The sequence below is a fragment of the Neophocaena asiaeorientalis genome, unplaced genomic scaffold, assembly GCF_003031525.2.
Source record: "Neophocaena asiaeorientalis asiaeorientalis breed wild unplaced genomic scaffold, Neophocaena_asiaeorientalis_V1.1 scaffold692, whole genome shotgun sequence".
NCBI lineage: Eukaryota > Metazoa > Chordata > Mammalia > Artiodactyla > Phocoenidae > Neophocaena > Neophocaena asiaeorientalis.
In genome coordinates this window covers 349,654-421,742 of record NW_020172814.1, presented here as the reverse complement: position 1 = coordinate 421,742, position 72,089 = coordinate 349,654, and the positions used below count along the sequence as shown (strand labels likewise).

General features: G+C 38.4%; 1 protein-coding gene across 2 annotated transcripts; it reads left to right on the top strand.

Annotated features, from left to right (window-relative positions):
• Nucleotides 1-32,526: 32,526 nt before the first annotated feature.
• AKR1D1 (aldo-keto reductase family 1 member D1) lies at nt 32,527-64,247 on the top strand. 2 transcript variants are annotated; one of them, XM_024741644.1, is made up of 9 exons: nt 32,527-32,691; nt 40,252-40,419; nt 43,939-44,055; nt 47,451-47,528; nt 51,430-51,552; nt 57,076-57,185; nt 57,878-58,043; nt 61,207-61,289; nt 63,833-64,247. In XM_024741644.1, exons 1-9 carry the CDS (start codon nt 32,599-32,601, stop codon nt 63,873-63,875), a joined length of 981 nt encoding a protein of 326 aa, XP_024597412.1. In that variant the 5' UTR covers nt 32,527-32,598; the 3' UTR covers nt 63,876-64,247. The 2 variants fall into 2 exon arrangements, with proteins under 2 accessions (XP_024597412.1, XP_024597413.1); XM_024741645.1 differs by lacking the exon at nt 51,430-51,552 and having other exon boundaries at nt 32,599-32,691; nt 63,833-63,875.
• Nucleotides 64,248-72,089: the final 7,842 nt, after the last annotated feature.

Sequence of the window (72,089 nt, the reverse complement as noted above, 5' to 3'; positions counted from 1 at the left end):
TTACACCTATTTAAACAACATGGAATTGCTAAAGAGAACAGTATGTAATGTTCCATCCTAGTAAAAATTGTGGAGAGACTTATGGTTTCTAGTCCAGCTTGTAAGGAGCTTAGAAGTCATCATTCCTACCCACACAAGAAGAAGCTTAACACCTAGCACAGGGAACTATTTTCAGCATATTCAATATTCAGTAATATGTAATAGCCTATAATGGAAAAGAATCTGAAATATATATATTTATATATTCATATATATCTGAATCACTTTGCTGTACACCTGAAGCTAACACAACATTGTAAATTAACTGTACTTTAATTTTTTTTTTTGTGTACTTTAATTTTTTAAAAAAAGATTAAAAAAAAGAAAAAGCTTAACAAACTGAAAATCAACAACTCTTCTTAGACCCATCAAAGAATTGATGTAACAGGGCAAACGGCTGTTCTCCAAATTGGAGAGATAGGCAAATATAGGCAACCACAAATTATCAGAGTAAAAACTTCCTCAGGAACCAGTACTGGGGTAGGAAACCCTACACTGTAACTAATGAATTGCTGTAGGCTCAGTGTGGACAAGTTTGAGAATTAAAAACTCAGAGCAGGAGAGGAGTCTTAGGGGAATCCCCACACTTTTGTGAGTTTTACCTCCAGGAGCTCAACCAAGTTCTTACAGTGAAGATCAGAGAAAAATCCTCTCATGGTTCTCGCAAGGCAAGGGGGAAAGTATTCTGTTCTTCTTAACAAAGCCTACCTCAAAAGAAACTATTTTATCAGAGCCTAACTGACTAGGGTTTAACCAGAGTCTAACTGACATGGGGAAAGGGAAATACCCAACTCCAGCCCCCTCTAGCCTTCCTATCTCACCCAAGGAGGAGGGGAGACTGAGAAACATTTGTGAAGGCCACACCCCAGGGGCACAGGCTCCCTAAAACATGGAGACCTAATCATAGGACTATAGAAAGCTTCTCTCCCCCACCACCCTACCTCCACATCAGTAAGGCTCCTGTGTAATAACGAATTACAAATGCAAGCCTCAGGCCTTACTTAAGAAGACATATCTAGGGAACCCAAAAGACAGTAGGTGAGATAAAAACAATGACACCAATGAAAGTTAGCATCTGACAACTATAGGTACAAGAAATAGCACATACAGTCTAACCCCTAGCCAGATAAACCTACAATCTCACACTAAAGGCCTATTTATTTCCGTTCCTTTAGCCCAACATATCATGTCTAGTTTTCAACAAATAATTGCAAGGCATGCTAAAGACAACACACTTTGTAGAGACAAAACAAGCATCAGAACCAGACTCGGACTTGGCAGAGATGTTGTAATAATCAAACCAGGAGTTTAAAACAATTATATTAACATGCTAATGGCTTTAGAGGAAAAGATGAAGAACAGATGGGTAATGTAAGCAGAGAGAGGATGTTGAGAGTTTAGCTAAACTACTCCATGATATTGCTGCATCCATTTTGTGTGGCTGAGCAGCCTGCAGGGGCTTTGAACTGGCACTAGCCCCTCCAGTGGGTGCATGCCTTAGATAAAGACCTGCAGAATCACAAGTAAATTAAATTCCTGATATGACTTCCGCAGCTACCCTTGTGCTAAGCACTTTCCCCTGCCTCCGGGTGCCTTCCCATTGGGCTCCACTTAGATAAGATCCCTATGAAGCTTTCCAAAACCTTACTCTTTTGTGTTTGAACTGACAAATTTGGCTTTAGCCTGGGAACCCCAAAGCACTCCACCCACAGACCCTAACGAAAACATGTGCTCCAGGTCCTGCCCTGCCCTCCTGGCCCGCATCCTGCCTTGACCTCCCCATGGAGCCCCCCGAGGTGTGCCCTCTTGAGGTGTGCCATGTTCCGCCTCCAGGACTTGTGAGTAATAGGCTTCTCTGTTTCACTTTTCCTTGCGTTTATTTTTGTGGAACCACGGCTCACTCTCTGACACACTGGGGCGCTACTTAACGAATGTTCATGTAACAAAGTCACAACAGGTAGAAACTCTAAAAAAGAATCAAAGGAAATGCTAGAACTCAAAAACACTGTAACAGAAGTGAAGAATGCCTTAGATGGGTTAATCAATAGACTGGACACAGGGGAAGAAAAAATCAGGGAGCTTCAAGAAATGTCAATAGAAGACTTCCCTGGCGGTCCAGTGGTTAAGACTCTGCACTTCCATTGCAGGGGGCAGGGGTTTGATCCCTGGTCAGAGAACTAAGATCATACATGCCGCACAGTGGGTGTATGGGATCTTAGTTCTCTGACCAGGGATCAGAGAAATGTCAATAGAAATGTCAATAGAAACTTTCAAAACTAAAATGCAAAGTGAAAAAAGAGAGAGAAAAAGAATTGAATATCCACAAATTGTGGAACAGTTACAAAAAAGTGTGATGTCTATAATGAAAATACCAGAAGGAGAAGGGATAAAGGAACAGAAGGAATATTTAAAGCAATAATATCTAAGAATTTCTCAAAGTTAATGATAGACAACAAATCACAGATCCAGGAGGCTCAAGCCGGGTAAATACCAAAAAATGACACTTAGTCATATCATATTCTAACTGCAAAATATCAAACACAAATAGAAAATCTTGAAGGAAGCCATCAGTGGGGGGAAAAGAAGAAACTTACCTATAGAGAAGCAAGGATAAGAATTGGACTTCTCTACAGAAACCATATAAATGAGAAGAGAGTGAAGTGAATAATTCAAAGTGTTGAAAGAAATAAAACACCATCCTAGAATTCTGTATCCAGTGAAGTTATCCTTCAGAAATGAAGGTGAAATAAAACTTTCTCAGAAAAACAATTGAGGGGATTTGTCACCAATGAACCTGCTTTGCAAGAAATGTTAAATTCTTCAAAAAGAAGGAAAATTATATAGGTCAGGAACTCAGATCTATGTAAAGAAATGAAGATTGTTAGAGAAGGAATAAGTGAAAAGTATTATGCCTAGTGAAATAAGTCAAATAGAGAAAGACAAATACTGCATGATTTCACTTACATGTGGAATCTAAAAAAGAAAACAAATGAATGGATATAGCAAAACAAACAGACTCAGATACAGTGAACAATTGAAATTTGATTTTAAAAACACGACATTTACACTAGCATACAAAAAATGAAATACTTAAATATATTTAAAAATATGTATAAGATCTATATGAGGGAAAACTACAAAATGATTACTGAAACCAAAGAAGATCTAAATAAGCAGAAAGACTCAATATTGTCAAGGTGTCAGTTCTTCCCAACTTAATTATAGATCCAACACAATCCCAATCTAAATACCAGCAAGTTATTTTGCGGTATCAAAAAACTACTTCTAAATTTTATATAGAAAGGCAAAAGATCAAGAATATCCAACAAAACATTGAAAGAGAAGAACAAAGTCAGAGGAATGACCCAGAATAGCCAACATAAGATTGAAGGAAACCAACAAAATCAGAGGACTGGCACTTCAAGACTTACTATAAAGCTATGGTAATCATGACAGTATGTTATCAGCAAAAGAATAGACAAATAAATCAATGGAACAGAATGGAGAACCCAAAAATAGACCCACATAAATTCAGTCAACTGATCTTTGACGTTTGACAAAGGCAACTCAATAGAGAAAGGAGCAAAGGCAATATAGACTTTTTCTCAACAAGTGGTGCTGGAACAAGAGAGCTACAGGTGCAAAAAAAAAAAACATCTAAACACAGACCTTACACTTTTCACAAAAATTAACTTGAAATGGGTCATGGACTTAAATGTAAACTGTGAAACTATAAAAATTCTAGATTAATAACATAGGAGAAAACCTAGGTCACCTTGGGTTTGTCAATGAGTGTTTTCATACAACACCAAAAGCACAATCCATGAATAAAAAAGTTGATAATTAGACTTAATTAAAATTTAAAACTCCTGCTGCAAGAAAGACACTGTGAAGAGAAAGAAAAGATAAGCCACAGACTAGGAGAAAACATTTGCAAAACACATATCTGTTAAAGAACTTGTATCCAAAATATACAAAGGACTCTGAACTCAACAATAATAAAATAAACAACCTGATTTTAAAAAGACAAAATGTCTGAATAGACTTTAACCAAAGAATGTACACAGATGGCAAATAAGCATTAAAAAAGATGCTCAATATCATATGTCATAAAGGAATATTCAAACAACAATGAGACACCATTGCTCTATTAGAATGGCTAAAATGCAAAACACTGACACCACCAAATACTGGCAAGGATGTAGAGCAACAAGAACTCTTATTCACTGCTGGTGGGAATTCAAAAAAATATAGCCACTTTGGAAGACAGCTTGGCAATTTCTTACAAAATTAAACATACTCTTACCATACAATCCAAAAGTTGCACTTCTTGGTATTTAACCAAGCGAGTTGAAAACTTAAGGGGACACAAAAACCTGCACATGAATGTTTATAATAGCTTTATTTATAATTACCAAAACTTAGAAGCAACCAGAAAGTTCTCCAATAAGTGAATGGGTATACAAGTTGGTATATACAATGAAATAATATTCAATGATAAAAAGAAATGGGCTATCAAGCCACAGAAAGACATAAGTATTGCTGAATGAAAGAAGTCAGTTTGAAAAACCTACATTCTGTATGATTCCAACAATATGAAATTTTGGAAATGGCCAAGCTGTAGCACCAGTAAAATGATCAGTGAAAGATCAGTCGTTACTAGGAGTTCACAGGAGGAGAGGTAGGGATAAGTAGTTGGAGCACAGGGGACTTTTATGACAGTGAAACTAATATGTGTACTACTGTAATGGTGGATACATGTCATAGGGCATTTGTTGAAACCCATAGAGTATACAACTCAAAGAGTGAACCCTAAGGTAAACTATGGACTTTGGTTAATAATAATGTATCAGTATTGTCTCATCAGTTGTAACAAATGTACTGGGAAAACTGGGAAGAGGGGATTAAGGGGATACAAAGGAACTCACTGTACTTTCTGCTTATTTTTCTGTAAACATAAAAATACTCTAAAAAATATAATCTATTAATTGAAAAAATTGTAGCCACTTAACATGCATATTTAAAAATATAAAATTGTTCTAATTCACATACATCTAATTCATCTTAATTCTAACTATTTTTATCTGACCTTATAAACTGATAGTACATTAAAAATCAAAGGCAGAGTTAATTCAGGTTTATTCTGATGATTGATTCTTTCCTGAGTTATTGCTAGTAAGGCCATGTCATAATGATAAAAATCCTTTGGTTCCACCACTTCATATCACAAATGAAGAGACTACTACATATCAAAACTATGGATAATCAAGACAACATGGTACTGATGAATGAACAAATAGACTATAGAACAGGATGGAGATTCCAGAAATAGACCTGCACAAACATAGTCAACTGATCTTTGACAAAGGAGCAAAGGCAATTCAATGGCGAAAGGAAAATTCTTTCAACTAATGATACTGAAACAACTGGGCACCACATACATGTGCAATTGCAAGAGACACTGAATAACCAAAACAAACTTGAAAAAGAAGAACAAATTAAGAAGAATCGCACTTCCAGATATCAAAACCTACTATGAAGCAAAGTGATCAAGACAGTTTGGTATTAGTGTAAAGATAGACTTGAAGATCAATGGAAAGGAATCAAGAGTCCAGAAATAAACTCATGTCTGTGCTCAACTGATTTTCAACAAGGGTGCCAAAACCATTCAATGGGGAGAAAATAGTCTTTTCAACAAATGGTGCTGGGACAACTTGATAGCCCCATGCAAAAGAATGAAGTTGGACCATTACCTCACACCACATACATAAATTAACACAAAATCGATCAAATATCTAAATGTAAGAGTCAAAACTTTGAAAACTCTTAGAAGAACACATGGGGTAAATTTTTATGTACTCAGATTTGTCAGTAGTTTCTTGGATATGACACCAAAAGCACAAGCAACAAAAGAAAAAAATAGGTAAATTGGATTTCATCAAAATTAAAAATTTTTGTGCATCAAAGGACATGATTAAGGAGAAAATATAACCTAAATAATTGGGGGAAATATTTGCAAACCATATCTTATATGAGTGTAGTATCTAGAATATACAAAGAACTCTTACAACTCAAGAACAAAAGACAAACAGAAAAATTCTTAAGTAGGCAAAGGACTTGAAAGGACATTTCTCCAAAAAATATATACATATGGCCAAGCACAGGAAAAGATGCTCAACATCATTAGTCATTAGGGAAATGCAAATCAAAACCACAATGAGATACCAATTTATAACTGCTAGGATGGCTATAATAAAAAAGGAAACTGGAATGTGAGAATGTAGAGAAATTGAAACCCTCCTACATTGCTGGAAATGTAAAATGGTGTAGCCACTGTGGAAAACAGTTTGTGGTTCCTCAACAAGTTAAACATAAAATTACCGTTCAACTTAATGCCACTCCTAAGTTTATATCCAAAAGAATTGAAAACAGTGGTTCAAACACATGTTCACAAGAGCCACTACTACTCACAAGAGCCAAAAGGTGGAAGCAACTCAAATGTCAATCTATAAACAGATAGATAAACAAAACAAAATGTGATACATCTATACAATGGAAAATTATTTGGCCATAAAAAGGAATGAATTACTGATACATGCTACAATGCAGATGAACCTTGAAAACATTATGTGAAAGAAGTCACTCACAAGAGAGCACGTACTATATGATTCTACTTATATGAAATATCTTGAGTAGGCAAATCGATGGGGAAGGAAAATAGATTAGTTGCTGCTTAGGACTGAGGCATGGGGGATGGGGAAGTTTCTCTTTGTGTTGATGAAAATGTTTTAAAATTGAGTGTGGCGATTGCTGCACACATCTGTGAATACACATAAAATCATTGAATTGTACACTTTAAATGGGATAATTGTGTGGTATGTAAATTATGTCTCAATAAAGCTGTTTTTTAAAAAAATAAGGAGTAATTGGTTTTCCTAAAATATTTTTGGGGAGGTAAGGAGATCAAGATGGTGGAGTAAGACAACATGGAGCTCACCTCTCCCCACAAATACATTAAAAATACACCTACATATGAAACAATTTTCATGGAAAACTAACTGGAAACTGGCAGAAGGACTCCTGTACAAATAAGGCTGTAATAAGAAGATACACAGGTAATCGAGTAGGACAGGAAGAAAAGCATTGTGTTGGGACCTGTGCCCCTGAGAGGGGACTCAGAAAAAAAGGGAGATTGTATGGGCCAGACACTCACACTGGGGAGTGAGCAGGTCAAGCCACAGACTGGTGTCCCAGTCCTGGGGTCCTACACATAGGAGACAAGCCCCCTTGACTGCTGGAGAACCACTGGGACAGATAGAAAGTCTAAAGAAACCTAGACTTCACTCGTGAGGAGTGTGCAGGTGCTGGCCTCCCCCCAGGCAGGGCACAGAGAGGTCTGCCCTAGTGGGTGCCACCTTGACACACTTCCCAGTCCAAGCCAAGCAAATACCTTGGCCATGCTCACTCCACACCACAGCCTGGCACCAGATCTAGGGCAGCCAAGACCTTGGAAAAGACTCGACCTAGGGACAAAGAGGCAACCCAGGGGCCCAGAGCATGCCCAGGAGGGGCAGCAGCAGCCATTATTGGCACTTACTCAATTGGCACTACAGAAGGGGCCCAGACTTCTGATAGCAGCATGGCTGCCAGAATTCCCACAACCACCTTGCTGCACACCCCAGCCCAAGCCAAGAAAACACTCTGGCCCCACTCACTCCATGCCACAGTGTAGCACTAGATCGATGTGACTGTGGGCTACATCTGAGCAGACCCACAGATGCCTACACAGGCAGAGTATCAGACCTCTGAAAGCGCACAAGCCCCACTTGCTTCAGCACTACCCTCCTTTGAGGCAAAGGTTCCAGTGCTGAGAAAAGGAAAAACACAGACTTAAAGGGAACAGAGCCAGCTTAAGCCTGACCCTCAAGGTTTCTACTCCAGCAACCTGCCAGCAGACCCACCCCTGACAGGATGATGATGGCCACTGAGCAGAGAGGAAGTCCCACCTCACACCCTGCACAGGCTCTAGCTCCTCCATCAGCAGCCACACCCCCTATTGAAGTGATAGCTGCCAGAATACCCTGAAGAAGGACGTGACTGGTTTCCACCTCAAACCCAGACCTCTCACCAGAGGCAGTGAGCACACACGGTGTACACAGTGATGCTCCCACATAAGAACAGCCCTTCAAAACCACACTAGGTAACTTTCACCTAAATTCATAGAGACAAAGAAAGTTAAGTAAAAGGAAAAGACAGAGGAACCACTCTCAACTGAGAAAGAGAAAGCCCCTGAAAAACTAAACAATTTACAAGAAAAAGAATTCAAAACACTGGTAATAAAAATGTTAACTGAATTAGGAAAGAGAATTGATCTAAACACAGATCGTTTTAATAAGGAACTAGAAAATATTTTTTAAAAACCCATTCAAAAATAGATAATTCCATATCTCAGATAAAAGAACACTCTAGAAGCAATGAATAGCAGTCTAAATGACACAGAAGAATGCATAAGTGATCTGGAAGATAGAATAATGAAATCACTCAATCAGAAGAGCAGACAGAAAGACAAATGGAGAAAAAAAAAGTGCAACAAACAAGATCTCTGGGATCAAACATGCCAACGTGCCAACATTTGCATGTTAGAAAGAGAGAAGGGGATTGAAAATGTATATGAAGAAATTGACTAAAAATTTCCCAAACCTAAAGAAGGAAACAGATATCCAGGTACAGGAAGCACAGAGGATCTCAAACAAGATGAACCCAAACAGACCCACACCAAGACATACCATATTAAAATGGCAAAAGTTAAAAATAAAGAGAGAATTCTAAAGGCAGCAAGAGAAAAACAAAGGGTCATATACAAGGGAATCCCCATAAGGCTATCAGCTGCTTTCTCTGCAGAAACTTTGCAGGCCAGAAGGGAGTGACATGATATATTCAAAGTGCTAAAAGGGAAAAACCTGTAACCTAGGATACTCTACCCAGCAAGATTATCATTTAGAATAGAAGGAGAGATAAAGAACTTCGCAGACAAGGAAAAACTAAAAGAATTCAGCAATACTAAACTTACCCTAAAAGAATTGTTGAAGGGTCTTCTCTAAATTGAAAAGAAGTAAGAATCTGTAGGAAAGGGAAATCCCAATAAGAAAGGCAAATATATAGTAAAGATTGAAGATCACTTAAATAAGCCAGTAGGCAGATTAAAAGACAAAAATTTGTAAAAGCAACTATGACTACAATAAGCAGTAAACGTGTAAAATATGATGTCAAAAACATAAAACATGGGGGAGGGGAGTAAAAAAATGTTGATCTTTTAAAATGTGTTTGAACTTAAATAACTATCAGTTTAAATCAAGTAGATATAATTATGGGTCAACATATATGAACCCTATGGTAACCACTCAAACCAAAAAAAAAAAAAAAAAACCTACAATATATACACAAAAACCAAAAATAAACCCAAGCATACTACTAAAGAAAATCATCAAACCACAACAGGAGAAAGAAAAAGAAATGAACAGATAAATACAAAAACAAATGGAAAAAAGTAATAAAGAGGCAATAAGTACAAAGCTATCAATAATTACTCTAAAAGTCAATGGATTAAATGCTCTGATCAAAAGACATATGGTTGACTAAAACAACAAGACCCTTCAATATGCTGCCTAAAGAGACTCACTTTAGGGCTTAAGACACAGAGACTGAAAGTGAGGGGATGGAAAAGATATTTCATGCAAATGGAAACAACAAGAAAGTGGGGGTAGCAATACTCATATTAGACAAAATAGACTTTAAAACAAAAGCTACAATGAAAGACAAATAAAGGGAATTATACAATGATAAAGAGATCAATACAAGAAGATGATACTGCACTCATTAACATATACTCACCCAATACAGGGGTACCTAAATATATAAAGCAAATTCTAACAGACATAAAGGGAGAAATTGACAATAATACAATAATAGTAGGGGTTGTTAACACCCTACTGACATCAATGGACAGATCATCTAGATGAAAAATCAATAAGGCAACAGTGACACAATAAACTTAATAGATAGCTACAGGACATTACATCCCCATACAACAGAATACACATTCAAGTGCACATGGAACATTCTCCAGGATAGATCACAATTAGGCCACAAAACAAGCCTTGACAAAGTTGAGAGAATAAAAATTACATCATGCATTTTTTTTCTCCCCACAACAGTATGAAACTGGAAATCAACTACAGAAAGAAAAATGAGAAAAGAACAACTACATGCCGACTAAACAATACTCTACTAAAAAACCAATGGATCAGTCATGAAATCAAAGAAGAAATCAGAAAATACCTCGAGACAAATGAATATGGAAGCACAACTTTCCAAAATCTGTGGGACACAGCAAAAGCAGTTCTAAGAGGGAAGTTCATAGCAATACAGGCCTTCCTCAAGAAACAAGAAAAATCTCACATAAACGATCTAATCTACCACGTAAAGGAATTAGAAAAAGAAGAACAAACAAAGCCCAGTCAACAGAAGGAAGGAAATAATAAAGATCAAAGAGGAAATAAATAGGGCTTCCCTGGTGGCGCAGTGGTTGAGAATCTGCCTGCCAATGCAGGGGACACAGGTTCGAGCCCTGGTCTGGGAAGATCCCGCATGCCATGGGGCAACTAGGCCCGTGAGCCACAACTACTGAACCTGTGCATCTGGAGCCTGTGCCCCGCAACAAGAGAGGCCACGACAGTGAAGGGCCCACACACCGTGATGAAGAGTGGCGCCCGCTTGCCACAACTAGAGAAAGCCCTCGCACAGAAACGAAGACCCACCACAGCCAAAAATAAATAAATAAAAAAATTTTTTAAAAAGAGGAAATAAAATAGAGATTTAAAAAAACAATAGAAAAGATCAACAAACCAACAGCTGGTTTTTTGAAAAGATAAATAAAATTGATAAACATTTAGCCAGGCTCACCAAGAAGAAAAGAGAGAGGACCCAAATAAAATAAGAAATGAAAGAGGCAAAATAACAAGCAATATTCTTTTAAGAGAATACTATGACCAGTTATATGCCAACAAATTGGACAACCTAGGAGAAATGGACAAATTTCTAGAAACATAAAACCTGCCAAAACTGAGTCAAGAAGAAACAGCCAATTTGAACAGACTGATCACTAGAAGTGAAATTGAAACTGTAAAGCAAACAAACAAACAAAAACAAAAACATAAAAACCTCCTAGCAAACAAAAGTCCAGGACTGAACAGCTTCACAAGGGAATTCTACCAAACATATAAAGAAGAACTAATACCTATCCTTCTCAAACTATTCAAAAAAAAAATTTGATGAGGAGGGAACACTCCCAAATTCATTCTATAAAGCCACCACTACCCTGATACCAAAGCCAGACAAAAACACTACAAAAAAAAAAAAATTACAAGCCAATATCTTTGATGACCATAGATGCAAAAATCATCAACAAGATATTAGCAAACTGCATCCAACAATACATTAAAAGGATAATACACCATGATCAAGGGTCACAAGGATGGTTCAACATTAGCAAATCATTCAATGTGATACACCACATTAATAAAATGAAGGATAAAAAATCACTTGATAATAGACACAGAAAAAGCATTTGACGAACTTTAACATCCATTCATGATAAAAATCAAAGTAGGTATAGAGGGAACATATCTCAACATAATAAAGGCCATTTAGGACAAACCCACAGCCAACATCATACTCATGGTGAAAAGCTGAAAGCCTTCCCACTAAATTCAGGAACAAGAAAAGATGCCCACTCTTGCCACTTCTATTTAACATAGTGTTGGAAGTCCTAGCCACAGCAAACAGACAAGAAAAGGAAGTAAAATGTATGCAAACTGGACAGGAAGAGGTAAAACTGGCACTATTTGCAGATGACATGATACATTATATAGAGAGCCCTAAAGTCTCCACCTCAAAACTGTAAGAGCTAATAAATGAATGCAGCAAGATTGAAGGATACAAGATTAATATAGAAAAATCTGTTGTGTTTCTGTACACTAATAATGAAATATTGAAAGCAGAAAGTAAAAAAATCTCATTTAAAAATGCATCAAAAAGAATAAAATACCTAGGAATAAACTTAACCGAGGAGGTAAAAGACCTATACTCTGAAAACTATAAAACATTGACAAAGGAAATTGAAGATGATACAAAGAAATGGAAAGATAGCCTGTGCTCTTGGATTGGAAGAATTAATATTCTTAAAATGCCCATACTGATCAAAGCAACCTACAGATTTAATGCAATTCCTCTCAAAATACCCATGACATTTTTCACAGAATTAGAACAAATTGCCAAAGCACTCTTGAGAAAAACTAAGAAAGCTGGAGGTATCACCTCCCAGACTTCAGACTATAATACAGTTCTACAATAATCAAAACAGCATGGTACTGGCACAAAAACAGACTCATAGATCAATGGGACAGAATAGAGAGCCCAGAAAAAAACCCCACACACCTATGGTCAATTAATCTATGAAAAAGTAGGCAAGACTATACAATGGAGAAAAGACAGTCTCTTTGACAAGTGGTGCTGGGGAAACTGGACAGCTATATGTAAAACAATGAGATTAGAACATTCCCTCACACCGTATACAAAAATAAACTCAAAATGGATTAAAGACCTAACTGTAAGACTTGAATCCATAAAACTGCTAGAAGAGAATATGGGCAGAATACTCTTTGACAAATCATAGCAATATTTTTTTGGATCTGTCTCCTAAGGCAAGAGAAATAAAAGCAAAAGTAGTTTTGCACAGCAAAGGAAACCATCAACAAAATGAAGACAACCTATGGAATGGGAGAAAATATTTGCAAATAATATGACCAACAAGAGGTTAGTATTCAAAATAAATAGGTCATAGTACTCAAGATAAAAAAAAAATACCAATAAAAAATAGAAGACTTGAATAGACATTTTTCCAAAGGAGACATACAGATGGCTAACAGGCACATGACAAGATGCTCAACATTGCTAATTATTAGAGAAATGCAAATCAAAACAAGAATAAGATATCACTTCATACCTGTCAGAATGGCCATCATCAAAAAGTCTATAAATAACAGATGTCAGTGAGGATGTGGAGAAAAGGAAATCCTTGTACAGTGTTGGTGGGAATGTAAATTGGTGTAGCCTCTATGGAAAACATTATTGGGGTTCCTCAAAAAACTAAAAATAGGGCTTCCCTGGTGGTGCAGTGATTAAGAATCTGCCTGCCAATGCAGGGGACACAGGTTCGAGCCCTGGTCCAGGAAGATCCCACATGCCACGGAGCAACTAGGCCTGTGTACCACAACTACTGACCCTGCACTCTAGAGCCCACGAGCCACAACTACTGAGCCCAAGTGCCACAGTTACTGAAGCCTGTGTGCCTAGAGCCAGTGCTCCACAACAAGAGAAGCCACCGAAGTGAGAAGCCCGCGCACCACAATGAAGAGGCCCTGCTCGCCGCAACACGCAGCAATGAAGACCCAATGCAGCCAAAAACAAAAAAAAAAATTTTTTTAAACAAAACTAAAAATAGAGCTACCGACGATCCAGCAATTCCACTCCTGGGTATATATTCAGAAAAACAAAAACACGAATTCAAAAAGACACATGCACCCCAACGTTCATAGCAGCACTGTTTACAATAGCCAAAACATGGAAGCAACCCAAATGCGCATCAACAGATGATTGGATATATATATATATATATATACACACACACACACACACGTTATGGAATATTACGGTGAAATTCTGCCATTTGCAGCAATGTGGATCGACTTAGAGAATATTATGATTAGTGAAATAAATCAGACAGAGAAAGACAAATGCTGTCTAATATCACTTATATGTGGAATCTAAAAAATAATACAAATGAATGTATATGCAAAACAGAAACAGACTCATAGATATAGAAGACAAACTTGTGGTTACCAAAGGGGAGAGGGCAGGGGAAGGGACAAATTAAGGGTATGGGATTAAGAGATACAAACTACTGTGTATAAAATAGATAAGCAACAGGATACGTTGTACAACACAGGAAACTATAGCCATTATCTTCTAATAACCTATAATGGCGTAGAATCTGCAAAAATACTGAATCCCTATTCTGTACACCTGAAACTAATATAATATTGTAAATCAACTATCCTTCAATCAAAAAACATTTTTTTGGAAAAAAAAGAGGCACCATTTCTTAAACATAGTAATATTAGATTCCTTTACAGATAGTACAAGTGAAAACCTCATGATTCTTCCATGTCTTTGTTATTTTAAGTGAAATTTTTGTTGTATTTACACCACTGCAGAACAAATAGAAAACCGTTAGTGCTTTTCCAGTTTACATGGCTAGATTTATAGACTTTGGACAGTTTGATAATATTTGAATGTAACAAACTTTTGCTTTAGAACATTGAGGAGACACAGCAATAATGGGGCACCCTACATTTAGAAACCCAGTTATTTATGAAAGACACAGAAGCAAGGAACAGGGAATTCCCTGGAAGTTCATTGGTTAGGATTCCACACTTCCACTGCAGGGGGCACAGGTTCGATCCCTGGTTGGGGAACTAAGATCCCACAAGCTGCGTGGTGCTGTCAAAAAACAAAAACAACAAACAAAGACCACACATAGATGACAAATAAATCTATCATGTTTAAAAAACAAAGCAAGGAGCAAATAAGCGTACTATGTTTGTACCATTCATCACACCGCCCCTTTGCTTGCTGGTAGAGTACCTTAATGCTTGGACTGAATTGTGCTGGCACTGGACAAGTATGTAGTCAGTATCTGTATTATTTAAGGCCAAGAAGAAACACATATACCTCAAATCTTAGCTGAAAATAGGTGATTGTAATGGGAAAATGTCTGGAATCCCCAGACTTTAACACTAGTCTCCCTCTCTTTCAAAAACTAATATTATAACACCTGCCACTTCACAATATAATATGTAAACAAACATAGGTGCCTGTATGCAGGATACTTACTCTTTTCTTAAATTCTTAAACTGTGGTTTAACATGCATGCTATCAAGTGCACAAATCTTAAGTGTACGGCTAAGCAAATTGTTACAAATGTATATATCCCTGTAACCACAACCCAGGCAGAAAATATGGAACATTTTCAGCCACCCAGAGGGCTCCCTGTGACCCCTCCCAGTCAATAAACCTCTACCCAAAGTAATCATTATTCCAACTTCTATTGCCATAGATTAGTTTTGCCTGTTTTTGAATTTCATTGAAATGAAGTCATACAGTATGTACTCTTCCATGTTTTAGTGTCTTTCACTTAACATATCTGTGAACTTATCCATGTTGTATGTTGTTCTTTTTATATTATCTGGTGGTTACTGTTTCTATGGCAGAAACTTCCTAATATGGGAAGCTATCTCAGCATACACCCAAAGATGAATTTGCTAGATTTACTCTTTCAAAATCAAAAGACACTGACTGTGCATAGGCAACAAATTGTCACAATTCGGGAGGCCAATAATTTTAAGAATAACAATTTGGACATTAATACTGTGTTACTCTGTTAATATTGCAGTGTCTTTTCAAAGTTTTTTCCAACTCTGAAATTCTAGGCTTCGTTATCCAGAGGCTAGACCATCCATGTAAACTGAATTCAAACAAATCTTTTCTTCAGCCTCTATTATCTTATAGAAACTATGCCAGTCACTTGTGTCATATTTTAGATTCCACATATAAGTGATAACATATGGCATTTGTCTTTCCCTTTCTGACTTAACTTCACATAGTATGATAATCTCTAGGTCCATCCATCGTGCTGTAAATGGCATTATTTCATTCTTTTTTGTGGCTGAGTAGTATTCCATTGTATATATGTACCACATCTTTTTTTTTTTAACATCTTTATTGTAGTATAATTGCTTTACAATGGTGTGTTAGTTTCTGCTTTATAACAAAGTGAGTCAGTTATACATATACATATGTTCCCATATCTCTTCTCCCTTGCATCTCCCTCCCTCCCACCCTCCCTATCCCACCCCTCCAGGTAGTCACAAAGCACCGAGCTGATCTCCCTGTGCTACACATCTTCTTTATTCATTCATCTATCATGGACATTTAGGTTGTTTCCATGTCTTGGCTATTGTAAATAGTGCTGCAATGAACATTGGGGTGCATATATCTTTTCAAATTATAGTTTTCTCCAGGTTACCAAACATGATTTTTAAAGGAAACAAAATTTGAAACACAATCACTTTGTTGGTTTCAGGAACCACTCCCCATTCTTGCCTTTTCAGGCTGAGGCAGGTAATGATCACCATTGTCACCAGTCCTGACATTCTGTGATTTCCTTATACATACATCTTCGTGGGAAGTTCCATGTGACGAGTTAATAAAGGAAGAAAACCAAAGGCCTGGTTTATGGTTAGATGGCATACACTATGGCCAACTCCGACAGAACAGGATGACTGCTACACTATGGTCTTACTCCAGAGTACCCCTGAAGATATAGGTGAAAGAAAATCTTCCCAGTGGGTGGAATGTCGCATGGTATTGCTAGCTACCCACTTTGTGTGAAAAGAGAAATAGTCTAAGATCAACACAAATTCATGGGGAGTGTCTAGCTAGTTGTATAGATGCTCAGAGAATGACCCTGTTACTTCTTGGTACCCAACAAGACAACGGCAGATATTGCCCTATTCCCTGGACGACTGTGTTGGTTTCATTGACAGACTGTGACGGATTGATTACACCAGATCCCTTCTATCAAAGAGGGGACAGTGTTTGTTCTCACTGAAGTTTGACATTTTGGCTCCGATATGCATTCCTTGCTCACAGCATTTCTTCCAGAATATAAATATTTACAGAATCTCCATGTACTGTAATTATTTACCAAACAACAGTGCCTCTGACCAAAGATCACACTTACTGGGAAAGAAAGTAGGTCAATAGATTTATGTTCATACAAGTCACGGTCTTCTGGTTGATGTCTAATCATCAACCAGAGCAGATAGCTAAATAAAATTAGAATAGACTGTGGGAAGCAGTTGTTCTGCCATGCCGCAGATAACGTGGGAAGCTGTTGTTCTGCCATTCGCAGATAACGCTTATCAGGGAGTAGCCCAAAGGCTATGTGCCACACATGCGCCACAACGAGCCAATATGCTAATAAAGGATCAGAATTGCAACCAATAAATTGTGAACAGCACATATCTTGTTGAGTTAACCAGCCAACCACAGGTTGAGTTAACCAGCCAACCACAGGTTGAATTAACCAGCCAACCACAGGTTGCCACAGGTTATAGTGCATTATAAAAAGCCAGTGTGAACAAAGCTCGGGGTCTTCCCTCCATCTGTCTGAAACCAAGCTGTACTCCAATAAAGTGTGATACGAGAAGAATCTAGCGTGTGGTGACTCGTCTTTCTGCTGGTCAGAAGCGGCTCGCCGCAATAGACTACTGAAGATTCAGCCGTGGTACCAGCAAAACAGTCCTTGCCACATAGTTCTTTTGATTTTTTTCTAGTGTCTTGCAAATATGGATAATTTATGTAGCAAAAACTTGTGCACCCATAATTTTATGTTTTTGCCATTGTGTCTGTGGATAGATTCCTAGGACAGGGATTGCTAGATCAACGAGTAAATGTGTATGTGATTTTCTAGATATTGCCAAATTTCCCTCCATAGGGGTACTTAGGGGTGTACCATCTTGCATTCCCTTCATCAAAGTGTGACCGTGCCTGCTTCCACACAGCCTCCACAATGGGGAAGTTTTTTTCTGGTCTGATATGTAAAAAATAATATCTCAGTTTAGTTTTAATTTGCATTTCTGTTATTTTGTGTGTGAGAGAGGTTGAACAACTTTTAACATGTTTAAGGGCCATTTTAATTTCTTTTAATCTGAATATTCAATTTTTTTTAACTTTTTACTTTATATTGTGTATAGTTGATTAACAATGTTGTGTTAGTTTCAGGTGTACAGCAAAGAGATTCAGTTATACATATACATGTATCTATTCTTTTTCTAATTCTTTTCCCATTTAGGTTGTTACATAATACTGAGCAGAGTTCCCTGTGCTATACTGTAGGTCCTTGTTGATTATTCATTTTAAATATAGCAGTGTGTACATGTCAATCCCAAACTCCCTAACTATCCCTCCCCCCACCTTTCCCCTGGTAACCGTAAGTTGTAAGTTCATTCTCTAAGTCTGTGAGTCTGTTTTTGTTTTGTAAATAAGTTCATTTGTATCATTTTTTTAGAAGAATATTCAGTGTTTTAAGTAATTTATTGTGTTGCTGCTCTTCATTTTTTTTAGAAGCTGTTCATTAGTTAGGAACATCAACCCTAATTAATGTCCTAAATTTATGACACACACAGAGTTTTATTGTTATTGTCTCTAGAGTTTGGACATAGGAAAGTTTTCTTGTATATTTGGAGAGACTCAAACACTATACTGCTGTCATAGTCTTGCTCTTTCTAGAAGTTTCCCATAAAATCTTGAGCAAAGTGGCTAAAAAAACCCTTCGAATTTCCAGAGCCCTGGATTACATAATGAGTTACCACTTGTTGAATTGTATCACTCAAAACAAATTTACCTTTACCCCTAAATTTAAGCACCCAATTTAAGGACAGGAGTACTCTCCACAAATATCCTGTCAAACTATAATTTTCAAAACGTTGAAAATATGACTCATAAATGTAATATAAACAAATGTCAAAGGTTTATTTCACCTATTAAGAAGAGAACAAATAAAACGGTAAAACTGGTTCCAAGAGAATTTTAAAAACAAAAGTTTAATCCATCAGGAAAGACATTTTAAACATTTAGAAAAAAAAATGCTGGGTTAGGTACAAAACTGGTTAATGTCCCACAGAGCAAGACAGCTATAACTTTTGGGACTATCTTTTCTAACAGAAATCTACAAGTTAACATATAAATTCAATACCTAGATTTTGATCAAGTAGTAAAGAGTCCTAGAGAATTAAATAATTCTTGGAGGAACTTTTTAAACAATACCCCTGTATGATTTCCAAGTTTTAGGAAATTTTTCTTAACAATAGCTGGTGAAATTGTCAGACTGCAGTATCAGAATGCAGCTGCATAAACATCGCTCTTACAATCATGTAGAATTACTTTTTGCCCTTGCTATACCTGGGAATAAACCTGGAAGAAATTTTTGCATATGGGTAACATCATACATAATGGGTTACATCATATATAATGCAAAAATGTTTTCTGAATCTTGCAAACCTTGTTCACATTTATATTGTCTACTAAAAAAATTTCCTGATTTGTTTTTTAACAATACATTTCCTATATTTTACATCTCTCTCCTTATAAGTCCTCTTACACACTTCCTTCTAGTTCATGTAGTAGCGAGAAGGGCTGGACCTTGGGAAAGCCTGAAGGGTGGATACAAACACAACCAGGACATTCTCCCATCACTTGTCACTGCTTTCCTTTTCTTGTCGGTTACATTCTCTCAGATCATCTTCCTCTTCTTGGCAGGGATTCTGACTGACCCCACCTACTTTATGTGCTTACCTCTGGACCAATTGACACTGACCAGGAAGAGTGAAAGATACTGTGATTAGCAGCCTCTATAATAACCACGTGACTAGACTAAGTAAAGGAGCAATTTTCAAAAAGATGGAAGGAAGATTGCCTCCCAAAGATGGCAAGAGCGCTAGGCAGACAGTAGATGCCCACCAAACCTGATCAGTCACATAATATTGACAAGAGGTTTTTTAATATAATTATTTATTTATTTTTACTTATTTATTTTGGCTGTGCTGGGTCTTAGTTGCGGCACACGGGATCTTCGCTGCAGCAAGCATGCAGGATCTAGTTCCCTGATCCTACATTGGGAGTGTGGAACGGTTCACACACTGGACCACCAGGGAAGTCCCAGACAAGTGTTTTTATTATTGTTTCTTAGGCTTTGATGTAGAGGCGATCCTTACAGGCTTAGCAGTAGATACAGAAAAATACAAATATCAAGACAGGATAGTAAATATAATTTGTCTATTTATCAAAGAAATTGTTGCACATGATTAAGATTATAAACTCAATATGATAAACATAATTTATTTAACATGCTTATAAATTAATTATACATTAAGACTAAAATTAAAACCTTTACATTTATCATCTATTTGTATATTTATATATCTTTGAATGTCTTAATACTTACATATAAATACTTACATATTAATAAATCCATTATTACAAATTATTACATGAATATTGACCCAAAGGTGAAAATTACAATTTAGGTTGTCTTCATGTAAAATGACTCAATTATTTTGTGCCATAGTACAAAATAAATTTTTTTTCAATAAAAAAATGTCTTTTCTATTGTCTCAGTATTTTGTTAGCCCTCATTAATTCTGGCATGTTCTTAAATCATTTTAACAAAAAGTTCCTTATTGCTTCAAAGAGTTAAAAGTTTCTACTAATTATTGTTTCTGGCTGTGATTTGGTTTAAGAATAATGCCTAGACAAAATAAAACATTCCCTATAACTTGTGCCTGCCTCTACAAACTTGTGTCTTATGTTCATAACTTTTATCCTCTAGGCATTCTTGATTTTGCCTTTCCCAAATTCAGAAAAATAAAACTATATGGACGATAGAGTTGATTTACAGATGGAATGGAAAAACTCTATCTCTGGATCTCCTGGATGGCATTTTTGACTCTTGGCCAAAAAAGGGTCAGTTTTATGATCTGTGAGTTAAAGAATGAAACTCCCTTAGAAATCAGCTCTACCCCCAAGGTCAGCTTCTTTACTGATGGTGTGCAACTGGCCCAACCAGTTAAGTTAGCTGGCAGAGTCATAAACATCTATTCTGGGAGCCTCGGTTTTGAGTTCCAGCCGAGGCTAAGATACCCCTCGTAGATCGTGGTAGTTCAGCCAGGACACTGGACGTGCTGTGTGTGTGTGAACGTGTCCCCTGGGAAGCTTGAGCCTGGTAGAGGCCGCTTCTCCGACCTGTCATTCTTGCCTGAACTTCTTGCTGTGCTCTCTCCTTCACCTGTAAATCAAAGCATTACCTGACTTTGACTCTGTGGGGTCTCATGAGTCCTTTCAAATATCCCAACTTGGGAAATTTTTTCAATTAAGATGTCTTTTGATGACTAACCTATCATTGAATTTCCTGGAAAGACCACTAGGTACCACAAAATTTTATTTTAAAAATAGGTAAAAATAATCAGGTTTATTTGGCATTCTCCAAATTTTCATTAATTTAGAAAAACTGTACAAACTCTTTTGATTATTTAACTTGCACCTGATGGGCAGAGTTGCCAGTTCAGACTGGTCACCTGGCTGGAATGTGCCTGGGCCACCAACCAGCTTACCTGGAGGAGGCTTTGGGTTTCTTGGCACCAAGGTGCTTCACACACATGGCAGTGGACGTTCAAAACCTGAAGACAAAGTATATCCTGGGCAACCCAGTGGTGGAAGGGTAAGGAAACCTGCACCTGAGATCTCCAGGGCCCTCCCAGTGCATATTCTTCTTCTGCTATTATAATATATAATATATATAGCTATAATATTGCTATATTATATTTGTTGCCTGTAACATGAGCATAAATTGAGTCCTGTGAATCCTTTCAGTAATTAAACAGTCAAACATAATAATGCACCTTTTGGTAACCCTAATTTAATTTTGTTCTTTTATAGTTCATACTTAAACACAAAAACTAGAGGTTGTCAAGCAAGTTATGCGCCCGGATTCAAATTCACTCTTGGCATATGGGCCTCTTCCAAAAGAGAATTCACTTCAGATAACAATTACCTGGGCCAGCCTGCCAGTTAGCATGAAATAAAAGAGCAAATATTGATCCAATCACTATTTTCTACTATGCTTTGATCATTCTTTGCTTATTTTTAAGGTAGATTAAGACTTTTTCTGCCAGACTATTATTAAAGAACTTTGAAGAATTTTGCCTTTTACTCAAAAACTTCATTATCTTTATCCTTAATCTTTACAAAAATGTAAAGAAAGCCAAGGAATTCTAAAACTGAAAATTGTCAAGTTCTCAGAGACTGGAATTTCCACATCTCAAGGTACTCCCATTAGTCGTAATGACATGGGCTATAACTCCCTTTATGAGTTAATAACAGCCCACTCTGTGCATTTAGAAGTTTCACTCTAATCCTAGTTTTGCCTTACTGCAAACTGATATTAGTAATCTTATCATTAAACAGGTATGAGTGGCTTTTCCAAATTAATCACAGAAGCAATCTCTGAATGACCTGAAATCTGAAGATTGAGTCTTCTGGAAAAGAAAATAACGGGAGATTTGCCTTGGCTCCAACAAATAGGACCTTATCAGGTACTGCTAATAATTAACACAGTAATGAAACTCTAGGGTAGTGATCCTTGGATTCATATTTTCAATTAAAAGCAATACATCATTTTCTCTAAATCATCGGACTTCCATTTCGTTGGTAGACCTCAAGCTGAGAGTTCTTTGAAATCTCCCAGAAGTAGACGGTCCCCCAAAATAACAGTTGACTCAAAACCCTCAGCTGAAACTAATTACACAAAGTAGACAGTTTCTGCTCAAATCTCTGGAACAGTATTCATTTTCAGAGAACTCAACACCCTTTTTCTTTGGGTTTGTTTTCTACATTGACGCTGCCTGGTAAATGACTAAAGGGTTCTCAGTACAGCTTTCTACAATTTCATTTTCTTCCTTCTAAACCCCTAGGGTCTTTTTGTGCCATTTAAAAAGAGACAAAACATTCTCATGCATTTTCCTCAGACCATAATCACTGCTATAAGTCTAATTGGTGGATCAATACCCACTTGACCCTGCTGAAAAAAATTAATAGGTGTTTTTAAAAACATTTTCAAAATAGACTTCCTTATGCAGATTTCTTCTGGTCCTAAAAGTTCTTTCATATTATAAATCCCAACCTTCAACCTTGTAAAAATTGGACTATACACATCAACAGAATGATTCTTGTAAGATCATTAAACCCTGCCAACCAAACCTAGTTTACTGAGAAGCAGGAACCACCCTCACTGCAATAGTCAGTTTGCTCTCTTCAGAGTCACTGTATCCTACTTTGAAGGAATTGTTTAACTTAACATATTGTTTAAGCATCAATATATAAAGAGTATCAGTATCAGTATCAATATATAAAGAGTAACTCCAGCCATTTCTCAAAAGAAAAGCAATCCAATATGTAAATTCACATCAATTTAGTCAGTATGTGTGATAAATTAAAAATTAATTTTAGGAATAAGTGAGGGTTCTAGCTCCATTAATATGAAGTAAGCATATTCTACCCTGACTCTCCCACTGAATACACCTATAAAACATGAAATAGTATGGGAGGAAGTTAGTTCAGGACTCTGAAAAGTAAATAGTAGCAGGTGGATTAGGAAAGAAGAACAAAACTCAAGTGTCACTGGGCTCTCTCAGTATCACCCTGCCAACCAGATAGTGGGCACCAGAGTGCAGACAGAACTTCAGGAGAAGACCTCTAGTTCTGACGTGAGAGAGAAACTCATAATACTTAGAGAATCTGAAAATCCCCTACTTTCCCCTACTTTTTTGCCTCTCTTTCTTTCCCCTCTATTAACTTGTGACCTAGTTCCCAAGAAATTCCATGGTAGGTGTTGTAGCATTCTCAGGTAATACAGGCCAGCAGGATCCAAAACTATGCAGAAGGGAAAGCTTCCTCTTTTTTCAGGGGAGCTGCAGTTCCAAGAGAGTGGATCCAACCTCTCTTGCCTTTATACTGTCTCTATAGTCTTTTGTCACATGGCCCTAGATTCAGGTGCAGTTGTGGAAGCACACAATAGAGCAGCGGGGTAACTAAAGCTTTCTAGATAGAAGACCAAAAAGAGAACATTAAGGATCTAGAATGTAACCAAGAGATTGCAGTGAGGGAAGAATTTGGGAAAGTGACCCCATAAAGTTGTTTATGAACTACCCTGGGCTCACCCCTAAACTGTGTATGCTTGGATCAGATACTATTCATTATATCAAATATTTTGAGAAATGAACTATATAGATACACCACTGCCTAAGTCCCAGATTTGCCATCAGGTAGTATACATGCAAGATAAATCCAAAGATCACTGCAAAATCTGAGAAATGAACCATAGTTCACAGAGGCAGGGGAACCTTGTGGCCTAAACCTAACCAGGTCGACTGCCTTCTAAAACAAAAATATCAACATTTTACAGGATATAAATAGGACCTAATGTCTTAATTAATTTTCAAAAACTCTTCAATATAATCTAAATTTACATTGCAAGTGAATAACAAGGAAAATATAAATTTATGTAGGGTAAAACCAAAAGATGTCAATGCCAAGATGTCTTAGAGATTATAATTATTTGGCAAAGATGTTAAAGCAGCTATTACAAGAGTGCCTTACCAAAAATCAAGAACAGTCTTGAAGCCAGTGAAAGAATAGAGAGTCTCAACAAAGAAATATTTTTTTAAAAGAATGATCAAATAGTAATTTTAGAAATGAAAAACATAAAAAACTCATTGAAGTAGAGCAACAAGAACTTTCATGCATCGTTGGTGGGAACTCCACTTTGGAAGACAGGTTGGCAGTTTCTTACAAAACTAAACAAATATTCTAACAAAACTAAACAATTATTCTTACAGCATGATCCAGCAATCGTGCTCCTTGGAGTTTAACCAAAGGAGTTGAAATTTTACGTCCACACAATAACCTGCACACAAATGTATATAGCAGCTTTATTCATAATTGCCAAAACTTGGGCTCAACCAAGATGTCCTTCAGTAGGTGAATGGAAAAAGAAACTGTGGCGACTTCCCTGGTGGTGCAGTGGTTAAGAATCCGCCTGCCAATGCAGGGGACATGGGTTCGAACCCTGGTCCGGGAAGATCCCACATGCCATGGAGCAGCTAAGACTGTGGGCCACAACTACTGAGCCTCCGGTCTAGAGCCCATGAGCCACAACTGCTGAAGCCCACATGCCACAACTACTGAAGCCCGCGCGCCTAGGGCCTGTGCTCCGCAACAAGAGAAGCTACTGCAATGAGAAGCCCGCGCACCACAACAAAGGGTAGCCCCCGCTCGCCGCAACTAGAGAAAGCCTGTGGGCGGTAACAAAGACCCAACGCAGCCAAAAATAAATATAAATAAATACATTTATTAAAAAAAAAAAAAGAAGCTGTGGTCCATCCAGACAATGGAATATAATTCACTGCTAAAAAGAAATGTGCTATCAAGCCATGAACAGACATGAAGGGTGGGGGAGATGTGGAGCAACCTTTTATGCATATTACTAAGTGAAAGAAGCCAATCTGAAAAGCTATGATTCCAACTGTATGACACTCTGGAAAAGACAAAACTTCAGACACAGTAAAAAGATCCATGGAAGCCAGGGATTAGGAAGGAAGGAGGGGTGAGTAAGCAGACCACAGTGGATTTTTAGGGCAGGGAAACTATTCTGTATGATACTGTAATGGTTGACACATGATATTATTTTCAAAACCCATAGACTGTATAACACCAAGAGTCAACCCTGATATAAACCATGGACTTTGCTGTAAAGCATGGACTTTGGTGGCTAGTGATGTGTCAGTATAGGTTCATCAGTTGTAACAAGTGTACCACTCTGGTGGGGACGTTGATAGTGGGAGAAGCATGTGGAGGAGCAAAGAGTACAAGCGAACTCTTGTAGTTTCTGCTTGATTTTGCTGTGAACCTAAAACTTCTCTAAAAAATAAAGTCGATTTAAGAAAAAAAAGGAACTCAATGGATGAGTTCAGTATCAGAATGGAGTAGAGAAGAAAGAAGACAGAGGAAAGATGAAGTGAACTTGAATATGTCAAGAGAAATAATCCAATCTCAAAACAGAGAAATTTGGGCTTCCCTGGTGGCGCAGTGGTTGGGAGTCCGCCTGCCAATGCGGGGGATGCGGGGGACGCGGGTTCGTGCCCCGGTCCCGGGAAGATCTCACATGCCGTGGAGCGGGCCGCTGAGCCTGTGCTCCGCAACGGGAGGGGCCATAGCGGTGAGAGGCCCGTGTACAGCAAAAAAAAAAAACAGAAATTTTAAAAGATTTTTAAAAAATGAATAGAGGAAAATAGGAGAGTAGGGAACGCCAGGGCTCTGTCCCTTTACAAAAAAACTGATGAGCTGGCAAAAGCTGTCAGCATCATTTTTTTGCAGAACTCTGGAGTCTAGTCAAAAACCTACAACCAGGGGAAAGCTTGATGAAGAAAGAAGCTGTTGCTTTGCAGTAAGAGACAGCTGTGGTGACTTAAATTGCCTACGTCCCACATGCTGTACCCCTATTTGGTGCCAGCCACCAGGACTGCACCCATATTCCTGGTGCAGGAGGCTAGTGCCAGAGGGAGCAATGCAGAATTTCTCGAAGAATTCTCTAAGAATTGTGGTTGTAAGTTCCAGCCCATCCGGTGGCTGTCTGAAGGGCTTGCCTTTATTTTGCCTGACTCAAACATTTCTAGGGCTAAGGTGACAGCCTAGGAGGCTTTTGCTATGTGCATTTAAAGGCAGAAATATTGGCTGTGGCAGCCTCGGGCTAGGGATAACAGTTGGGACAAGCAACAAACAGACTGAAAACCCTGGGAAACAGCAGGCAGGGAAAAGAGATATGTGGGGGTAAAGGGGCCTTTAAAGGCTCCCATGCATACCAGGGAATCAGGTATACATAGTGTCAGGGGTGGGTACATGCTCAAAGAAGGCCTGAGAAGACTCCAAGCTTTTACCTCTGAGTGGCCTTCAGGCTCTGTGCAAGCTGTGAGTGAAGGCTAAGGCAGAATTGTAAGCAGCATGGCTAAGCTTTGAAGGAGTGCTCCAACATAGAACCAATCTGCAAAGACTGGGAGAGTATTTTCTTCTTTTCTTTCCTTTTCTTTTTCCATTGAAAGAAACTCTGTCAAAACACCAGGTGACCCCCAAGTTAGTGGAACACAGACTTCACATCACAAACAATACAGACTTAACCAAAATAGTTTGGAGAAGTCACAAAACAAGCAAACAGCAACAGCCTACAACAAACAGCAAAAACAAACCCTGAAGAAGGGGGAAATCTGATTTCCAAAGTTGTCACATTTTAATATTAAAACTCTCCACGTTTAAACAACAAAAAATTACAACGCATGCAAATAAACCGGGAAGTATGGTTCATTCACAGGGGGGAGGAAAGAAATTAATAGACACTGTCCATGAGGACACCTAGACATTTAGACTTACTAGATGGAAACATTAAATCAACTCTCTTAAATATGCTCAAAGAGCTAAAGGAAGTCATGGAGAAAGAACAAAGGAACCAGGAGAATATGTCTCACCAAATACAGAATATTAGTAGAAATTATAGAAATGAAACAAATAGAAATTCTGGAGATGAAAAGTACAGATAGATCAATTGACATCCAGTTTAAGAAGTGAAAAGAGAAAAGAAGGAAAGAAATGATCCAAACCTAACAGACCTATGAGACACCATCAAGTATACTGACATACACATACCAGGAGTCCCAGAAGGAGAAGAGAGAAAGAAACAAAAAGACTATTTGAAGAAATAATGGCCAAAAGTGTCCCAGATTAGATGAAAATCATAAATCTAAATATCCAAGAATCTCAATGAACTCCAAGAAGCATAAACCAAGAGAGATTCACAGGAAAACACATTATAGTCAAATTGTCAAAGCCCAAAGACAAAGGGAGAATCTAGAAAGCAGCAAGAGAGAAGTGATTCATCACATACAAGAGATAATGTGTGTAATTAATAGCCCATTTTTCTTTGGAAACTGGAAGCCAGAAGACAGTGGGGTGACATATATAAAGGACTGAAAGAAAAGAACTGTCCACCAATAATTGCATATCCTGCAAAACAAAAACAGAAAAAGCTCATTACTAGTAGACCTGTGCTACAAGAAATGCTAAAGGGAGTCCTTCAGGCTGAAATAAAAGGATAATTGAAGCCATATGAGGAGATAAGGAACACAACAGTAAATGTAGCTACATAGATAAATATAAAAACCAGTAATATTGTATGTCTGGTTTATAACTCCTTTTTTTCCCCTACATGATTAAAAGATAAATAAAGCAATAATTATATATTTATGTTAATTGACCCACAATGTATAAACATGTAATTGGTAAAAATAACAACATAAAGGGGGGAGATGGAGTTTTAAAGGATCAGAGTTTTTATGTATTAGGTTGGCCAAAAGTTAATTTGGGGTTTTCCGTAAGATGTTATGGAAAAACCCGAATGATCTTTTTGGCAAACCCAATACTACTGAAAGTATCTTGGTACTAATTCAAACCTGATTCTTACAAAGTTAAAATGCTAATTGTAACCCCAGGGTAACCCTAGTATTATGGACTGTATTGTGTCTCCCCAAAATTCATATGTTGAAGCCCTAACTCCCAATGTGGATGGTATTTGAAGATGGGGCCTTTGGGAGGTAATTAGATGAGGTCATGAGGGTGAGGTCTTCATGATGAGATTTATACCCTTATAAGAAGAGACCAGAGTGTGCTTGTTCTCTCTCTCTCTTTTCCCCACCATGTGAAGACATAAATAGAAGTAGGCCTTCTGCAAGCCAGGAAGAGAGCTCTCATCAGAAACTCATTGCCAGTATCTTGACCTTGACCTTGGACTTTTCAGTCTCCATAACTGTGAAAAATAAATGGCTGTTGCTGAAGCCACACAGTCTATGATATTTTGTTATAGCAGCCAAGCTGACTAAAACATCCAGGAAATAACCCTTTTTTAAGTATACAGAAAAGGAAACAAGATGGGAGTCAGAATAGTAAACTAGAAGAAAAAATCACTCACAGAACGAGGCAGTAGTGGAGGGATAAAAAGAAAATTGAGGAATAAAAAGAAAATAAGACATAGAGAAAACAAATAGCAAAATTGCAGAAGTAAATCCTTTCTTATCGATAATTACTTGAACTGTAAATGGATTGAACCCTCCAATTAAAAAGAAGAGATTGGAAGAATCGATTTTTAAAAATGATCCAAATATATGTTGTCTAAAAGAGACTTACTTTAAATCCAAGGACATAAATAGATTGAAAGTAAAAGGATGAAAAATAAATTCCATGCAATAAAAAAAGGCAAAAAGAGACCTGGGGTGGATATACTAATATCAGACAACGTGGACTTGAAGTCACTAATCGTGATGAGACAAAGAAGGACATTACATGTTGACAAAAGGGTCAATATATCAAGATATACCAATTATAAACATATATGCCTCTAACAAAAGAACCACAAAATATATGAAGCAAAAAACTGACATAATTGAAAGGAGAAATAGACAGTTTTACAGTAACAGTTAGAAACTTCAATACCCCACTCTAAAGAATAGATAAAACAAGACAGAAGATCAGTTTAAAAATAGAGGACTTGAATGATGCTATGAACCAACTATATCTAAAAGACATCTAGAGAAGACCCTACCCAAAACAGCAGATTGCATATTTTTCTCAAGCACATGTGGAATATTCTCCACGATAGACAGTATGTCAGGCAACAAAAACAAATCAAGTCTCAATAAATACTAAATGATCGAAGCCATAAAAATCAATCCTATTTCTATGTATTAGCAATGTACAGTTGGAAACAGGATTTCTAAAATGCCATTTACAATGGCTCTAAAAAAATAAATATTTATACCTATACTTAGGTATAAGTCTAACAAAACAAATATAGGATGTGTATGGCTGAAAACTTCAAAATGCTGAAGAGCTAAATAAATGGAGAGAAATACTGTGTTCGTGGATTCAAAGACTCAAAGGAGTAAAGATAAGAAATTGATCTACAGATTTAACTCAATTCAAAAAATTCTGGCAGGACTTTTGAAGACACAGACAAGCTGATTCTAACATTTATATAGAAAGTTAATAAATAAGAATAGCTAAGATACTTTTGGAAAAGAAGAATAAAGTTGGAGAAATTATACCATTTGATTTTAAGTCCTTTTATAAAGTTAGAATAATTTAAACAATGTGGTATCAGTAAAGGAAGAGACACATAAATCAATGAAACCAAGTAGAAAGTCCAAAAGTAGATTTACCCAAATATGACCTTTGATTTTTAACAGTAGTGCAAATGAAATTCAATGAAGAAAGCATAATTTTTTTCAACTAATGGAACTGGAACAATAGGATACCCTTACGTAAAACAAAACAAAACATCTCTACCTAAATATGCTAGATTATACAAAAATTTACTCAGAATGGATTATTGATCTAAATGGAAAAATGAAACTATGTAAAACTTTTAGAAAAAAAATAGAATAAAACTTCTGTGACCTAGGGTTAGACAAAAAAGTTCTTTCACATGAAACTCTAAAACAATACAAAAAAATTGAACGTTATCAAAATTAAAATTTTTTGCTGCATGAAAGACACAGTCAAGAGAATGAAAAGACAAACTACATACTGAGAAAAAAATACTTGTAAACCATGTATTCAGTAGAGAACATGTATCAAGGATTTACCAAGAAATCTCAAAACTCAACACTATGAAGACAACCCCACTAAAAGATGGGCACTGAACCCCCATGTTTGAATAGGCACTTCACCACGAGGAGATATAGATGGCAAATAAGTATGTGAAAAAGTGTTCAACATCATTATCCACAATGCAAATTAAAATTAACAATGAGATACCATGACAAACCTATCAGAATGACTAAAATTATAAAATACCAACAATGCTAAGTGCTGTCAAAGATGCGGAAAAATAGCAATTCATGCGCATTGCTAATGGGGATGCAAAATGATATAATCATTCTGAAAAGCAGTTTGACAGCTTCCTACAAAGTTAAACACACCACATGACCCAGCAATCCCACTCCTGGGTATTTAGCCAAGAGAAATGAAAACTAATATTCATGCAAAAACCTGTACACAAATATTTATAGCAGCAGTCTTCACAGTCATCAAAAACTGGAAACAAACCAATGTCCTTCAAATAGAGAAACAAACTGTGGCACATATATATAATGTATATATACATTACTACTCAGCAATTAAAAACAAATAAGCTATTGATACAAACAACAACCTGGATGAATCTCAAAGGTGTTATGCTGAGTGAAAGAAGCCAATCTCTAAAGGTCACATACTGTATGATTCAATTCACATGATATTCTCAAAAGATAAAACTATAGCAACGGAAAACAGATAATGATTTTTATGAGTTGCTGGTGGGGGAGCTTTTGATTACAAACAAATAGCATGAAGGAGTTCTTCGGGTTATAGAATTTTTCAATATCCCAATTGTGATGGCAGTTACACAGATCTGTACATGTGCTTAAATTCATGGAGCTAAACACCAAAAAAGTCAAAAATAAGAAAAATAAAGAAACATATATAGCCAACATCTTAGCACACAAAGGTGCACAGTAAGTGTTTGTTGGATCAAATTAGAAACAATGTTGAAGATCACTACTGCCCATATTTCACCCTGCCCCAACATAGTTGAAATTATTGTGTCCACTGGCTGATTATGTGTGTGTAAGCAAGAATGAGGTTGTCCTGGAGAGAAGACAAGTCAGTTAGAGACAAACTTCAGGATACTTTCACCATCATGGACACAGTTATCTTTAAGGTCACCAGGTCCAAAACTCTCATACACAGCACAATCCTTTGGAGGAAGACTATAATAAACATGTGTTAATTGTTTCACTAACTGCTACTCCTTTCCTTTTTCTTAACATCTCCAGAATCTCCCCAGGTGGGATTAAGCCCAACTCCAAATTTAGAAATGGCTTCTAATTACATTAAAGCAATCAGTCTTTTATTTTCTTTGACCCCTGTGATTGACTTAGTGGTTGGCTCCAGGAACTAAGAAAGAGGCCAACTGGACCCTATTTCTGGATTACTGTGTGAGCTATAACGTAAAATCCCTTTTTTTGTTGGGTTTGAGTCTGGAACCATGTCACTCTAAGGACTGGTTACCATCTTTCAGTGATAAAGAGAAAATCCACTGAGAGAGCAAGGAGGCAGAGAAATGAACTGAGAGTGAAAAACTGGTTCCCGGCCATAACATTTTCCCCTCCAGTCCAGTTTCCCACTTAAGTAGGTGATAAAAAATAACAGACCCCTTCCCAGTCCTGCTAGCCCAAATCTCTAGGGAAGTCCTGGAAAACTTAGTCACACCTGGAGCTAGCCCTAAGGTTGGAGTTTTCAGGAATATAGACCAATAGATTTCTTTTATTATTTCAGAGAATTTGTGATAGGTCTGTTACTTACCAACCAAAGCATCCTAGCTGACAGAAGCCAGCTAGATTTGTTTCCTTTTATTTTTAAAATCATTTCTTTGCAGGGAAGTAAGCATAAGATCAAAATGGGTTATTATTTACATGCCTCTGATAAGTTCAAAGGACAACCTCAATTAGGATTTCCAGAACAACCTGAAAAAAAAAACAGGTTGAGAAATCTCTCTTCCCTCCCACTGCTCCTCCCTCTGGCTCTCCTTTCTTTGATTAAATAGGCATTAGGACACCTTTTCAAAAAGGCTTTTCTGTGGTGTTCAGAATCATTTCTAGAAATTGAAACCTCCGACTTTCCAAGATGTACCTCAGTGCTGCATATCACCGCATACCTCTAAGTGATGGAAACAGCATCCCTATCATCGGTCTTGGTACCTACTCAGAACCTAGATTGGTAAGCTTATCTCTCTCTGTTTTTTTTTTTTAATTAACACTTTCCTAAAGGATAATCTGTAATTCATTTTGAATGGATTTCATTGATTTAATTATTATAATAATGAATGCAACCTTGAAGGACTGCTGTTTGGCTGAATAAGTACTGAGCCAATGGTTAAACTAAATCAGTTTATGATTTTAAAGTATCTTGGCTTAAAGAATGGGACCTTTCTGCTTCCTTTACTAAAATTCAGCCTGAATGCTGGTTATAAGGTTGAACTGAAGTACGTAAAATTTCTGAGTTTATGATTTTTTTAAGTTCATATTTGAGAATTTTTAGTTCAGTCCAACAAAACATTTAGTGAAAACGTACCATGTATGAAGCACTAGGCTATAGAAACTTCAAATATGAAGAGAAGAGTGTCTCTGCTGTCTAGGGATTAAAAATCTAATAGAGGAGACAGACTCTAATAACTAATTAATCATAGAACAATGAAGAGTAAATGCTGTCTGAGAATTTTAAACAGTATCTCTCTGAAAACACAGGAAAGGGAATAGTTAGATTTGACCATGAGGACTGAAGTGGGTTTCCATTAAAACACAGAAAAGCTTCTACTTGTAAGAAAAATATCTTTCTGCTTTCCACATTGCAATTCCACATTTAATACTAATTACCAGAATAAACAGTGGTTATATCTAGAAATGCTACTGAAATTTGAATGATCATGTGTGAATTAACTCTGTTAAACTAAGTATAAGTTAGCTAGGCAGAGAAGCAGAGCTGAGGCAGGACATTGTAGGCAGAAAGAGAAGCACAGAGGCGCAAGGATAGGAATCTGATTATGTCATGCCTCTGCCTGACACAGTTAAGTGTTAAAAAAATTTTAGCTATTATTATTGTATGCATTTACATCTCCATATCCTTTGATGCACATATATATATATATAAATATATATATATACACATACATATATATATATATATATATATCTCCTTTCATTCACTTGACAAGGATTACCTGAACACCCAGCACGCATACTATACTGGGAATATAGAGCTGAACAAGACATGGTCTCTTTCCTGATGGATTTTACATCTTATAGGGAAGATTGCACAGAAAAATTTAGCTATTATTATTGTAGTACTCTTTGTAGTACTTTATAGTACATGCATTTTCTAATTTAATCCTCACAACATTATGAAAGAGATACCATTTTACAGATGAGAAAACTGAAGCATGGCAAGATAAAGTAAAATGTCCCAAACTTATAATGGTGAGGAAGAGAACTGGAATTTGAACCAATGCAGTTTTGGTCCAGGTCCTATCCTCTGAGTCCCTATACTATATTACCTGTTATAAATGTATGTTATGTCAATGCAGCTGCATATTTCTATGACTTTCTATATGTATTTCTCTATATGAAAGTATCTAGGAATATATATCCAGAAAGTACCTAGAATGGATAGATAGATAGATAGAATGATACATCTAGGATATGAATCTAATTATGTCATGCCTCTACTCATTTCAATGACTATCAATTATATGGCTCCTTGCTTGCACATCTATCATTCTATCTATCTCTCTGTCTCTCTATCTGTCTCCTGAAACTCAGTGGGGCTCAAAGTGCTGCATCTACCAATAAATATTATTAAGTGCCTGCTATGTGTCTAGTAATATTAAATGCTACAGGATGGAGACATTCAAAAGCATTCATGTGTCATTTCCCAAAAAGAGTTGTAACTCACTTCAGAAGATAAGACATTACTGCAGTTAGAGAATATGGCATTCGAGGAATATTATTAGAAATGAAGATTGTGCGTGCACAAACCACATTTGTGATCAGAAATACAGAACTAAAGGTATGTCTCACAAAATTGGAAACTCTAATGTGAAGAAAAATGCCCACCATGGAAGATTTGGGGGAGGGGTATAGGCAGAGCTAGGTTGAGGGGGAGACGGGGAGTGGGGAGGGTGGAGTATCTCCTAGCTGGAACACTCAGCAGTTTCTGTTCAAAGCCATACAACTGACAACTCCCTCACCATCTACCCAGGGCTGATGAGACAGACACTAGGAGTACCCATGCCCAAGTCGGTCACCAGGAAATAAAAGTACCGAATTAGATTTAACGTCAGAATCTTAGTCCTAGAGATGAAATCTGATGCCAAAATTCAGTCTTCTCTCCTCAGCTTGCCTGAGGTGCTTTTCAAAACCTTTCATTCCACAAGAGATGGAAGGAGAATGACAGGCTGAGGTAACTCATTAACTGAAATGCTTCACATTTCATGTATATAATCAAGTCAGTCAATATTTGTCCTGGGATCCTGTTGCATTTTGATACAGAAGTTAGCAGGCGCCAGGGGAAGATTTAGGCTTGTCTTCAGGGGGAGTCGGGGTAGGAGCAGAGATGAAAGGCTGAGATAAGGAAGACTAACAATAACCTCTCCTCCAGCATCTGCCCATTTGAGACTCCACTGTCACACACGTGGCGACAGGAACTGTAGAACAGCATCCCGGAGGAACATTATCGTGCAGCTGTGTGAGGCCAACCGGCCTAGCTTCTCTGGACTTACAAAGATTTTTTTTCTCTTAATATGCCCAACTTTCTTATTAAGGTGTTTCATGCCTGTGGAGTTAGGGAATTTGAGATGGAACTAGCATTTAGTAGCACCAAGCGCTCTGTGCATTTCCTCACTTGACAATCACTAACTAATGAAAACTGAACTGTACAAATTATCTATGCACCATTTCCCTAGGACAGATTCCCAGAATGTTTTCATACAGGGATGAAATAGTCTATAATAGCCTCCCAGCAAGTCTCCCTTCTTCCTGTCTCTCTCCCTATATCTCTGTCTGAGAAAGTCCAATAGGCAAGAGTTTTGAATCTTGTTCATTTTTCTGCTTTGATAGAAATTAATTTGGTTTTTATGTATATCAGCCCATGAGTTAATAACCAGTATTTATCAAAAACTTCAAGTAAAACTCAAGAATGTTACCAAGTGTGCAAATGACACAAATCTGGGACCAATGGTAAATATTTTGGAAAATGGGCAATAATTCAGTTCAATAAATATTTATTGTGTGCCTACCATGTATGAGGCATTTTTCTAGGTAACACAGGGATCGAAACAATGGACTAGAAACAAGGGATTTGAAATCCGTGAGTGACTGAGGCAGAAAAAATAAATACACTTATAAATAAAATATAAAGAAAAGCTGAAGTGCTTGTTCAAAGATGAAAGTAACAGTGAACAAAGCTAGTTATGGGGTAGATCATGAAACACCAAGCTATAGGGAAGGAGTAGCCTAGACTGGGGTTGTAACTGATCCAGTATCCCTTCCTGGGTGGCTCTGGTTAAGATTTCTATAGCTGTAAACAGTTTTCACTCTGAAGAGTGAGCCAAAGGCTTTGTATATGGGGCAAAGGAGAGGTGAAGTCCAATCTCTTGAGTACTAAGGAGGAGCCTGAAACATCAAGGGGCCACTGTGATGGAATTTTGTAGTAGGGAAGAGAGATTGGTGTCAATTCTGAATACATGGGCAAGTGAGAATTTATAACCAAGGTGCAGGGTTGGAATCTGTGGGTAGAAAATTACTAAGAGGAAACATCAGGAATACAGGGCCATTCTGGCTAAACTGACCTAACAGGATTCTTGCTGAAAACAGGGTTGGGTGACTAGACATCTCCTGGGGCATGGTGGAGGAGGAGGAACCTGATTTGATATCAAGCATGATCAGTTATGGAGGGTGAGAGGTTGTGGTTAAACTGACTTAGCAGGATTCTTGCTAAGCTTGGACAGAGCAGAGATGAGTATGAAAGTCCATGTTGGAAAAGAGTTCAAAAGAACCTGATTAGAGTTTGGTCCATGAAAGAATCTTTGTCAGGGTTGAGGATGTTCCCACAATCTCTACCTAAAGGGACCAGGGACAAGGCAGGAACCGTAAATAAGTGGCCCTAGAGAGCCAAGTCTATTTCTCAGTTTTGTTCTGCTTTCCCATTTTGATAGTAGATATAAGTGCAAGAAATGCTTTCTTCTTCTTTGCTACAAAACAAAAACAAAAAAACACAAAAAACATGTGCAGGCAACACTTAGGAGACGATTGATGGTACAAAACACAATAAACAGAGTACCAGGGATTCCACTCACCATTCTAAATGAAGATGGTAATTTCTCCGCTACAGCTAATTGTCATGCATAAACAAAAGTCCAGTGTGGCCTGATCTTCTCACATTTTTCAAAGAATATTGTAAAGTAATTAATAATTTTTAAGTAATGGCAACATTTATATTTTTGTAAAACGCTATATGAGCTAGTATTTTAAGAGTCAAAGAAAATAACTCAGCTGGTGTTTGTTTTTACTTTTAGTAGAGTGTGTATCCTGAGTTCTTTGCAGTACCTGTGACCCCTTCACACTCACACTCCTGCCACAGAAGCCTTGGCTCTTAGAAAGCAAATACCAAGAACTGACTTCTGCATTTTATATCATTCCTCTCCAGAGGCAATGAATGCTGCACATCAAGCTACAAAAAATGGTTTGCCGGGGGGAGGGGGGCGTGTTGGGGGGGGGGAGATGGTAACAAAAAAATACCAGGGAGAAAAAAGTAGGTTCATATTTCAAAGCTATTACCCTGCCAACGTTAAAACGAATTAAAATGAGAAGAGGCGAAATACATAGAGATCAAATGAGATGGCTTCTCTAATAAATCAGGCAAAAAATAATAAGAACTTAAACTTGGTCGGTGGCTGTGAGGAAAATAATTTGGCTGGGGCCTAAAAAAGAAGTAACTTGGCTGAAGGATACAAATCATGGGGTAGACTCTACAAAGCTTGGCAGCCAATTGGATCCAAACAAAGGAGGACAAATAGTAGGTCCAAGGCCAAAAATGGATGTTTCATGCCCAGGTTACTACATTCTTTGGATCTAAAGTTTTGAACTTATTTGAGTCACTTACCTTTTATTTTTGATCTACTTCCTTATTTTTTTAACATTTAAAATTTTGAAATATATAGAAGGGTGAATACTTTTAAAGCTAACATCTGAGTAACCACCACACAGATCCAAAATTAGAATATACCAACCCCCAGAAACCCTCTGTGTGCCCTTCCCAATTCAAAACCATCTCTCCCTCAAGAGGTAATTTATCTTCTAACTTTCATGGCAATTATTTTCTTGCTTTTTTCTAAAGGTCATATAACTTTTTTCAGGTAGATTGCCTATCTCCTCTTCATTTAGTTGTTCTTGTGGGGTTTTTTCTTGTTCCTTCATTTGCAACATATTTCTCTGTGTTCTCATTTTGTCTGATTTTCTGTGTTCATGGTCTTCTTTCCACAGTCTGCAGGATCATAGTTCCTCTTGCTTCTGGTGTCTGCCCCCTGGTGGGTGAGGTTGGTCCAGGGACTTGTTCAGGCTTCCCGTTGGGAGAGACTGGTGCCTGCCCTCTGGTGGGTGGAGCTGGGTCGTGTCCCTCTGATGGGCAGGGCCATGTCCATGTCAAGGGGTGTGTTTTGAGGTGGCTGTGAGCTCAGTACAACTTTAGGCAGCCTGTCTTCTGATGGGTGGGGCTGTGTTCCTATCTTGTTGGTTGTTTGGTGTGAGGCTTTCCAGCACTAGAGTGTGCTGGTTATTGAGTGGGGCCAGGTCTTAGTGCTGAAATGTGGACCTCTGGGAGAGCTCACTCCAATCAATATTCCCTGGGGCTTCCGCTACCAGTGTCCTTGCCCCCACAGTGAGCTATAGTCTACCTTCACCTCCCCAGGAGACCCGCCAAGACCCCTAGGTAGGTCTGACCCAGGTCCCTATGGAAGTACTCCTGTGTGCTGGATCCCAGTGCATGTGAGACCTTGTGTGCACCCTCCAAGAGTGGAGTCTCTGTTTCCCCTGCCCTGTGGAGCTCCTGCACTCAAGCCCCACTGGCCTTCAAGGCTAAATGCTCTGGGGGTCCTTGCTCTCAATGCCAGACCCTCAGACTGGCACAGAGGGCTATTTTTATATGGGAACATCCCTGTGTAGCCTGCATGGGTTTAATATTTTTTGGTGTGAGGGCTCTTTTTAGTATAGATGTCTGCCACCTCTTTCCTCAGTGTATGCTGGCTGTTATCCCTTTGACAGGAGGTGTGACTGATGTGGTGACCAGAACCTGCACTGGATATTGAGCAGGGCCTCCCCTTTGCTCTCTGGTTGTCACTGCCCTGTCAGGGGTGGGGTCTGCTCCCTAGTCGTCAGAGTAGAGTCCCCCAGATCTGTTTCTGAGCTGTGTTTCTGATCTGCGGTGTGAGGTAGGTGGGACTGGAGCATTCCTCCTCTGGAGCTGTTCACCTATGGGTGTGCTCTGTTGTGTCACCTTCATCTGTTGTACAAGCTCTTAGATTACACTGTTGTTGGTACTGCTCTCATCCCCACCTTGACCGTGGGAATGCCTGCAGTTGGCCCCAGTGTCCCTCAGACATTGTTTTCACCAGGCCACCAGCACAGATCCACTGAAGTCATGCCCCAGGATTGCAGTAAGCATGGATCTGGACCCGCTGTGTGCACTATGGGAGCAGCTCAGACTCTGGGCTGGCCCGACCCCCTGTGTAAGTGCCCACAAAGTCTACAGCTGTTAAGCTAGGCCTGTCTTGGCTGCAGGAGCAGCTGCTGTCCGTTTAGATGTTCTGCAGGCACTTGGCTTACAAAGCTGGTCGCAGGGTCGTCAGTTCGCAGATCAGGCAGCTGCGAGGAGAGACTTCAGCTTTTCTTCCTCGGTTGTACAGCCTCTGGGGCTCAGCTGTGGTTTCAGCACCACCTCTGCATGTGGGCCACCCACAGGGGTCTGCTCCCGAGGCTGCCCTGGAGCACACAAGTCCGCCCCGGCGAGGAGGGGGTTGTGGATGCAGCAACAACGGGGGTCACAAGAGCTCCTGCCCTGGCAGGAGCCCTTCCCCGTGCCCAGGGAGGCAGGGGCCTCATGCGGGGAGAGAGGCTGCAATGGCAGTCCTGCCCCTTGCAAGTCACTTAACAATGGTGCTTCGCTTCTATGGCGGTCTGGGTTTCCTCTACAAGCGTTCCTAGTTGTGGATTTCCTCACTTCCATCCCCTCAGGCTGTCTCCGCACAGTCAACAGAAGTCTTCTCCCCGGGTGTGCTCTCCAAACCCCACATTTTAGCACCCAGCCCCCATACACACTGGCGACACACCTTTCAGGCTGGGGCACACAGGGCTGTGGTGAGGACCATCTGTGTAGGTCTCACTCTGTCCTGCCTGCCACAGACAGGTTGCTGGGCTCTCCTCTCGTAGCCCCCAAAGTTCCCCTTCTGTCCCAACTGATCTCCTTGCTGTGAGGGGGCTTCCCTGAGTACGGGAACCTCTCCTCACCTTCAGCTCCCCCAAGGGGTGCAGGTCCCATTCCACTTCCTCTCCTCTTCCTTTTCCCTTCTTTTTTTCATCCTACCCAGTTACGCAGGGGTCTTTCTTGTCCTTTTAGGTGTCCGAATTTGTCGTTTTCACTATAAAACGATGTATGTGCCAAGTGTCCTGATTAAGAATGATTAAAGACACATTTCTCTTCTCCCCCAACCCAACCCCCCTATCATTTTAGACCCCTAAGGGGACCTGTGCAAGATCAGTGAAAATTGCCATTGACACGGGGTACCGGCACATTGATGGCGCCTACCTCTACCAGAACGAGCACGAAGTGGGGGAGGCCATCAGGGAGAAGATAGCAGAAGGAAAGGTGCAGAGGCAGGATATCTTCTACTGCGGAAAGGTGAGGTCTTCCCTTCACCCTACACGACTTACGTTCATGGTGGGTCTGACATCTTTTCTCTGCTGAAGAATATTGAACTCACCAAACCCTGCAGGCTTGCAGGATCTTAGTTCCCTGTGTCCCCTGCAGTGGAAGTGCAGAGTCCTAACCACTGGACTGCCAGGGAAGTCCTGAGGAGTGAGTTCTTAACTGCCAAATTCCTCAATCTTGCCAAGAATTTAGGGACTAATTAGCCCCATGAAGTTTAGGGAAAAGTTCTTTCTTCATACTTGGGCATTGATTTAAGACAATACGGAAGAGCCAAATCTACAAAGTTGATTTGAGGAGCGAAGGGAAGTAAGGAGGTGGTTCATGTTATAATAAGCATGTGTCAAACCTTCTTTTAAAAGGAGGCAGCTTTTCCTTCTGTATATGCCTATTTGTCCATAGAGCACTAATTTTTTTTGAGATATAATTCATGCACCATAAAGTTCACCATTTTTAGTATATTCACAAAGTTGTACAACCATGACCACTACCTTTTCCAGAATATTTTTATCACTCCAAAAAGAAACCTCTTACCCACTAGTAATCACTACCCATTTATCCCTCTCCGCCATTCACTGGTAAACACTGATCTACTTTCTGTCTCTTTAAGTTTTCCTATTCTGGACATTTCATACAAAAGGAATCATACAATATGTGTTCTTTTCTGTCTAGCTTCTTTCACTTAGTATAATGTTTTCTACTTTCAACCATGTTGTAGCACATATCAGAATTTCATTTCTTTTTATGGCCAAATAATATTACATTGTATGGATATACCACATTTTGTTTAGATCACTACCTTTTGAGAAATTGAAATCTCCAGAAATCACTATCCATTGAAGAGCAGTCAGAAAGATAAAGCATCATGATAAAATGAAAGCCAGTGGAAATATAGGATACATATTTACAGGCAGCCTTGCAGGAATAAAACTGTATAACTTTAGAGAACTTGTAATACAATTCTCCTAAGTTTTCTAAAGAGAACAAAATGGTGCTTCTGACTTCACTCACTCCCCAGAACCCTGTCCTCCCTACTCCTTTCCAGCCTCTCCAGGAGTTTGCAGTTCCCCAAGTCACCAGCCACTTATGGGCTATGATTTCAAGGGGCCATGTAGAGCCACTGTCCCAAAATATCAGCCTGAAGCTTCTCACTTTATTATAGCTTTACAGCCTGATTCCTAAAGATTTTGTTATTACAGAGTCTCTCATTACAACTCACCAAGTGTTTCTGGGGAAAAATAAACTTGAACTCATATCCTGAGGACCTGAGCCAAAGAAGCCTGCCCAAAGCTGGAAATATTTTTGAAGTTATTAAAAAAAAAAAAAAACTTTCATTCTTATCTCCTTGGTAAACCATTAAAGCTGTTGGAATACCTATCACGATGAAAAAATTGAACTGAATTAAATCACCCATTTCATTTCATTTCAAGGCTTGATATGAGTTAACATTTACAAAGCACTTAAAGAGTACCTAGAACTAGTACTGCATGTTTGTTGAATAAAAATAGATTAAAACGTAAAACAGAATTTTCAGTTAGATGAGATTTCACCAATACACCAAAAGGACCCACAGTAACAACAAAAGCACAGTTTTCTCTACTCTCACATTGTCTTCTCTATGCTCTGAAGGCAAGAAAAAAAGTTATTGTCCAACATAGGAAAAAAATCAAATTTTGCTAATTTTGCTTGCTCTTAACTTGTGGCAAAAAATGTACATAAATTCAAAGCTTTTTTTTCCAAAAAATATGTAAGCAAATTTGATGCTCCAAGAAGATGTATTCATTTATCCTGAAGCTCTGGGTACCCTTCAGTATCCCATGTTTTACAGACCTCAAGGGTACACATGCTCCAGTTTGACAACCCAAGGCTTAATCTTTCATTACCTAACACTTCAGAGAACGAGTAATTTCTTTTTCTTTTTTTTCTTATTTATGTTAAGCTGTCTACATTCCTTTTATTTACTTTTTCAGCTTTATTGAGATATAATTGACATATGGCCTTGTATAAAGTGTACAACGCATTGATTTGATACAATTATATATTGCAAAATGGTTAGCACCATAGTGTTAGCTAACACCTCCATCACATTACATAATTACCATTTATTTTCTGTGATGAGAACATTTAACATTTATTCTCTTGGCAACTTTCACGTATATAATACAGTATTGTTATCTATAATCACCATGCTGTTCATTAGATCCCCAGAATTTATTCATCTTATAACAGGGAGTTTGTACCCTTTGACCAACATCTCCCCATTTGTATTCACGAATAGCTGTTTTGTTTTGTTTTGTTTTTTCATGAATACCTATTTTATTGTTTTTTAATATAAATTTATTTATTTTATTTTTGGCTGCGTTGGGTCTTCGTTGCTACACACAGGCTTTTCTCTGGTTGCGGTGAGCAAGGGCTACTCTTCATTGTGGTGTGCAGGCTTCTCATTGTGGTGGCTTCTCAGGAGCACAGGCTCTAGGCACGCGGGCTTCAGTAGTTGTTGGACATGGGCACAGTAGTTGTGGCTCGCGGGCTCATGAGCGCAGGCTCAGTAGTTGTGGCGTACGGGCTTAGTAGCTCTGCGGCATGCGGTATCTTCCTGGACGAGGGCTCGAACCCGTGTCTCCTGCATTGGCAGGCGGATTCTTGACCACTGCGCCACCAGGGATGCCCCATGGATAGCTATTTAATTGTTGATCTTTGTTGGAGGACTGGAGGCTGGGGTCTCCCGTGCCGCCATTTTGGTAACATTATTGGTTCAGATCTTAGTAGGGATTGGCAGAATTTTCCTGGGGAAATGAGGAAGTGAACCAAATGAGAACAAAGGAGCAGTGAAAAGGGATCTAAACTTTTGCAATAATTTAAAATTTCACCAGCTTCTGCACCACCCATCACAATGTGGAGGATCTGGTGAAGACACATACACAACCATATTTCTTACTCAGATGAAGCACACCTTTTATCAGTGAAATGAAAGTAAAGTGCCAAGCCAGGTCGGAACCACTAGTCAGATACACGTTCCCTAATTACACAATGAGGAAAAGTGAAAGTGCAAAGAGTCGATTAGGCAATTAGCACAGAGCAGAGGAAGACTTTATTGCTGAATTAGGTACTCTGTGGTTCAGATGGATCTTTAAATCTCTGGTACTACATTTGGATAAAGTTATACTCTGGATGTCAAGTTATATCAGCTCAACCTATACTCAGATGACACTGCAACGTAAACATATTTTTGTGAAATGAAATGGGTGAATACAATGTGTATGAGTGTTTGTAAAGAATAAAGGGCTGGGGAATTCCCTGGCAGTCTAGTGGTTAGGACTCTGCTCTTCCACTGCAGCGGGCATGCGTGTTGGGGAACTAAAATCCTGCATGCTGCGTGGTGCGGCCACAAAAAAAGAAACAGTAAAAAGAAATTTTAAAGGGCTGCATTGTTGTTAAAAATAATAATAATAATCAGGATATTAGTTAACTATCTCCCTTTTTTTCTTTCAGCTGTGGGCTACACATCATGACCCACAGATGGTCCGCCCAACTCTGGAGAGGACGCTCAGGGACCTCCAGCTAGATTATGTGGATCTTTACATCATTGAAATACCTATGGCTTTTAAGGTAAGTTCATATGCCTAAAGGTAAGGCCTCTGCTCTTTGGCAACCACGGGCCAACATCTATGTATGGGAAGCTCGTTCATTACTTAGCACCATAGAATATTATGATGTTTTGTTACCATAAATCAGGTAGTACTGACCTAACCCAACAAATGCCAAGAAAGATTATGTGTAGCCAACTCAGGCCTGGATCCCAAGTTTCTAGATTCATAATCCAATGCACTGTCTGTTATATCATGTCTTTGCAGCTATAAACGCTCTCCACCAAACCAACAAGTAGTCTCCTAACTGTAGTCCACATTGCAGTTGTCCAGCATCCAGACACACCCTTCTTCCCATTCACACAGTCACAAAAACATCCCTGCACAACATAATGTAAAATAATAAATACAACTGAAAACCTACTCACACTCCACCCTCTCCAAAGGAAAATAACCCAAAGAGTCGTCAGATTTTTGAAGGCAGCTCCAAGATCAGGACTTCTAGGTGATATCTATTCCTCTAACTCAAATGCACTCCTTCCTTGAACTTTCTCAATATACGGACTCAGTTTAACCACCACCAACACACCCAGTATACACTGCTGAAGAGCAGCAGCTGCTTTAAAGTTTCACTGAGGGAAGGAGAGATTGAAAAACAAAACTGACCACTTGTCCATGAGGTAAACCAGATCCTGCTGGACAGGAAAGACAAGGACTCTCTGCCATGGCAGTGGCCAGAATTTCTTTACACAGCCAACCTGGCTGCCCCGTTCTGTTCTCTGGAAGCACCTTCCTTATTAACTCTCCTCTTTGGTCACATCCAAGATGTGACCTTAGCAATTATATATCCCAAAAACCTCATTTCACAGACGGGAAAAGGAATGAACTACGTAGGATTAAAGTCCATCAGAATTGGAACCAGATCCTGGGTCGCCTGATGCCAATCTCATACGTGTTCCCTTATACTACACTACCTTCCGCCTTATCCTCACAAGCCTAATAATTGCAGTGTCCTGTGGACTACAGTGATTTTTTTATTTCAGGCTCTTGGGATTTTGACCTTAGCCCTTCTCCTCACTCAACTAACTTCGATTCTTATTCAAATGGCAGAGTTCTAAGCTGAGTCTTACAGATTTGGAAAGAACCTGTATATAAAAGTGAGAAAATGAAATTTACTCCTCTGTGGCTGACTAATGACTTGTAAAATCTTTTTGGAGAAGGTAAATAAAGGAATTCTATTTCTATTCTTAAATAGGATCAAGGCTCAAGGACACAGAGAAGGTAAATTTTTAACAGTGAGAAATTACACAGTATAGTGACATTACCTCCCAACTGAACCTGTACTTCCTGTAATTGAGAAATCAGTCTTTGAAGCCAAAACATCACTTGCTTTTTGAATCTCATGATTCTTTTTAAAGAAAAACCTTTCTCGCTAAAATATTTTACCACTTTGTTATTTTTTAAATATAAAGTTAATAAGCAGACACAATTTCAGAACAACAAAAAGTACAAAAAATCATGATAAGACATTTTAAAAAGACGAAGTTATTGCTAAACAGGAATGAAGGTCAATAGCATGGGTTTTTAGAGGGTTGAGTTATTCTTCTAATAATGCCTTACAGTCAGGAGCAGGAAAGGAGGAAAAAGACAATGAGTTTATCCAAATGAAGGGATGAGTAAAGTAAGCACAGTGGAACATCATAGAAATATCTAACATGGGTTCAGACTTGGAGAGGACTTAATTAAAATTTGGGAGAGTAAAAACTATTAATAGTAAGAGTTCATAATGGAGATATAAAGCCATTTCAGGTCAGAAGTAAAATTAGGAAGTGCAAAAAGCAAGAAATATGGAGGGAGTCTGGAGTGGAAATAAGCCTCGTTAAGTGTTGAGAAGGTCAAAGGGCTTAGAAATCAGAGGTAACCAGGGTAGTTAATATGAATGATTACATGGCTTTGAGGAGAAAGGAGTCTTTTTCCTGCTCTCGGTGAAATAGAAGAAAATTGAGGTGAAATTATCTTTGCTAAAGAGAGCATGGAGAAATTGTTATCACCAGGTGAAAGATTAATTCAGGTGAGATGGCAAAGCGAAAAATTAGGGAAAATTTTTAGGAATGTAATGGATTTTATCCAATTGCTTGATTTTCAACAACAAAAAATTCCTATTATCAAGGTCTACAAAGACTTCTATGCCACCAACCAAATCCAGTAGACACTTTGTCCTCATATTTTATTTGATCTCTTTCAGCACAGTTGACTACTGCCTCCTTCTTTAAACATTTTCATCTCATGGCTTCTATGATATCACCCTCTGGTGATTCTTTGACAGCTTCTTCTCTGCTAAACTCCAAATGTTTTACCCAGTGCTTTATCCTCAATATTCTTGTCTTACTGAGCCATACTCTCTCTATTGGTGATTTCATCCAGTTGCATGGATTGAATACCATTTTATATGCTGAGGACTCCCAAATTTTATCTGTACCCATGACCTCTCTCTGAGCCACTCTCTGAGACTTCTCTGTTCTCTTCAAATATCCACTTGACTGTCCAACAGTCATTTCAAACTCAAACTATCCAAAACAAAACTCTCAATTCCTTGTCCAACCTCAGGAAATGATTACCACCATCCGCTCAAGGAGTCTAGAAATTATCTTTTATTTCTATCCCATTTCCAAGCCCATAAGAGATGGGTCCCATTTTTAAATATAGCAAAAAAGGAGAAATCTGAAAGACAATTTCCACACCATAGTCAATCTCCATTGGGAAAGTGTCATCCAAAAGTTAGAGGAGGAGATTTGACGCTTACATAGTGTATGAGGTAGAAAAAAAGATGCTGAACTCCTGGAGGGCCCAAAAAGGGTAAGAAAAGAACCATGGGGCGATTAGCCAGACCTGAGAAGTTATGTGCTATGCATTTCCCTTATACTTAAGGAATATTGCATTCATCAACTATACTTAGCTGAAGAATTTCCTCCTCTCAGCCTTAGTGATGACCTCTGGTTTCTTATAAGAGTAAGAAATTTGCTGTCCTCAACTTTGGCCAGGATAGACTATCCAAACACTGAGTCTAAAAGTCCTAATTCTCAACTTTTACTTTTCTTTAATGAGAAATTTTATCATTAAGAGAGAACTTCATGGCTTAAGAACAACAATAATCTGTCAATAAATAAAGAATAATGAATGCTGGGGTGAGAGAATGAGACTAATGTGTCATATATGTTGGACAAATGAATTTCTGGACAGTTCCACAGGGGGAGGGGAAAAAAAAAAAATATATATATATATATATATATATTTCTTGAATTGGTTTCCCAGGGCCCGGGTATATTGGAATACTGACAACTTAAATTCCATCATTTCAATCCCCAGATATAAATAAAGTTAACTACACTTTTTCGTTTTCTTTTTCTTTTTTAACAGCCTGGAGATGAATTCTATCCTAAAGATGAAAATGGCAAATGGTTATATCACAAGTCAAATCTGTGTGCCACTTGGGAGGTGAGTTCACGTGGGCCTCTTATGTTAAAAGAGTACATTTTAAAATTGTGATCTGATTATTCCTATTCAATTTACGGAGAGTTGCAACCTTTACTCCCAATGAAAAGTAGTAGTCAGGTATTTCTAACCACGAGCAAAGATGTATAAAATCTCCACTTCTGAGTGCTGAAAAATGTTTGATTTTGCTTTGATGGAAGAGAAGAATGCCAAAGATAAGGAAGAGAGAAGTGTGGGAGGAAAAATAAAGGAAATAAGTTCTACTGTAACAGTAAATAAAAATGTATAAATGAGATAAACTCACAAATTTTTGGTTTCTCAAATTGAATTTTTAAAATTCAGTAATATGATGTCTAAAAGAAACAAATGTAAAATAATATATGAAAAACAATTCTGGTTCCATTTCTGAGCAGGCTGCTGGCTCTTTCCCCAAGATTATAAGAGTGAGAAACTAGGGGAAAATAATGAGAAAACCCTTATGGATTTAGGTGGGAGGCAGGTACAGATATTTTGAACTGGTTTGTTTATGAGGTAATACAGAAGCTTTTACCTAGAGTGAAAGGCAACTCAGCAACCAGTAAGATAATATAGGAGAGGAACTATCGGAGTTATTTTTGCTCTTATTTCTCTCTTGCTATAGCCTTGGGACACACTCCACACATGTAGACACTTAGGACTCGTGTTCAGATGTCTTCAGGAATCGAGTCAGAGCAGCACTGAAATCTTGCACTTATGAGAAGCTGATAAAAACATGAGTCTCTGCCTGACCTCTGGCAGTTGTTTCCTGCCTCTCCCAATTCAAACTCCAAATGCTGGAAATGATACTCTAATGATCATCTCATTCTAATAGACTTCCCCCTGTTTAGGTTACAGCTGAGGATCTGAACTGTGGCTTGTTTTGAGGGGTGAGGAGGCACTGACTGTGTTTTCTACTGTCTGGGGCTCTCCACCCGAAAGACTATACACTCACTCCTGACCTCATTGGAGCTGACTAGGATTGGAGTCTGGCATTCTTCTCTAAGGGACTGCCTCACAGTGTACCTAATATCCTCAGGAGAAAATGAGCCCAGAGCCCAAAATAACAAGGCATTTATTTCACAAGGAAACAACATATCTCAATTACATATCGCAACAAAAACAGAACAGAGGACCAAGAACTTTTTAATTAGCCAATTAATATATTCAAGGAGATAAAAGAAAGATATCGGCAATATGAAATAAGAACAAGAAAACATTTTTTTAAAACAAGCAAAAATAATAATTATGAAAAACAAAAACACAGGGCAGTAGATGGGATAAAAATAGAATGGGTACAGATAAGGAAAAGATGATCAGCTTAAAAGATCAGAATGAGGAAATCTCCCACTTGAAGAAGGAAAGGACAAGAAAAAATTTTAAATGTGAAATATGAAAAGCTAAGAGATGTAAATCATAAAATTAGAATTTCCAGTATCCACACAATAGAAGTCTTAGAAAAAAAGAAAAGGAAGTAATAATTGAAGAAAAAACCCAGAGATATTGAAAAGGCATGAATTACCAAAGAGGAAAGAGAAAGAAACCCATACCTGGATGCTTTATAGTGAAATTTCAGGATGTCAAACATAAAGAGAAAATGTTAAAACTTCCGGAGTATAGCAAACAAGCCAGTAAAGGAGACAAAAAGAAATAATAAAAAATAATCAGTCTAAGAGAAGGCAGGAAAATAAGAAAAAAGGGGAAATGAATAGATGGGAAAAACAGAAAATAAATAGCAATATGGGGGATTTAAATTCAGTGGTGTCAATAATCACAGTGTATGTAAAGAGCCTAAACAACCCAGTTAAAATGCAGAGGTTTTCAGAATGGATAAAAAGCAAAACCCCACTATATATTATATACAAGAAACTCATTTTAAATAATAAGACACACAACTAAGCCCATGTGCCACAACTACTGAGCCTGCGTGCTGCAGCTACTGAAACCCGCATACCTAGAACCCGTGCTCAGCAACAAGAGAAAGCCACCGCAATGAGAAGCCTGCACACCGCAACGAAGAGTAGCCCCTGCTCACCACAACTAAAGAAAGCCTGCACACAGCAACAAAGACCCAACGCAGCCAAAAATTTTTTAAATAATAAATAAATAATAAAACAAATAGGTTGAAAGTAAAAGGTTAAAAAAAAAAGTAAAAGTCTAGAATAAGATGTACTAGGCTGACAGTAATCAAAAGAGAGCTGGAGTAACCATTTTAATATCAACAAAAATTTCAGAGCAAAGAGTGTTACCAGGGATAAGGAATTTTGTTTTATAATAATAAAGGGTTCAATCCTAAACATCTATGCACCTAAAAACGGAACTCCAAAATACATGAAGCAAAACTAAGAGAAGTGAAAAGAGAAAAAGAATAATCTAGTCAGAGATTTCAAAACCTCTCTTTTGATAATTGAGATAATAAGTAGACAGAAAGTCTATAGAATATAGGAACTTAAACATTATCAAACAACTTGACCTAATTGACATTTATAGAATACTTTTCCAAAATATAACAGAATGCTATTTTTCAAGTGCACATGGAATACTTCACAAAATAGTTCATTTTCTGAGACATAAAACGGATCTCAATACATTTAAAAATGTTCTTAGGGCTTCCCTGGTGGCGCAGTGGTTGACAGTCCGCCTGCCTATGCAGGAGACACGGGTTCGTGCCCCGGTCTGGGAAGATCCCACATGCCGCGGGGCGGCTGGGCCCGTGAGCCATGGCCATTGAGCCTGCGCGTCTGGAGCCTGTGCTCCGCAGCGGGAGAGGCCACAGCAGTGAGAGGCCCGTGTACAGCAAAAAAAAAAAAAGAGAGATTCTTCATGCAAAGTAGGCTGTCTGATGACATTGGAATTAAATTTGAGTCAATAACAAAAATAGATCTGAAAAAAATATATATATATATCTGAAAAATCATCATATATTTGGAAACTAAGAAGATACGTGTAAATAACCCATAAGATAAAGAAAAAATAACAAAATCTGAATCTATATGTACTCTATATGCTAGCAACACACAATTGGAAATGGAATTTTTTAAAAACAATGTTAAATATTTAGAGATAAATTTAACAAAATCTATGCAAGACATATAGTTAAAACTACAATATTTTACTGAGAGGATTTTTTGTTAATTTGAACAAATAGAGAGCTGTATCATGTTCTTTGATGGAAAGATTGAATACAGATAATTTGTTAATTCTCCCCTAATTCATGGATAGATTCAGTGCAATCCCAATGACTATCCCAAAGGAAATTGAAAAGCTGATTCTAAAATGTATAGGGAAGTACAAAAACCATAATGATAAAGATTTAATTTACTAAGAAGATATATCAGTCTTAAACACATATGTACCAAATAAAATATCTTCAATATATATAAAGCAAAAATTGATAGAATACAGAAAGACACTGGTAAATCCACTGTTACAGTGGGAGATTTCTGATATATTTCTCTAAATTATTGAAAAGCCAGGAAAAGCTAGACCTAATCTTCTATATAATGCGTGTGTATGTGAGAGAGAGAAACAAGAAGGATCTGTATCCAAAAATAGGAGAATATACATTTTCCACACATACCAGACACATAAAAATTTTCAGGTACTATACCATAAAGAAAGCCTCAACAAATTTTAAGAAATAAGATCATTATTTTCATGCTGGTATACATTATGAAAATACAAGGGGAAGATATGATATACAGCATTTCCCCAAAATCATTCAATTACAGAATTCCTGCCTATCTCCTCCACTTTTCTTTAGTTCACAGAATGCCTATTAATATACCCAGGGACTTTACTTTTTAAAGAATGCACAGTCACCTTTATAAATGTTTATTCTTGCTTGTGTTAAGGTTTCTTTCTTGACCCATTGGCTCTTACCCTACAGGCTTTAGAAGCTTGCAAAGATGCTGGCTTGGTGAAATCCCTCGGTGTATCCAATTTTAACCGTAGGCAGCTGGAGCTTATTCTGAACAAACCAGGACTTAAGCATAAGCCAGTCAGCAACCAGGTACAGCTTGACAAGGGGAGGGAGGGGAGGGGGGGTGTGGGGATTGGGGAATGTGGGAGGATCCATTACTCAACAGAAAGGATCCTGGACTAGGAGTCAGGAAGTCTTGTGGTCACTTTACGTATATCTCATCATTAGACCGTGGGCAAGTCAATTTATGTCTCTTAAGAAAAAAGATTTGAAAGTTCAAATCCAAAAAGTAACCCAAACTTTTTCTGAAGAAAAATAATAATGTAGGGGAACAAAACCTACCAGACATTGACACACAGAGTATTTAAAATAATGTAAGATTAGCACAAGAACCAACATACAAATAAATAGAAAATAAGAGATACCTTAGAAACGGTCTCAAATAAAATAAAAACTTAATGTAAAATAAAATAGCACAAACTAATGACAAAGGAATTGATTTTTCAGTAAATAGTGTGGGGAAAATTGAGAGTTATATAGTAACAAATATAGATCTTTGCCTCATGTTATACTCCAAAGTGTCCCTTTGATCAGGCGTTAAAGAAGAAACAAGAAATTGTGAATACTACAAAAGAATTTTAGTTTTCTGGAGCTATGGATAGAAAGGGAAGCCATGGGAAAATTATAAAGAAAACCAATACATGTAATAGTGTAAAAATGTTAAACACTAAAAATATTAGAAACAAAGAGCAAACAAAATTAGATGATTATATCTAAAAATATAACAGAAAAAGGGGATCATGTCCTTACGAATTAAAAGCCTAATAAAAATCAATGAGAAAAATACTAAGACTCAAAAGAAATGAACAGAAAGTCACAGAAGACAGATTGCAAGACTGATAAACGTATGAAAAATATTTAGCTGCTCTAGTAATTATGGAAATTTAAATTTAAGTGTAATTTTGTATCAAATTAGCAAAGTTTCTGTTTTATTTTTTAATATAGTGTTCCATGTAAGCAAGTGATGGAGTGCTGGCAAATGCAAATTGGTTCAACCTTCCTGAAAAGCAATTTTGCAATAGGTAGCAAGAGCCTTAAAAAGTGTTCAGTTTTCGATTTCTAGGAATCCATCCTTGTGAAAAAAAATCAGAACACCCATATGTGTGTTTGTCACAGCACTTTATGTGTATGTTTGTCGCAGCACTGTTTATCATGGCAAAAAAAAAAAAAAAAAACCAAAAAGGAAAAAACATAAAAATGAAAAATTCAGGGAATGCAGCCCTTTTTATCATGGAAAAAAAAAAAAAAAAAACACCAAAAAGGAAACAACATAAATATGAAAAATTCAGGGAATGTTTACATAAACTTTGAAACATTTATAATATGTGAAATCTTAACAAAAAATGTTCTTGAATCACTCTTGAGGAAAATAGAAATGGCCACGATATTAAATGGAAAGACCAGGATACAAAACATAATATAGTATGAAGGCGATTATATTATTTAAAAAGTGCAAATATTGGAAAGAAATATGTCAAAATGCTAACCGTGGCTATCTCTGGCTGTGAATTTTACAAGTAAATTCTGTTTTCTTCTTTATGCTTTTCTGTATTTCAAGTCTTCTGCAGTGAGCATATATTACTCTTGTAATCACAACAAAATATTATTGTTAAATGGGGATATGACATCCTCTTCCCCCTACTTCATAAAACATTAAGAAGCTGCACTAAAAAATGCTCTTGGAACTGGTAAATATTCACAAACTTGGATTATGGTGGACTTGTTTGTTGAATTCATTGTTATTAGAAACTCAAAAGGATTCATAACAGAAAAAATGAATTACCTACATCATGACAGTAGCCCACAGCTAAATAGAAGTGTTGCCATATTTAGAAGTACCACTTCCGAACTGATACCGCAGCTAGCGCTATATCATACGCTCTCAGGAACAGAGAGCAACAACCTTTGCCTTCCTCATTGATCTCAATCCATCCCTTTATTCCTAACCAATCCCCTACCCAGCATATCCTTCACATCTCCTTCCTGCACCCCTAAGAACAATATTTTGTTCTAAAAATGTTGAAGTGACAAGCAGCTTTCTTCTTACAAATGCACAGAGACATATGGTGATTTTCGACCTGAGAATGAAAAATAGTGAAAATTCGACAGTGTGTTTCCTCATGCCAAGGAGGAAATACCCTGATCTGTTGGCACAAGAATGTCGATCAGCTTCACAAATATACCCTGAAAGAGAATCAAGGCTTGTTGGAAGATCATAGCCTGAACCTATTCATGTGTCCTGTTGTGTCTGAAAGCAGAATATGTCAAAACTCTAGAGCTGGCAAGGTCAAACTGCAGGTCTCCCAGCCACCAGCCATGACCCTATGCCCTGGTAGGACCATCTCTACTCCAGAGATACAAAATGAGCAGCTTTCAACCCAGGAATACGGTGAGCATATTTTGGGCATTAGACAGAGTGGACACATTTCATGTGCAAGGGATAGATACCTGAAGGCTTGCCTGATTCAAAATTCACGTATTTCAAAACTAATTTTCCCATTAGACTAAATCTAACGTAAAATTTGCAAAATTTTATATTTTTCATTGACTTCGTGAACAAATTGACATAGAATATAACCTCACTCTATACTCGTTCTCAGAGCTTGAGCAATCCAAGATTCCTTAGTACTCCCTATGATGTCCGTCTGAAGCAATGTCCCTCCAGGCTCCGCCCCTGGCTTATACTGTCTGAAAGCCTTCCTAGAGTCATACAGTGCTCTCCCAGCCCAGTTCAAAGGGGACTGTGGATCTATCTCAAGCCATTTAATTTCATACAAAGTTCCAACACCTAACTCTAGGAACGAAGGAAAGAAGGGAGGTAAGGAGGGACGGAGGGAAGGAAAGAAGAAGGGAAGGAGTAAGGAAACTTTCCACATTCTTCAGTTTTTCCTGATCCTATTCACCATGCCTAACTCACAGGTGTCCTGACACAGAAATTAGTAAATTGTTGTTGAGTGACTTCATTAATGAAATGAAAATTCAATGCAGTTTTTCATGGAAAGACAGAAGAGGTTGGGTTAATTAATGAAAGGACTTTTGCTATTTTCCTTCATGGATTCTGTCCCGCTTCTTAACTTCACCCTGTGAGATTTTGATATCTAAAACTACAGCATTACCAAAGGGTGTTGTAAAACCCCGGACACACCAAGACGCTGACAACTTACATCAGTTTTACATAGCAAACAAGGAAAAGTAAATACTGCAGCTCCACTGGCTCATTCACAAAGGGCTCTAAGCAGTCCCTAGCAAAGAAGGAAGGCAAGTGTGCTGAGGTACCCTTCTCCTTAGAAATAAGGATGACATCAAGGCCCTGCAACATCAGGAATCATCACCACTCTCTACCTTAAACTGAGCATCCGGTCCCAGCCAGAAATTACCAGCTGTACCCCATACGAAGCCCAGCCTCCAACAGTCTGCAGCATCGAGAGTGATGTTTCCTAAGATTCTGGCTTCGTCCTCGCTGTATAACTCTTGTTTTCACTCATTCAACAAATGGTCATCAAGCACCTGCCTTATGCCAGGCACTGTGCTAGGTTCTAGGCATGCAAAAGTGACCAAAGACAGATATAGTCCTTGCTCGCATGGATCATACATTAATGGAGTCAGGAAAGTTATATGTAATTGGAAACTGAGACAGATGCTCTGAAGAGAAGGAATGTGACTCTCTGAGGCCATATGCACTTGGGTCATGTTAGCTTACCCACTCCCACCCCCACCCTCACCTCCATCCCTAGAATTTCCTTCACTGAGTGGTCCTTTAGCCATATGCCCTCAAGTTTTTAATCAAAAAACTATCTATGCAAAGATCTTTGTTATATTACATATTATATTATATATTTGAGTTTATATTACATTAACTCAAATTTTTGTTGAGTATGGGTTTCTAGTATGTTGCCCAATGCAACTTTCTGTAAACTCCCGAATTTGTTCACAGAATGGATATTCACATACCTGTTTGTTTTATTTTTTAATTGTATTAGCCTTTCTTTGTATACATTTTGTTTTATATATATATATATATATACACACACAAATACACACACATATATATGTATATAGGTAAATGCACATGCTATATACACATGTGCATATACACATTTAGGCCAGAGACCATAACAGCACTCCAGCTGATTAGAAAGGAGTCCCTGTGGGGTAAATTAAATGTGTTTGGTGCAAGCAGGCAGGCATGAAAGTAAGGAATTCACACTTAGTCTTTAAGCGATGACGTGACATGGTAAAAAAAAAACTGTCTGAAAAGATTAGTGTACCAATAAGATAGAAAATGAGAAAGAGACCAAAGGGGGAGAGTAATGCTAGGAGTGGGAGAGGGTAAGGGAAAGAAATACAGTCCACCCTCCATATCCATGGATGCAGAACCCGCAAATATAGAGGGCCCACTGTACTACACCATTTCATAGAATGGACTTGAGCATCTCCGGATTTTGGTGTTTGCTGGGGTGGGGGTGTGTGTCCTGGAACCAATCCTACGTGAATACCTAGGGACTACTGTACTATGGACACTCTGTGTCACTTTTTAGAATTAAGAAATGTTCCCAAGTTGGGGAGAAAACAAAAGTGTCTTAGGGAAAAGGAGGGATCAAGATTATGAGGGAGCAGGGGAAAAAGAAGAAATGGGAGAAACTGACAAGGGGGAAAAAGAAAGTTTATCAAATTAGGAAAAGGAAAGAAGACCCACCTCTAAGAGTTCCAGTTTACCTTTCCACTTCATCAATAGCATTTTCTTGTGCCTTCTAGAAATGTAACGTCAAGTATTTAATACTTTAGATAGTGAAAATAATAATTATATACTTAAAATATTTTAATTAAGACTTGGTTGATTTTAATTAAAAAGAAAGCAAACACGTAGGTCAAAAACTACCATAGTGGGCTTCCCTGGTGGCGCAGTTCCCAAAAAAAAAAAAAAAAAAAAAAAAAAACTACCATAGTGTTTAAGAAGAAACTTTGAGAAGAACTTTTGTTGACACATGTGTTTTTAGTGCAGGAATCCTGTCAGTAAGATACAGAAAATGAAACTAGGCCTACACTTGGGGTAAAGAACTCTCCACCAAGAAGACAAAATTCATCTGTAAATTTAGTTTTATACACACTCTACCTCTTGTGAAAATATTCTTAGATGTTTGATAGTGAGGGACAGAGGGCTTCTGCAACACGTCACTTCTATTTACCAAGACTGTAATGTGAACCTCGAGACTGCGTGTTTGTTATGGAAAATTGTATTTGCTAGAATATTTACTATAAATAATTGAATCTGTTCACTTAAAGTTTTAAACTGATAGCTGTAAAAATTGAATTTGTCCCCCAATTATTTTAGGATTAACCCACAGATGGTGACCTCACTAACCTTGTTTTAATGCATCTCACCGATATATAAACAATGTAAACTTCCTTGTTGGGAAAAATATTTAAGATTTGCCTTGCTATCCAGAATACTTTTCAATCGATTTTATTGAAGAACTTTTTACAAACTATATAAAATTGCATTCATCCAAAAGCCCTTAATTTTGTGCTCTGCTCTCCAATGCAACCACATAGGTTGAATGCCATCCATATTTCACCCAGCCAAAACTCTTGAAATTTTGCCAACAACATGACATTGTCATTATTGCATACAGCCCTTTGGGGACCTCTAGGAATCCATCCTGGTAAGTAATGCTGTCTGTCTCCTCGGGAAGTATATTTCCTTGGTGTAGAGTGTGAGGCTAATGTAAATTACTTGACTGAAATGACTCTATTCAGCTGTTTGATCTTAAGGAAGTAATTTCTTCAAGTCATTCTCCACATATGCAAATTAGAGCTAACACAACCTTCCTCACTGAGGTGTTGTAATAATTGATTAGACTCTACCTGTGGAAGTGCCTACCAGGACCTTATTATTTGACAAAGAGTCTCTATGGCCATATTCCGAAATTTTTGAATGTTTTAAATCTCTGTATTCAGTGGCAACACTTCTACTGTGATGCATTCCACAGACTTAAGTAGAAATTTTTCTACTCTAAGATGATTCCAAGAGTCGTGCCTTTGTTTCTTCTACTTCAGTCTTCTTGCCTTCCCCTCTGTGCCTACTTCCAACCCCATTCTCTCTATAAGATCCATCAAAGCAATATTATTTACCGTCTGGAAGAGGCAGCTCTGTGAATCTGCCTGTCTTGATCTTCCCGTACTAAGAGCAAGTCTTCTGAATTCTCTGCACTCAGAGAAGTTGGTTACAGGTGACCTGAAGTGTTCTGGATAGGTTACCAGGTGAATGGGGGTCAGAGGAGGAGGGTAACTGGTAAACCACTGGTTCTCATTACTCGGACTAAATATGATGCATGTTTCGATTTTTTTTTTAAAGGGTGAATGTGTCTTCCCCACCTTTGTTAAAGGATGCACTTCTAAACTCACTGGGGAAAAAATACAATAAGACAGCAGCTCAAGTTGTTTTGCGTTTCAACATCCAGCGAGGAGTGGTTGTCATTCCTAAAAGCTTTAACCCTGAAAGGATCAAAGAAAACTTTCAAGTAAGAGAACTGCTTCTGGAAATGTAAAAAGTAGGGTATTTTTTTTTTTTAGAGAGAATTTTGTCTTCAGATTAATAAGAAAGTTGCAATGCCTTCATATGTTATTTTATACCTGCTCCCCGACCCCCTCCGCCCATACCTGGATTTAATTTTAGCTGAATTTGAGACAATTCCTAGTAATTCAGGGATTTCTTTGCTGCTTGTAGGCTATCTAGCTCCTTTATTTCTTCTGTTTCCTTACCTATTGACTCTGGACACTATCTACTCCCTTCCCCACCAGCACAGCAGGAATAGAAGGTATAAAATTGGAAATTCATAACAGTCAACTTTCCACCTTCTTAATGGCTCTGGAAAAAGTTGGGGACAAATTTGGAAATTATTGAAGAGGATCATTTAGACTTCATAAATGCCAACCCCCTTTATTTCCTCTATAAGTAATCTGTAATCAGCATTATAAATTATAGGTGAGAAAAGAGGCCACTAGACAATGGAGTGATTAGTTTACTGTGCTACTTCCAAAGAATAAACTGCTAGGTAAATGCAGCCATAGAAAAGTACCATGTAAAGTTAGTCAGTTACCCATCAGTTAATAATTTAAATTTCAAAAGTAAGTTGTTTTTTGTCTTACTCATAATTAAAGATAAAAATGAGATAGTATTTATCCCCTCAGATAGGAAAATAATCAGAATGTTAACAGTGTGTGGGAAAACAGGCAGTTTCATGTAATACTATTAGAAACATAAATTGATGTAAGATTTGGAGAAGGATGTCATTTTTCCAGATCCATCAAAATTCAAACATACATGTCCATTGACCCAACAATCTTTTTCCCATAGATGTATTTGCATATTCATGCACACATATACAGATGTTTATTACAGCATACTTTATCAGCTAAAAAAAACTGGAAACAATTTTCAATAGGATATTGTAAAACAAATTATGATATATTTGTACAATGAAACAGTATATAGGAATTTTTATTTATTTTTCTTTTTTAACAGAACTCTACTGAGGTGTAATTGAAATGCAATGAACTGAACATAAAGTATAAAATTGGAAAAGTTTTGACATATGTACGCACCCATGAAACCATCACCACAATCAAGATAATGAACATACCCAGCACCTCCAATAGTCTCTTCATGCCCTTTTACAATCTATCCCTCCTGGTCCCCAATCCCAAGCAAGCACTGATTTTCTTTCTATCCCTATAGGCTACTTTGCATTTCCTAGAATTTCAAATGAATGAATTCACACAGTATGTGTACTTTTATATCCATTTTTAAATAATAAAGTGAAAATATAAGTACTGACATGGGAAGACATCCATGATATTAGACAATTATCTTCAGAGCTTTTTTGCTACCACATGAAGGAATGAAATTCAAATTTACCAAAGAAAAAGAGACATAATTTATTGGCTCTCATAACTGGAAAGTCCCTGGGTAGGTCAGACATGACTGGACACAGGTATTCTAATGATTTATAAAAGGATTGAGTGCTCCCCACCCCCTTTCTCCACATGGTGGCACACACAGATTAATATGGGTTAATCTGTTACCCACATTTAGTAAAGATGATCACAGATAAAGGCTTCTGTCTCTGTCAATCCCTGCTTGTCCTTTTATGGGTCATTGGCTACTCCCATAATAATCACTGTATCTAATGAAAAAGATACCTTGATTGGTCCCCTGGGCTACCTCCCTATTCTTGTGCTGAAGGAGGTGAGGTCATGTGACAAATAGTCCTACTAGGTGCGGGAAGGTGTTAAAGAAAAAGGAAGCTTGTAAGGATTTCTTTTATAAGTGACTGGTTCATTCATGACTGTTTTTATGTTATAATAAATTTCCTTCTACAATCTCATAACTCCAATTCTTGGATAATTAATAATCAAAGGAAAGAATGCTCTGAAAAGACCACTTGGAAACAATCCTTGGGGGAATGACTTAATAAATCGTATTACATCTATACTACGGATATAGTTGTTAAATAAATAAAGTCAGTCTATATATTTTGACAGAAAAGATCACCAAGACATATTATGTGAATGAGATAAAGTTGCAGAATAATAGAAATATGATACAATTGCATTTTGCTGTTGCTGTGTTGAATGTTTGGAAGGAATCTGTGGGAAGGGGAATAGGACTGCGGTGGTGGGTATCAAGAGGCACTTTTGTTTTTTTTACTCCATACATGTCCATGTATTTCTGTAGTGTTTCATTTCTTTACAAAAAGCATATATTCATGTATTACTTTTACAATTAAAATTTATTCATGTAGGGCTTCCCTGGTGGCGCAGTGGTTGAGAGTCCGCCTGCCGATGCAGGGGACGCAGGTTCGTGCCCCGGTCTGGGAAGATCCCACATGCCGTGGAGCAGCTAGGCCCGTGAGCCATGGCCGCTGAGGCTGCACGTCCGGAGCCTGTGCTCCGCAACGGGAGAGGCCACAGCAGTGAGAGGCCTGCGTACCGCAAAAAAAAAAAAATTTATTCATGTAAATTACTAAATTAAAAGTTAAGGGATAGAAAGATAAAATAATAAGAGAAATTATAAACAAACCAATTGTTAAAAATATAAATAAGCTAAAATAAACTATTAAAATGTTCATAAAGGACAATTATAAAACCAAGGTACAAACTGTACAAGCTAAAAAAAAAACAATGAAAAAGTAATTAGAATTAAAAGGTAGATAAAGAGACATTAAAAATGACAAGAGAAAGGATTAATATGATGAACCAAAGCAAATTAAAAGTTAAAAAAAATACATAAGCAAATTTACAGACTAGGGAATATTGTTAAAAAAAAAAAAAGTGCACAAAGGCCATAGTCCAGAATCAAAAGTTCAGCATCTTATACCAAAATAATAAGAATTCTTCACTTTTAGATTTTTAGGAGATGTTCTGAATGCGTATTGTTTCAGAACATTTGAAATTTCTTGCAAGATGTCCCCAGCAGGATTGTCTTAAAGACAAAGGGCAGAAAGAATTCCACCTCCACATGGGTGGGGTGGTCCCCCCGCACTAGCCCAACTCCTCTAAGACATTTGCAGAGATGTTCATAAACCTTTGAAGGGCTCCCACTGCTGGCCTCACTCCCTGATCCCAAGCTTGACCCATCTTCTACTATTATAAATGTCTGTTTTTTTGTTTCTGTTATTTCAGATATTTGACTTTTCTCTCACTGAAGAAGAAATGAAGGACATTGAAGACCTGAATAAAAATGTCCGCTTCGTGGAAATGCTCATGTGAGTTCTGGGGGATCATTAATCAGGTTCTGTGCAGTGATGTTGGATTGTCAAGTGTCAACCAACAGGCTCTCATGAATCGGGACCATGTCCATGGAAGGCACAAGGGTAAACGCCAGTGGGCAGCATGTTCTGAATCAGGAACTTCCTACAAACCTGCATTTTTGTTTAAAAGAATATTTCTGACGTTTATGACATTCCCATTGGTTAGGTTAAGGCATCACAGGCAAAAAATATTGAGGAGAATTAAATCACAGTTTTCGTTATGTTAATACAACAGCAGCACAGATATGCAAACAACATACTTATTTCTTCCTTAGAAATCAAAGTGGGCACAAATTAGAGCAAAGCTGTCAACAAGAACAATTCCTGGGAGAGAGGCATTAGAGTGCAGTAGAAAGAGCACCAGGTTGAGTTTTAGACAAATGTTTGCCTATAAGATTTGGAGCTTCTGGCTTCACCTATTGTCTGACTTCCCACAAGCAAAATTCCTTGGAAGTGTTGCCAAATTTAACTATCAACTGAACTAACCCTTTATTCTCTGAATATTACAGAGCCTTAAAAATAAAAAAAAAGAATATAGTTCATGTATATATACACACATATATATTTGTATACATACATACCCACATTTTTTCTTCTTAATCATTCTTCATTAATATTTCCAGTTCTTGAAATCACCTGGATAGTATTCTTCTTTTTACAATCTTCTCTTTAAGTGTGCATTTAGAAAATGCTCGTTAAGATGGTTTGTATAGTTTGGGCGCTTATCTTATTGGTCCCACTATTTTTCATGAGTCAGAAAGTGCGGACTGTGCTAACACTGAATTTCTGAATCAATTTCTGAATTAATAAACAGCTTTCTAATGTGAATTTTCCAGGGGAAAAACTATTTGAAATCAAGAAGCACCTCCTAGCCTCAAGAACATAAAAGTAAACACAAACAGAGAACTAACCCTTACACGTTAATTAACAGCTCTTGAAGATAAACTATTTCTATTGAATAAATATCATTAAATTAAAAATAGTAAGAGATAGCCAATCCTCCAATATGCTGTTTTTGTTTTTTTTTAAAGTTGGTTAGTGACATTATTTGGTTTGACATTTTATTTATTTCTTTATTTCTTTATGGCTGTGTTGGGTTCTCGCTGCACGCGGGCTTCCTCTAGTTGCGGTGAGCAGAGGCTACTCTTCGTTGCGGTGCGTGGGCTTCTCATTGCAGTGGCTTATCTTGTTGCGGAGCACGGGCTCTAGGCGCACGGACTTCAGTAGTGTGGCACGCGGGCTCAGAAATTGTGGCTCACAGGCTCTAGAGCACAGGCTCAGTAGTTGTGGGACACAGGCTTAGTTGCTCCATGGTATGTGAGATCTTCCCGGACCAGGGCTCCAACCCATCTCCCCTGCATTGGCAGGCGGATTCTCAACCACTGCATCACCAGGGAAGCCCAACCTTTGACATTTTTAATACCTAATTCTAGGAACACTGGGAAAATAACTCATCACATCTGGAAATAACTAGAAAAATTAGCAAGGAGAAACAAAGATTAGGCCCCATTGATCAAAAAAATATCATTTAGGGATGCTGGGCCAAGGTTCTGCTGCTTTTCATCTGGCTGATCCTTGATATTTGAGAGCCTTCTCTGGTTTTGTTTTATATTTTAATTTAAAGCTCATAGTACTTGCAGAGAACTAAATCTTAGGTGTGCTTCAGTACAGGCACACACACACTCCAGTCCTTTTATAGACTATTTCAACATTTCTGTTTAAGAGGTAGCTTCATCATTATCATCACTGTCATCATCATCATGGAAACTTACTTTGCTGGTCATCAACTTTCTAAATCTCAAACTTTCAACTCTCAGGAGGCCTCGTGATAGGGGCAAGTAAAAACTCTGGGAAGAGACTGACACTGATTCATGATAGAGTTTTTTTGTTTGTTTGTTTGTTTTTGCGGTACCCGGGCCTCTCACTGCTGTGGCCTCTCCCGTTGCGGAGCACAGGCTCCGGACGCGCAGGCTCAGCGGCCATGGCTCACGGGCCCAGCCGCTCCGCGGCATGTGGGATCCTCCCGGACCGGGGCACGAACCCGTGTCCCCTGCATTGGCAGGCGGACTCTCAACCACTGCGCCACCAGGGAAGCCCCATAATAGAGTTTTGAAGAGAAATGCTTATGTGGTTTATTGAAATGGGAGGAGGTTTATATCAAGAGAGCAGAAGGAGGAAGAAGTTGGGACAAAGTGTGTAAGTAGGCAGGTATTGCTCACCTCCTGTGCTTTTGTTTTAAGAAAATGTTAATATGGAGACAACTAGCCTTCTCCTCCCAATCCCCCCACCCCACACTTACACCCAGGGTGCTATCTGGGGCTTCAGTAAAAGGTGCTGGCTTAAGGGGAAACAGGGGAGGAGAATAGGCACGAAACAGAAATGGAATGAGTAAGAGAAAGAGGGAATGGTCGGTGAAGTTACCAAAGAATGCTAGTAACACATACAGCCATGCAGCATTTGAAGTGAACTTTTTCCCTGTGGGGGAATTGTTTTGGCAGGTGGTGTGACCATCCTGAATACCCATTTCATGATGAATACTGACTTCAGAGAGCTCTGCAACAGACATTTTCCCTCTATATGTGCCAGGACTTTGGGCTGGGTGGTTCTTCCAGCTATGGAAATCAAAGGACTTTACTATCCTCAGATGAAATGGTGATGGAGACACACTTAACTTTTGTGTAGTGTAAGTGACTTTGACTTAGCTATGTGGGGGGAAAAAATAGGTTTAAATCTGTTGAAATAACTTGGAAATTATCAGCTAATATTTTATTAAATCAATGTCTTCTGGGTTTCAGAAAGAAAAATATTAGGCTTTAGAAAAGACTTCAAAGGCAACATATGAAGATAAATAACACATGAATTCGGATACTGCTGCCATGGGTAGTCTGAGTTCTTTAGCAGTTAACAGGGCAACAGCAAGGATGGAGAGCTGGACCATGCCAGTGTGCTGGCAGTGGTCTTGATGGTTTGGACCATTGACTGTAACACAGACACAGCCAAGGTAAGATCCACACATGCATTATTAACAGGGAAGTGATTTGCTTCACCTTGAGTAGAGAGAGAGGGCTAAGTATAGAAAAGTCTTACTATAGAGCTAATTAAACACCACAGCGGTCAACAAAGCCATACTGATTTGATTGTTGTTTGTTTCCATCCAATGTGTGTTCGTGTAGCTTTTATCCAGCTTGAAAGATGGATAATTGCTTGTTCTCTCTTGCATGCTTTAAAGGGCCTGAGCTTCAGTAAGCTAGTGATCTATGCTAACACTGCCTGCAACTCCTGCCCCCATTCATTATATGACCACCATTATGCAAAGTGGCTTGAGACAACCTGCATACCCTGTATTGTAAAATAGCCCACAGACCATTATTTCAAAAGAAGACATATAAAAAGGAAGCTTTAGGAAACATATTGAAAGAAGAGGTTTTATAGAATCATTAGACTTAAGACTTTGAAAGTTATTGGGATAACTGAATTTGGAGAAAGTAGCAGGTTCAAAAGAACACTGATAATTTTACTATATGTAAATTTTTTAAGTGAATAAAATGATTATTAGAATTCCATAGTAGAGATGTACCTATTTTCAATCCAGCCAGAGCAGTATATTTTATCCATTCATATTAAGTCACTCTCACAGGGCAAGAGAGCGCTTCAAAACTTCAAAACATCAAAACAAACTTATGTTTGTCCAAGATCAATTGCTTATAATCTTCCATGATCTGAAAACGTACATTTCTGAGAAATTATCATTTTAAAAAATTGATCTCTACTTACTGTTTCCAATAATTCTAATATGAATACTTACAATGCTATTCTCTGGAAAATATCTCATTCACAAGAAATAATAAAAATGATGATTTATTCTACCACATGAATCTCCATTTTGTTGCTTGGGGTGGGGGGAATCATCTGAATTCATTTAAATTAGAGACCTTTGGTTGATTTCCTACTGTACATTTAGCACTGGGAAGGTAGGGAAGATAGGAAGAAAAGGGAGTACTATAATGAAAGAACAGAAACTCAAGTCCTGACCTCTACTGTCAAAACTCTTCAAAATATTTCAGGGGGCTGGTGTGGAAGAAGGACCACACCTATCAAACCATTTTTCAAAGACAGGCATTGGAAAAGAGTCCCACTATTTGTCAGGGGAAATGTATACATGTATTTCTAAAGATTGGAAGAAGGGAATTCTGTCTTAGTCTTAACAGAGATGGAGGAAAAAGAGTTGGAGACAGAAAACAGAGGTCAGGAAAGAGTGATGGTCTGCATGAGTTTCTGCATGTCACTTCTCCCTTCACTCTCATTCCTCTCAAGCTTCCCAACTATTTTGGGATAAATTGTATGCCCCCAAAATTCATATTTTGAAGTACTAGCCCGTAGTACCTCAGAACATGACCTTATTTGGAAATAGGGTCATTGCATATGCAATTAGGTAAGATGAAGTCATATTGGAGTATGGTAGACACTAATCCAGTATGATTGGTATCCTTATAAAAAGGGGAAACTTGGACACAGGCAACACACAGGGAGAGCACCATGTGCAGATAGAGGCAGAGGTCAGGGTGATGCTTTTACAAAGATGTCCAGCAAACCACCAGAAGCTAGGCGAGAGGCATGGACCAGATTCTCCCTCATAGCCCTCAGAAGGTACCAACCCTGCCAACACCTTTATCTCGGACTTGTGGTCTCTAGAACTGTGAGACAATAAATTTCTGTTATGTAAGTGGCCAGTTTGTGGCACTTTGTTCAAGCAGCCCTAGCAAGCAAATATACCATCTCTCAGTCAAGATTTCCAGTCTCTCAAGCTGACACCAGCAGTAAAAATGGCCTTACTTAGTCAATGCTTTACTGAGCTCAGGTATTGATGACCAATATTTTTGACCTTCTTGGGGACTTTTGCAACCCCAAAGATGTTTGTTAACCCAAATCAATCTCTTTCCTAATCAGAGGCCTCTAATGGAATATGGAGTAAGATACATCAATAGTTACATAACCTGCCTGGAAAAGGAGAGGAGGCCAACAGCGTACCCACTGATCCATAAAAACACATGGACCAGAAGAGCAAGGACTTTCTGCCCCAGCCCGCAGAATGTTTTTTGTTTGCCCATCACTGACTATTCTCCTTGGAAGACCTCCCTCAGGCACTGTCTTCCATAATGACACAGAGATTATTGGAAGAGGCCACAAGAGGCACATAGGCACCAATCCCAAGTCTGCAGGCTTCAACACTGCGACGTGCTGCACACTTCATGACCACAGTTATGGAAATGTAAAAGGTTGAGGTAAATTATATTTCCCAGGCTTGGTATTTCTCTGGAACTCCCTTAAAATTTCAAGCTTTCACTGGTGACTTCAATTTCTGACCATTCCAAACTAGTAACTAAATCATGATATCTTGTGGAGCCCTGGTCCTCGCGTGTGAACCCTCCCGGAATCTGAGCTGTACCCACCACGTTTCTACCTCCAGATACCAAATCCCCAAGTTCTCACATCTCTTGATGGGGGCAAGGGGTGAGAAGGGATAGGATAATCTCCTCTGGGCACTGGTATTTTAGCTAGATTGAGAGCTGAGATGCAGAATATGGTGGGAGGCATGGTGGGAGTAGCAGTGGTCTTGACAAAAGTACATGGACTTTTCAGGTCCCCCCCTTAAATCTGGCCATTGGTAAATCTTCCTACAAAGACTATGTGGCATCCTTAGGAGCATGAGGGCCCCTTTAATTCTGTCTTGGGAGTTGTCAGGAAGAGATAAAATTGCCAAAGGACAATTTGGAGCTGGGTAGCCCTCACTTTATGTCCTGCTGAAGTTGGTCACATGTTGGTCAGAGAGGAGCAGCTAGTGGAAATGATTGAACATATGTTTTTAAACTGTGTTGTGTGTGTGTGTTGCTATTTGATATGTACTATTGAGCATTTTTTATTGACATTCGTATATAAGACTATTGTGTAGTTTTGTGTATACTCTTTAATTAATTTCTATTATCAAATTGTGCTCCTTTCATTGTTAAAAGGAGAAAGTGAGATTTTCTTTCACACTCTCCACTCTAGAACAAATTAAAATGATTTATTTCCTAAAGTATTGGTGGAATTCACCTGAGAATTGCCTCTCTGTCAATAGAGAGCCTGTACATTTTCTATTTCATCTCAAATCAATTTTGCAAATTTATCTTCTTCTATAATTTATCAATGTCACATATTTAGCATATGGAGGTACATTTGTTCATTTAGTCAACAAGATTTTTGTGTGCCACTATGGTAGGCTCTATCCTCGGCAGTTGGGATATTTCAGTAAACAAAAGTCCCTGAGCTCTCATACACGCCTGTACTCTTCCAATTCCTTTAATTTTCCTAAACATGTGGTCACCTCCCTCTTGCAATTCTTCTTTTGTATGTCTATGGTCTTGTTTTGTAATTAATGGTTTATCAAGTTATTTTTTATTTTTCCTGGATTTCATTTAGACCAAATTTCCCAAAGGAAAGAAAATTCATTGACTACTTCTGCTGTCTTTCTGTTTCTTAATTCATTCATATCTCATTTTCTTTTACTTATCTCTTGTCTGTTTTTTATAACTCATCCATAGACTTCTAACTTCTTAGGTTGGATATTTATTTCATTGATTTTTGTTGGTTTTTCTTGTATAGTAATATAAACATTGAATATAATGAATTGTCCATTGAGTACTGTTTTAGTTAAGATTTCTTAAGTTGATCTTGTAATTTTACAGATATTCTGAGTTTGGGGTTTGCTTTCTTCTTTAGTAGTTGTTTACAAGAGTTCCTGTCTTACTTTAATTTCTAGTGTTAGAGCTTTTTTTTAGCTTTTATATTCTACTTTTAATCATACTGAGCTCAGATATCATCAGTCAGTGTTTTCAACATTTCATGGAATTGTGACAAGATACATTCTATTTTAAAGTATTGAGTTGGATATAACGGACATATAATCCTGTGTTATACATTTTTATCATCTAGTATTAGAAGAGCTATTTGAGTGAGTGGTTCTTTCTTTTAAACAGTGATTCTTAACTGGGTGTTAAGAGATTTGGCAATGTCTGGAGACATTTTTGATTGTTACAACTGGTGGGGGTGGGGAGAGATAATATTGGCATTTAGTAGGAAGAGGCCAGGGATGCTGCTAAACATCCTACAATGCACAGAACAGCTCCCACAACAAAGAATTATCTGGGCCAAAATGTAATTTTTGCTGAGATTGAGAAACCCTGCTATCAGAAGAGTCTTTCTTGATAGATGTTAAAATGTGCTGATTCCTAATGCCGTAATTTCAATTTATTGCATATAACTGAAAACGAATCCATTTAGCCTTGTTTATAGTGCTTGAAGTAAACAACTGTCCACCTTTTACATGGACAGTTTGAACAAACTGTCCAGCTATGTTTTTTTCTTGTGTATTTTATCTTTTCTCAGATTATTAAACTGCTAACGGATGCCATGCTTTTAGTATTTGAGTTTAAAACACATGGGCAAGCGAGTCCCAATGAAAATAAGTTAATGCAGGAAACCAGGCTTCTCTGGTGGCTCAGTGGTTAAGAATCCGCCTGCCAATGCAGGGGACACGGGTTCGAGCCCTGTTCCGGGAATATCCCACATGCTGCAGAACAACTAAGCCTGTGCACCACAACTACTGAGCCTACACTCTAGAGCCTGTGAGCCACAACTACTAAAGCCTGCATGCCTAGAGCCTGCACTCTGCAACAAGAGAAGCCACCGCAATGAGAAGCCCGCGCACCGCAGGAAAGAGTAGCCCCTGCTCGCCGCAAATAAAGAAAGCCCGTGCACAGCAAAGACCCAACGCAGCCAAAAATAAATAAATTTTAAAAAATAATTTCTTCAGTATGAGTCAAGAGAAAAATTGCTCTAATAACAGACCACCATTGAAAAATAGAAGCAATCTGAAAGATTAGATTAAGCTGGTAATCTACTTTCCTTCTTGTCCCAAATTTCTTTCTTTTTTATTTATTTATTTATTTATTTATGGCTGCCTTGGGTCTTCCTTGCTACACGCGGGCTTTCTCTAGTTGCAGCGAGCGGGGGCTACTCTTCATTTCGGTGTGCGGGCTTCTCATCGCAGTGGCTTCTCGTTGCGCAGCACAGGCTCCAGGCACGCGGGCGTCAGTAATTGTGGCACATGGGCTCCATAGTTGTGGCTCGCGGGCTCTAGAGTGCAGTCTCAGTAGTTGTGGCGCACAGGCTTAGCTGCTGTGTGGCATGTGGGATCTTCCCGGACCAGGGCTCAAACCCGTGTCACCTGCACTGGCAGGCAGATTCTTAACCACTGTTCCACCAGGGAAGTCCCCCCAAATTTCTTGAAATAACTAAGCAGAGAGCCAATTAAATAGACTAAGTCTATAGCACCTCTCTAAAATAAAGGGTACCATCACTGAACCCCAAATCCTTAAGATAAGAAAGCCGAGGTAATTGGATTGACAAAGAAGTAAGAGTACACAACGTAGCCTAACATACTTGCTGGAAACAACTGCTACAAAGGTAATAGCAATTTTAGACATGCTTCAAGTTTAGAATAAAACAATAATAGTAGAAGTTCCCATGACCTCACATCTGACAGGACTATCCCCTCCATACAAACAGTTCTGAGGGGCTCCTAAAAGCCATGTTTGTTTGCTTAATTTATTTATTTATTTTTGGCTGTGTTGGGTCCTCGTTGCTGTGCCCGGGCTTTCTCTAGTTGTCATGAGCAGGGGCTACTCTTCGTTGCAGTGCACAGGCTTCTCATTGTCGTGGCTTCTCTAGTTGCAGAGCATGGGCTCTATGTGCACAGGCTTCAGTAGTTGTGGCACACTGGCTTAGTTGCTCCGTGGCATGTGGGATCTTCCCGGGCCAGGGCTTGAACCTGTGTCCCCTGCATTGGCAGGCGGATTCTTAACCACTGCACCACCAGCGAAACCTGCCATGTTTGTTCTTCAGGCTGAAACCTACTTCTTTCTAATCAAAGTGAATACTGTTCCAGAAGAGAGCAGGTAACTCAATATTGAGACTGGAGAAACAGATCACAACCTGGGAAACTTCAAAAAAACACAGAAAAGGTAGGATTTAAAAAAAGAGCAAAGCTGATTTTGGCATTTACTTCCAGGATAAAGCTATGGAGTGGGGGAGGCGGAAAAGAAGTGACAATAGCGGGAGGATTAAAGGCTACCCTTGTCCATATGAGAACCAGTGTATTATAACTGAAGCAGAACAGATTTTACCACCTTAAAATACTCCACATTGGCATAAGAATTATTTTGTGCTGAAGACAATTGAGAAGAAACAGATATAAGGAATCTGTCTTCCCCCGATTTGCCTAAAAGGAGGAAATAAACTTACAAAGTGTCCCTCCTCCCTGTCTACCAGGAAGGACAATAGTTCAACTGCTAGAGACAACTTTAGATCCTTATCAGTCTGGAGATGGCACCAGAGGAATTTACATAACAAACTTTGCTAACTAGATCTTATCTTCTGTTGGTCTCCCATATATTTGTCCTCCCACGATTTGCTGCCCCTAGACTCAAAGTCCTTTTCTTTTGTCTTGTCACTTCTCAAAAAATGTATTGCTCCTTTGTTAAGAAGTTATGTAAGACCTAGTTCTAACCAAGCCTTTGAGTTACTCATCTCTGGGAACTCCCATGTGTAACATGCATGAATACACGTTTGTAAACTTCTGTTTGTTTTTCTCTTGTTAATCTGTCTTTTGTCAGTCCAATTTACAGGGCTCCAGCTGGAGAACCTAAGATGGGTAGAGGAAGAGATTCGTCCTCACCTATAAGACTATGTCAGGTAGAAGCTCGTAGTTTCCTTTTAATAAGGGAGGCAAAGAAGCCAATGACATGAGCAATCATCATGGAAACCATAAGACCGGTTGTCTCCTCTTGCCAACTCCACCTGCCTTCTGGGCAAGAAGCCTCTGAAAGAAAAGTTAAACTCTAAGGTGAACTATGGAAAACTGAGGAACAAGAGCAGAACACAGTTTACACCAGCCAACTCCAAAGAAGACAGCAACAGGGCTTTGCCTAAAACGGCCTTGAGCAATTGGTAGTCTAGGAGGCAGAACCATGTAGCTACGAGGCTCCAAATGCACTGCTGATACTCAAAATTCCAGGAGCATTCTTCAGAGGTGTGCGGCATGAAAAGGACGGCCCATATACACAGGTGTCATCAGTCACAGCTGCACCTGACTATTAGCACCATCAATTTCCACCTCCATTCCCAGGCTTTTTAAACTGGAAACTGCATTTTGACCAGGTGGTAGACCCTGCCAGGAATGCCTCACACGTGTTTCCTTTGGGGTAAGCCCCTAAACACAGGTTTTTATCTGAGTAATGTTAAAGAACAGCACTGTGCTAATACCTAAGGATCTTGCACGTATCCACACAGGCACTTAGGCAAAGCTTTAGCTGCAGCTGATCTGAGTCTTGGCCGAACATCCTGGGTCCTCTGAAAACAAGAGTGTGCTGGAGGCGTGTGAGGAGCTGCTACCAGGCCGTTTCTCACTCAGTTCCCTATCTGCCAAGAAGGAGGCCACAGTGAGGCAGTTTCTCATCTTCTGCCAGGTTTTGATGAAGCCTGAGGCCTCTGACTCACCCCTTGGGGTCCAGCTGCAGACTATAAAGTACCTTGGCAACAACATAGCAGTGGCCCTTCAGCAACAGGATAGACCATCATTCATGTTGCAATCATCTGGACCCTTTTGTTCTGGTGTTGCCCTACTCCAGAGACTAAAGGGAGGAGATTGCCATCATC

Bases quoted from the DNA above. Each gene is read 5' to 3' on its own strand.
- AKR1D1 (XM_024741644.1), top strand. From the start codon at position 32,599: ATGTACCTCAGTGCTGCATATCACCGCATACCTCTAAGTGATGGAAAC. The intron at 51,553-57,075 runs GTACAGCTTGAC...GCAACCACATAG, and splicing joins ATAAGCCAGTCAGCAACCAG to GTTGAATGCCATCCATATTT. The intron at 58,044-61,206 runs GTAAGAGAACTG...CTGTTATTTCAG, and splicing joins GGATCAAAGAAAACTTTCAA to ATATTTGACTTTTCTCTCAC.